This window comes from Megalops cyprinoides, chromosome 23 (genome assembly GCF_013368585.1).
Source record: "Megalops cyprinoides isolate fMegCyp1 chromosome 23, fMegCyp1.pri, whole genome shotgun sequence".
Classification (NCBI taxonomy): Eukaryota; Metazoa; Chordata; class Actinopteri; order Elopiformes; family Megalopidae; genus Megalops; species Megalops cyprinoides.
The window spans coordinates 388,734-459,999 of NC_050605.1; the positions used below are offsets into that span (position 1 = coordinate 388,734).

Below are 71,266 nucleotides of genomic sequence, written 5' to 3' on the forward strand. Positions count from 1 at the left end.
GTGTAAGCTTCTCCATATATCCTGCAAATCATTTACAGAAAGAAAACGCAGGAGCTTTATAGGAGGATTTACTTTCCTAGTTTTTGTCGAGCTGTCATTTGAACTAAATATATTGTTCAGGTCTCCCCATAGTATAATCACTCCTGTTGGTGATTTGTCTAGTACAATCTGTATTTTACTTATATCAGATATAGGTTTGTAAATATTTATGAGGGTATAAAGCTCCCCAAATAATTCACATTTTACTATTAGAAACCTGCCATATTTATCTACATGCTGTGAGACTAACTTAAAAGGTATCCTTTTATTAATATTCTCACCCCTCTACTCCGAGATGAGAATGTTGCTTCAACAGCCTCCCCCACCCACTATCTCTTAAGATATTCTATTTTCCCCCATTTTAAAGTGAAGCTCCTGTAAAAAGACAATATCTAACAACAATTTCCCTAAGTGATATAAGACCTTATGTTTTTTGTGCCTTCCTGTAACCCATTCATATTCCAGGTTGCAATTTGGAATGTGTTTGGGATGGTTTGTACCTTCCTGTTATGTGCCATAATACTCAAACAGAGCTTGGATGTAATAGCCAAATGAATCTCTTTAAGGTTGTCAAACTGGCTAAGCCTTAGAACCCAACATACACTTAAAAACAAAAAAAACACCCACTCATACTCAAAACACCCACACATAAAATACCCCCCTCCCCCCCTACCCTAACCAGTACTCCTCCTAAGTACTGCTAAGGCTTCATCCTTGTAGAACATGCTTTAGTTAGGTTTATTACCCCTTCTTGCTTGGGCAATGATTCTTATAATTCTTAATTGACCTTATATGTACCTGAATCTAGAAACTTAACTTTATAATAGGTCACTGGGACGAAGGTGATTTTAAAGCGACCTTTTAGTCACACATGCAACCCCCCCAAAAGGCCCAAAGGAGCCAAAACTTCAGAAGGGAAAGGAGTTGGGGAAAATGAAAGATTTAAATAAAGGAAAAAACAGTAAGAAAACAATACTACAGAACTAAATATATCCCATTCTGCTTGTTTAGCAGAAAACATTTAAATCCTCTGACCGACAGTTGAATGTTCTATACTGCTTTCTTTCACTAAACGTCCACTTCAGTTCACTGGGTATCCCGCTCCTGCTCCTCCCATAATCACAACATGCATGCAAATAATCTGCACAAATACAAATGTCCATTACATTCCCCAAAGGAGGAGCTTAAAAAAAAGATGCCATTGCAATTAACCTCTCTTTCAGTAAGCATCAATCTCAATTTCTTCAGCTGTTAGGCATCAAACTGCTGCTCCTTCCAAATACAAAATATGTAATTAAGCTGTCCATCAAATTTCTTAAAAGGAATGCAAAAAAGGAACCTTTGGAGATATCCCATAATCAGATGTCCATTAAAGTTAAGCTGTCCGCTTCCAGTTCCTAGATCAGGCATTCACAGCCCAGTACCTAAAACGCAGACTTACTTGCTCTTCTGTTCGTTCCCGGGCCCCTGAGCAATTTATGGAAATCTTTTACAAAGATCCCGTTTCGCCTCTCAAACTGGAGAATCTTAATTCTTCCTCTCAAACTGTAACAAGCAACACTGCTGGATGTTTCATCTTAGTTGTAATATTAAGATTGTGTAATTGTTCTCAGGGGCCAAAATGCCTCACGCTTCTTCCGTTTGTACAGAAATATCTGGAACAATCCTGTACTTACTGGGCTCTTTGTCGGTTTCCTCAGGTCAACTTTGGTGGCTTTCAGGAGCTGTGTCTTTGTTTGAAGATGCTGCACTCGAAATATACTACGAGGGTGTTGTGCTTGTTCCTTGAATACCCTGAGCCGATATGCTTTCTCATTGTCAGCCGCCTTGTTTGTCCTTAGTGCTATTGATCTAGGCAGGATTCCTACCGAAATGTTACTTTATAAAAAGGGAAATGCTTCCCATTATATTCCCATCACCATTATTTCACAGATTTGAACTAAATACCCAGGAAAATAAAAGAAGAATGAGTGTTTCATTGTTGGAGGACAACTGGAAGGCCCAGTGTCTGGACATCCTGGCATGAGAAGCTGCTGCAGTGCATGACAGCTCACTCACCTTTGCTGGGTGTCAGGCTGCCCTTGCAGGAATCTAGGGCTGTCCCTTTTATAAAGGGATTTGTGTTCACTCAGCAGATATGACCTGTTCCATTTGGTCATGTCAGGAGTGACACAATGCCCAACCAGTTCACCCTCCTAGGGATCCGCCCACCACAAGAATGCCAGGACAAGGCGAGTAGGATAGCAACTCTTTTTTGATTAAAAAACAAAATTTAACAAAACAATTCATAAAATGAGACGCCGCTAACCCTCTCCCAGCAAAGCCCCTCCCCCTATCCTTCTATCCACCCCTGTCTGCCCTCCCCGGCTACAAGCAGGCGGGAACGCTACCCAACCGCACACACACAAAAAAAAAAAAAAGGAATCCACACACACACACACACACTTAGCCTCACTGCAAACACCCCGTGATCTGGCGTCCCCGCCCACCTGGACACCGAGAGAGGACTGCTCACACCACACAAGACGAACAAAACGAAAACGAAAGTATAAGGGGGGACGTAGCTCAGCCCGCGCCACGATGCCGGGCTTCGCCTACGTCCCAAAAAAATTAAATAAACTCCAGACAAGGCCCCCGCGTCACTCCTGCGGGGGCTGGCAGCTCCGGCGGCGACCCACGTCTTCTCCCCGGTAGTAACTCCGCCGGCTCCGCGGGATCACACTGAGGGAGACACAGAGCAGCAGCCGGTCAGCCCTCCCTCTCCACCCCGTGCTGGTGACTCACGCACTCTCTTGAGGTTCCGCGGTGCCACCTCCCTTCCAGCTAGGGGATCCACCTCCCCAGCACGCGCTTCCACGGGGTGGGGGCTCTCTTCGACCCCGGCTGCGTCCGGAACCAAGTGATGTTTTCCCCGCTCCCTCAGGGATTCGCCGCTGGAGCTCCTTCGGTCGCCGCTCTTCTGAGACCGCCTAAGACACACAAACACACACGGCCCAGCACACCAAAGCAAACTCAAAACCCGCTCTAGGTCGCGACTCCCAGAGCTCAAACTAAACGCAAAGGAAAAAAACGGCAAACCAAAAAACAAACCCTAAACTCGGCCGTGCCGGCACGTTCAAAGGAAAAAAAAAGAAAAATCAAAAAACCTAACTTCACGCTAAAACCCCGTGTGACAACCTCCGTCAGCGTCTCTCTGGTGCTACTCCCACTCACCTGCCTTAATAGTCCTGGCGAAATCACTACAGACAGGCAACAGGTGCGGAGCACACACCAGGCAGCGAACACCGTCATTAGCCAATTATTCAATCCCGAGCCCCCTCGCTCTCCCAGGGAGTGCAGCGCGATCATGTCAGGAGGAACTCTAACCAGTCATCTTTCGCATCTATTTTTATCCAATTCTAAATCAGTGGATGTTTTTGAGTTGGTGACTCTTCCAGACCTTCTGGTTATTGAAAAATGAGGAAAATAACAGTAAAACAGTTAAAAGCAAATGACTATCTTAGTTCTCATTTAAGTATGGCATAAATGCGTTTTACACTTCTCTACACTATTTATGTTATGAAGCTTGAACTGAGAAGGTATTCATATCCCATCCTGAATAAAACAGGATTATATTTTGCAGCTCTAAATCGAGTGATATTTAGGAAATACAGAACATCTTTTCATTGAGAAGTTGAATTATTGGTGTTTAAATGAAAATTTGATCTTAATTTGTGCTTTATTTATTCATAGTGCAGTTTTTGTCCCCAGGATGGTGCTGCTTCATCTTTATTTTATTAAATGCTGGCAAGAAGTCTTGTTTAGCTGTGGGGAAGCAGTCAAATTTCACTGGTGTACTATTGCAGGAGTCTTGCGTGTCTTCCATTTATATAAAGAAATCAAGCAGGGTGACAGAGCTTTTAAGGGCAATAACAGTGGAGTCAGTTTCAGGGGTCCACCAGTGTGACCACAGCGCACCCAGAAAGGCAGCATGTGTGCATCTGGAGCTGTGTGTAAAACCACAATTTACACACCAGGATAAATACACACTCTGCATTCTCTCTCACACATTTCCCACTTTCCTATTTTCCTTTGCATGTCCTTTTGTGATACATCATGGGAAATGATATGGTAAGAACCTATAATGAAGTAGCCACATGCTATTATCAGAAGAAATAAAAGCCATTCAAAGCCACCCTTGGAACAAGTGTATGGTGTCTTCACCATCAGATGGATTTATCCCTTGTTACTTAACAAAATGATTGGAGACTTCCTGCTGGCATTGGCTAAACGTGGATGACATCAACACCTGTTTACCGAACTATCACTTACACACCAGGGAACAAGGCCCTTCAGATGTTGCTGATAATGTCATCTTTGAAAGAGAGGTAGACAGAGGGGCTGATGGAACCTTTGGTGGAGAGGAAGCAGCAATTAACAGCACTGCATCCACTATTCAGTCCATCTTTAGGATGACATGTTCAACTGAGATTACAACTCATTGTCATCACTAAAGGTTTCATGGCATTTACCACAAAAGATATGCGGTTCCCAGGTGTTTTATCTTGGTTCCTAATCTGTCTCTGTCAATCTGACCATCTCGTCACCACCCAGTGTAATTAGCTAATTAGACATAAATGTCTCTCTCTGTAATTTTGGTGAGTGATGACAGTTCTGGCAAATTGATGTTCATATAACACCAAGGCAGGGAGCTACGCATTGAAGTGGAAAAACTCTCCTGCCTACAGACCTGGAGTATTTCATAACCAATTTAATATTTGTAGTCAGATACCTGTTCATACAGGGAAAGGCACGATAATCTCAGATTAGCATCTGATGTGATACTGACTGCCTGAACATGTTGTTTTGCCAATGTTCCATTGTATTTAAGAACGTCATAATGCGTAATAGCAGGAACAGGCCATTTAGCCCATCTGAATTTATCTTTTGCCTGTCATGATTGTATCACCCGTATAAAGGTCTGACTATTAAAATATGGTCATAAGGGCTTTGTGATATCTTGTTGCTGTTTAGTATTGCCACAGTGTTAAAACAGACTGTAACTGGCCATGGTAACAGATTTTTTCAGTAGGAGCACAGATGTTAGTCAACAGATGTATGGAATTAATGGAACTCATTGTGCCAGGAATGTTCGCCACATTTTAAATTATTACATAACTGCCTGATTTCATATTTAATGTTTGAATTACCTTGAAAAAAGAAAGGACAATGAAGAATGGCCAACAAGAAACGTGGGATCAATTTGATGGACATAGTAATGCAATGTAGCGGGTAGCTGCTCTACACCTTCAATATGAAATATCATATAACATTATCTATCAATTAATCAGTCAATCAATCAATCAATCAATCAGTCAATAAAATATTGTTATACTGCATTTTAACAATCAACATTGTCATAGTGTACTGTACATGAGGCATAGTGCATTTTCCAGAGGAAATCGAAAAACAGAAAACCCAGGCCATTGGGGAGAAAACTGGAAAATTATTCACTAAAAAAGCAGTTGAGAGACTCCTGGAAAATGATAACAGAAAAGATTAACAGTCCTTTGCATTGTATCTGACAGCTGTGATTTCTGACTTCTGCTTCAGCTGTGGATGTGTGTGCATTTTCAGTAATGTGAAATACCAAATGAAGCATCTGGCCCCTGGGGAAACATTCAGTAAATAACATTTATTATTTAAAAATTAAAAGTCAAGAAACAACAGAAGACACACCAATTCTTGAATAGTTTCACAACAGATTGAGTTTGTCTACTGTCTTTAGGAGATGTATACCCCAGTTGTGAGGTTATAAAATCCAAAGGAGGTTGTTCAGTTCTGGAAAGTTCCATTGACTCCTTGTGAGACTGTTAAGCTTTGATCTGACCTTGAGGCCTGACCTGCATTCAAGCAAGAGTTCCAACTATGCTGTCTGCAGTCAACAAGGGATCGCATTTACAATTTAAAAACCTGATTGGTGACATAATAGGAAATGTATTTTCCATGGGAAAGATGATAGGCTGTGTGCCCTTGGGATAAGACAGTAAACTTCTGAGGTCAGACATGTTGAATAAAAATGTGACACCAGATACCTTATCCTTAAAGGTCTGTTCTTATCAGAAGGAATTACAAATATAGCTGCTTGCTCAGCATGGCTATCAGAGTCTTGGTATTTCAGTGCTGTGCATTGTACTGCATCAGGGTTTAAACAACCTAGGGCATCCAGGTGGTCTCACAGCTATGAGGGAAACAGTTGTGCAGTCATGCTTAAAGGACAGTCAAGGCAAGTATGCCATTTGCACATATTTTCTGTTGTTTTTTTTCACAGTTATGGCAAAGTTTAGTTTAGTTTATTGGTTTATTTAACAGGAACCATGCACAACACATTAGCTGCACTAGATTTAGCTATGTACCAAGTACAAATGTTGGGAAGTTCTAGGTAATTCCATGCATTAGTTAAATTGCTTAGTGCATGCTCCCTGATTTTATCTGAAACAAGGCATCCTTATATATTAATGTATATATATATTAATGTATATATTATATACATTATACATTATATATTAATGTATATATATGTAAATGTAAATTTCAATTGTCAGGTAAAGTAGATTGTGTATGTAGTGCATGGCTTGCTGTAAAAATTGTTGTCATAAAGATGTGTATTTAAATCTGTCCTTGAAAGATTTTGTCATGTATTCTGTGTCCATTGTCTCTGATTCGAGCTCCTGTGTTTGCTACAAACAGATTTGCACTCATTAGCATGCTCTGCCTTGGCTACACCCCCTTTGATCCCTATTTGACATTTTAATGAGGGCTGAGTGCTGCCTGTAATACCCATAGGTAACTGGAGAACATCATGGGGTCTGTGATTGACTGCACTGCGAGACACACAGCTTAGAGACTGATTGCACTCTTGTGAGTACAGCCACAGCGAAAAGCATTCACTGTTACTAGAGCATGAAAAATGCTCCCTATGATAGCCTGAGTACAAACACAGAAAAGAGGCCAAATGGATATTAGATGGGCAGCTTACAGAACAGTGCTGATGCAGAGGAGTGATCTCAGAGTCTCAGTCCTGTCCCAAAACATAGAATTTTGGGACAGGTAAAAGTGCTATGGTCCCAGGTCTACACTGATGCTTCAGCAGAAGCTGAGGGAGTTGACGAGTGATGCTACATTTCCAGGTACAGTCTAAACAGATGAGTCCTCAGCTAGGATAAGCAGGCTTGTGCCTTCATAGTGAGTATACAAACAGGCAGCAGTATGGTAAAGTGGTAAGGAGCCGAGCTCCTAACCCAAAGCTTTGCTGGTTCAGGCAAAGAACGTAACCCAGAACTGTCTCAGTAAATATCCAGCTGTATAAATGGATAATGTAAGAATTATAACCTAAGTAAGTCACTTTGGATAAGAGTGTTGCCTAAGTAGCTAAGTGTAAATTTAATGTATTGGTGCCAATCACTGGTGCTGAAGTGTCAGCTCCACATCTTTGATTCAGAAGTTTGGTAGTGCCATTTCTTCCATGTTGGGGTTCAGCAGGTGGACTTGTGTGCAGTGTACCATCACTCTCACTGCCTGGGGCACACACTGCCCGGAATGTTCTGGCACTGTTTCCCCGTGTTTAATCTCCGCAGGCCTCCCCAGCTGTGCTCTGGCCTCCCAAACATCCCCCCCATGCAAAAGTGCAAACAGGCACAAGGGCAAGATGTGTACAGTTCATACAATGCAGATAGTGCTGAAGCTGAGCACAAGGTCGGTGTAGCGAGCCAGAACTAATCTAAGGTTACATATATCGAATACAGTCACTGGGACAATAAAGTACTGCTATACTACCTAGGCAAAAACGTGCTACAAATACAAGGTAAGAGATAGATCTACAAGTACAAGCCAAGAATCTTAGATTTACAAGGTCAAAATGGCAAGGGTGTCAGTCCAGGTAGAGTCTGAAGAGGTGTGTCTCCAGCCCACGTCTGAAGGGTTGGAGTAAAGGAGTTGTTCTCAGGGGGATGGAGAGTTCATTCCACCACTGGGGGGCGATGATGAAAAAGCGACGCTGTGAGGAGCGTGGGCCTTTCGTTCTCTTGGTGGGAGGAGCAAGGCGTCCGGATGTAGCAGAGTGAAGTTGTCGAGTAGGTGCGTAGGGTAGGATGAGGTCCTGGAGGTAGGTCGGGGCAGTCTTTTTTGCAGCAGAAAAGGTGAGAGTCAAGGTTTTGAAGTGGATCCTGGCTGCGATCGGGAGTCAGTGGAGGGATCTCAGTAAGGGGGTGACGTAGGAGAACTTTGGGAGATTGTAGATCAGCCTAGCAACTGCGTTTTGGATGAGCTGCAATGGCTGAATGGTGTAGGCTGGGAGGCCTGCAAGGAGGGCGCTGCAGGCGGGAGAGCACAGTGGCCTGGACAAGCAGCTGGGTGGAGTAGGTGGACAAAAAAGGGTGTCAGGGTGACACCCAGGCTCTTCACAGAAGTGGAGGAAGTTATTGTGGTGCCGTCGACAGTAACTGAGAGCTCTTGAAGAGGAGAGGGCTTGGCCGGGATGAACAGCAGATCGGTCTTGTCCAGGTCAAGCTTGAGGTGGTTGGAGGCCATTCATCTGGAGATGTCAGCCAGGCATGCAGAGATCTTTTCGTTGACCTGGGGGGTGGAGGGAGGAAAAGAAAAGATTAGTTGAGTGTCATCAGCATAGCAGTGATTGGAGAAACCATGTGAGTTAATGACTGAACCAAGTGAGTTGGTGTAGATGGAGAAGAAGAGGGGTCCCAATACAGAGCCCTGGGGGACACCTGTAGTGAGGGGAGTGGATGTGGTGATGAAGCCTTTCCAGTAGACCTGGGAAGATCTACCGTTCAGGTAGGACCTGAACCAAGAAAGGGCGGTCCCAGAGATACCAATCTCCGAGAGCTTGGCGATGAGCAGCTGGTGATTGATGATATCAAACACAGTGGAGAGGTCAAGGAGGATTAGGACCGAGGACAGGTCAGAGGCTCTAGCTGTATGGAGTGCCTCTGCCACTGCTAGGAGTGCTGTTTCAGTTGAGTGCCCGGGTCTGAACCTGGACTGGTGGAGATCCAGGAGGTTGTGCTTGCAGAGAAAGGGAAACAGTTGGTTAAACCCATTTAAGCTCAGAGACTATAAAAAGTACAATAGGAAAAATGAATACAGATTTTTTTCAATTCATTCAAATTTGATGAAATTTGGTGTCCATGTAGTCTGTCCACATTGCTATGCATCCGAAATTTGAAAATTGTGATAACTCTCATCTTTCATACTTCTTTTGTTATTCAAAGTTCAAGTTTTCTGAAATTGCCAAAAAATGACAAAATTGATTTTACAGTAAATTTTCAACCAAAAATACCAGAAGTAAGCACACATATACCACATATTTTTATTATTCGAGTTGTTCTGAGCGGTAATGTGGCATTTATTTCATTCAGCTTATTCTAGGTTTTATGCTAGAGCTTTTTTCTTTTTGTACTTTTTTAAGTCTTTGGTCACAAGGGGTTACATTTTTTTGTAAATTTCTTATATTTTTCACTTGAGACAAGTGAACATTTATCATGATTTTCTCATGATATCAGTCTATTCTATTAGGAAAGAGACAATCATCCAAATCAATTAAGTATAAATGGATTTATTCACACAAGGCTGAATGGTGTAGGCTGGGAGGCTTTTTTTTGACGATGAGGTTATACAATTCCTTTGTGATCAAAGCCAATTGTATGCCTCATTCAAAGGTAGACGTAACCACTGTGTGTCCCCTTTAGAAATGTGAACATTTATCACCATGCTCCTTATCAGTGGCTACAGTACAGTACCATGAAAACGGATGATGTGGGAGGAGAGTGAGGATGTTAACAACCCCTTGGTCTGTCAGTTGCTGACAAGGAGACACTTTGATGAGATTCTACGATATCTCCATCTCACCGACAACACTAAGCTCCCCCTAGGAGATAAACTTGGAAAAGTTAGGCCCCTGGTTGAATTAATGAACAAGAAGTTCATCAAAGCTTTCCCAAGGCAGCAACACCGCTGTGTAGATGAAGCTATGATACCATACTATGGGAGACACTCTTCCAAGCAATTCATGAAGGGCAAGCCCATCTGATTTGGATACAAAATGTGGTGCCTCAACACACCACACAGCTACCTGGTGCAGTGTCAGCCATATGCAGGAATGGCTGACAAGAAGCCTGGGCCTGGTCTTGGGGATGCAGTGGTCATGGACATAGTTTGCTCACTACAAACAAATGAGCCATACCAGGTGACATTTGACAACCCTTTCACCTCAATTCCACTCCTGCAGGTGCTTGGTGAACAGGGAATATTCAATTCACTTTCAATCCAATTTTATTTGTGTAGCGTTTTTTACAACACAAGTTGTCACAAAGCAGCTTTACATTTTTCCCAGGCCTGCGACCCCCCTGAGAGCAAGCCTAAGGTAACAGTGGCAAGGAAAAACTCCCTAATTTACAGGAAGAAACCTTGAGCAGAACCCGGCTCAGAGGGGGAGCCCATCTGCTTCTGGCCGGCAGTGGGAAGATAGAATTACATAGAATACTTGAAATTGTACAATTTACTTTGTACAATTTCACTTTGTACTAAATTTGTACTAAAAAGTACTTTAATACATTTGAGTTTTCATAGACAGTAGTAAATAACAGTAATTATAAAATGTATCCTAGAGAATGTCCGGTTCTTGGCACACAGTTAGCTTGATAGGCAGGGCAGCGGGGTTGCAGGACTGGAGATCGGGGTGTGATGCTTGGACTACAGCTCCAGGCAGGAGCCCAGAGCAGGGACAGGAAACAAATAGAGAACAATGATTAGTGGATGGTAAGAATGACATGAATGTACAGCAGAGAGGCAGGAGAGGAGGGGCAGGGAAAAAAGGTGCCAGTGTGCAACAAGGAAAAAAAACCCCGGCGGACTAAAATTATGGCAGCATAACTAGGGGACGGGAGGCAAGGAACTGGCATAGTCATGAAGGCGGCCCTAAGGCAGTCAACACCAGTTCACGGCACAGTCCATGTCATGACAGCAATGACCACTTAGTCCACCAGAGACTCTATGATCCATGCCAGCACCAGGCCATGTCCCTCAGCTAAAGGATTTACTGTATAGATATGTTCTGAGCCTAGACTTATAGGAGGAGAGAGAGTCTGCGCCCCGAACCTCGGTAGGTAAGCTGTTCCACAGGAGAGGGGCTCGATAGGAAAAGGCTATACCGCCTTTAGTAGTTTTGCCCACTCTTGGAGTGATGAGAAGCCTAGCCCAAGCATAGATCCTTGTGGAGTAGGTGCTACTGGGATTCTGAGAGCCAACAGGATCCAAAACTGCCCTCTACAACCACTCAAAAATATGAGTAAAGCCCCTTTCACACATGCACTGAAAGTCGGAACATATCCGGCCCTTAGCCGGAGGAGCTGCATGTGTGCAAATGTCTGAATAAGTCGTACTGGACATGTGATGGACTTCTTTCTGCCAGCTCCCTAGTAAAAAGTCCACCTCATGTCGGAGTGAGCCCATGTGTGAAGCAAGGTTATAATAGTTTTTCATTTTCAAATTCGTTTTTTATTTTGATAATATGTTTGTATTCAGTCTGAATTTCCGTTTAGTTTTAGTTAGTTTCACCAGTGTTTTCATTAGTTTCAGTTTAGTTTTTATTTCATGCACTCATTTCTATTTCGTTTTAGTTTATTATAGTTTCAGTTTTAGTTTTAGTAATTTTAGTTAAGGAGAAAATTTGTCTAAGATTAGTGCAGCATGAAAAATAATCTGCTTATCATTGAAGATATCAAAATTTCAAGACTAAACTTAACTAACATATGCAATACATTTGTTTCAGACTACACAGAATTTTGGGAGTGTGACCAGTGGCGGCTTCTGTCAAATCTCTCGGGGGGAGGGGGCAATTGTTGTGATGATGGCTAAGCGGTGACCTGTTCAATGGGTAAATTAACAGCTAGCTAACTTGACATAGTCACATTGAGCAGGGGTAGCTGAACAAAACGTTACCTACTTCGCAGCCTGCTAGCCACGTTTTCCGCTCATACCAGCTCCGCGAAAATCCCCAGTTATACGATTACCCCCCCCCCCCCCTTGTAGAAATGTGTTTGGAATGTGTTTTAAATTTGGTCTGGGTGGTCCTAATTCTTTAGTTGCCAATTTATCCTGCTTACTACGACGACTGAACAGTATTTTTTAATGCCACAATCGAGTTGCTCTGAGTTGAGGTAACATTAGCCATGTTGACCTTGAATGTGACAAGATCGCTGGCTGCCCCAGTGATCCCTACACCAGGTTCTGTATGACGAAAGCACATTAGTACAAGCCCACCCAGAACCCATACAGTTGCATTGCAACGCCTGCAGTTCGAAAAAATTGCCTTAACATGAGAGTCTATCAAAGCGATCTGTGCGATTTTCAACCTGAAATCGCTGGAAAGGGGCGGTACTCGACGGAACACAACTTGACGCTGATTGGACTATGATATTCAGAGGCAGGACAAACTGTCTAGAACAGTCACAGCTAGCATGACTAGCAGAGATCGGCACAGCTGTGGTAGGATGTGTGATGTGAAAAATTTCCTCCCTTTCCCCCTTTGGTGGTGCGTCTCCCGATCGCCCTAAGGAACAAACCGCCCCTGAGTGTGACACCTGCCGCCTTGAATGGATACGACCTCCGCCGTCTTGAAACAATAACGACAATTATTTTTTGTCTTTTCTTATTTTATTTTTATTAGTTTTTTAGCAATCATTATTAGTTTCTTTAAGTTTTAGTTTTACATATTCTTCGGGTAAATTATTTTATTTCAGTTTACGAAAATGTCTAAAAACCATTACTTTTCATCTTAGTTTTAGTATACGATAATAACCCTGGTGTGAACAGAGCAGGCAACGTTCTGGAGAATCCACCACGAGCGAGTGGGCGTGTTGATGACGTTTCTGTCATGCAACTGGCACGAAACCAGAAGAATACAAAACCTCCGGCAGTGAAGAAGAAGGGTCATTTACACAAAGCATTTTTCACAAAGATGACAACAAAGATGTCTAACTGGAGAGACGACGAGATTCGGTCGTCTTCTGTCGGTAAGGGCCGACGCTGAAGACGTCAAACGAATGCAAGGAACGGCAAGAGACTCGGTTGTGTATGACCAAATTACAAACCAGCTACATGACCGCGGTGTAAACCGAGCCAAGGCACAGGTGATCAGAAAACTAAAGCCACTGAAAAAGAAGTACCATCAGGTCGTTGACCACAACGGCCGTAGTGGAAACGGCCGCAAAACATGCTACATTGGTTTGTGCGAGGCTATATGGGGTTCGTGTCACTTGACAAACCTTGTGGCTTTGCCCAGTAGCATGGAGCCGGCCTCCACCTCAACAAGCTCGGAGACGCTGTCTACCTCGAGTTGCCCCGAGACGCCATCTACCCCGGGTTTCCCCAAGACACCAAACAGCAACATGGAAGAGCAGACTCCAGAGGAATCTACTGATGTGTCGATGAACGATTCGGTTTTAAGTACAGGTAAGATTATATTTGCCCTTTATTGCCCGTATTTATTCGTGTAGCCTAGCTACTTGCGTGCGCAGCAGATCATGCATGGTGCGGTTGAACCGCTCGCATTGGCCATTGCCTTGCGGATGGTGGGGTGTTGTCCGGGTCTTCTGGATGCCATACAGATCGCAGAGCTGGAGGATAACGGAGCTCTCAAAACATCGCCCTTGGTCTGAGTGGAGGCGGGCAGGAACACCATACCTGAAAAACCACTCCCGGACGAGCACATTGGCTACCGTTGAGGCCCTCTGGTCCCGAGTAGGCACGGCCTGGGTGAATTTAGAAAACACGTCCGTCATAATTAGGACTTGCTCCTTACCATCCCTGGAGGGCTCCAAGAAGGTGAAATCCACCAATATCTGGTTCGGACAGGAGGCCAGCAGGTAACCCATAGGCGCATGGAGTTTGGGCTGGGAGGCTTTTGCAAGTATGCACCGCTCACAGCGCTGACACCACTGTTTGATATCTTCCCCCATCTCAGGCCAGTAGCACCCCTGCCGTACCAACTCTGTGGTCCGTTCAATACCCTGGTGGCCGTGGTCATTATGCAGCTGCTGCAGCACCTCCCCCTTTAAGCAAAAGGAGTTGGTGGACCTCTTCACCACCATCAGGTCGGAGGATCCGGCGATATAGCAGGCCATGTACTTCAACAATCTTGTCCCACTGCCTTAGCAATGCCCTGGTTTGCCCAGGCAATGCCTCCCTTGCTGCCGAGCTGGGCAGTTTCTGTTCATGCCAGAACGGGAGAAAGGCAAGGATAGTGGGATCCGCCTCTTGGAGCATCTTCATGTCGGCGGTGGTACGGGAGGGAAAGACAGAGATGGTGGCTTGAGTCACCTGGGGGCCCTGATCCTTATTGGCAGCCTGTCGCACGGGCACTGGTATGGCGGTTCCTGCCACAGCGGGCCCTACCGCATTTGTGGGTTCAGTGAGGCGCTGTCTGGACAGAGAGTCTGCATTTTTGTTAGAGCGACCCGAACGGTACCGAATGGTGTAATTGTAAGCAGACAGCTCAGCTACCCATCGCTGCTCAGTAGCGCCCAATTTAGCAGTGTCCAAATGGCTCAAGGGATTGTTGTCTGTCCAGACAATACAGTGCTGGCCCCAAAGATACTCACGAAATTTCTCCGTCTTTGCCCATTTCATCCCCAGAAACTCCAGCTTCATGGAGCCGTAGTTCTTCTCTGATGGGCTAAGACTGCGGCTGGCGTAGGCAATTGGTCGAACCTTGCCATCCTGTTCTTGACAGCACCGCTCCTAGGCCATTATGGCTGGCATCAACCTCGAGGATGAAAGGGAGAGGGAAAGTTAGCAAAAGTTAGCAAAGGCCAGAGTGGGTGCACTAACCAACCTTGCCTTCAACTCCTGAAAACTCCTCTCGCAGGGGTCAGTCCAGGCGCCTTCCAACAGTGGCCCTCGACCTTTCCGCGTCTTGGTCCCCGCCAGCTCAGCTACCAGACGATGCAACGGGGCTGCTAGTTTGGAAAAGCCCTCCACAAACCGTCTATAGTAACTAGCAAAACCCAGAAAGGACCTCAATTCTGAGACATTGGTAGGGTGGGGCCAGTTTGCAACAGCAGATACCTTGCCTGGATCCGTGGAAACGCCCTCACGGGAGATGAGGTGCCCCAAATACTGGACCTCTTTCCTGAAGAAGCAACATTTCTCCAGTTTTGCCTTCAAGCCTTCCTGCTGAAGGCGGCTCAACACCAGGTCCAGACGGCTCACATGATCATCTACATTGGAAGAAAACACAATGATGTCATCCAGATAGAGCAAGAGCGACTGACCGTGCTGGGCCCCAAACATCCTCTCCATCAACCGCTGAAAAGTGCTGGGAGCATTGCACAGCCCAAAGGGCATTCTATTAAACTCAAAGAGCTCGAAGGGCGTGCAAAAGGCGGTCTTTGGGCGGTCTCGCTCAGTTACCGGCACCTGGTTGTAGCCACTAGCCAAATCCAGCGTGGAGAACCACTGGGCCCCGGACAATGCATCCAAGGATTCCTCGATGTGAGGGAGGGGAAAAGCATCCTTCCGAGTTTTGCTATTGAGCTGACGATAGTCAACGCACATGCGAAGGCTTCCATCCTTCTTTCTCACCAGGACAATGGGAGAGGCATAGGGGCTACTACTGTCCCGAATAACCTAGCTATCCAACAGCTAACGTAAGTGGGCCTTCACCGCCTCATAATCAGAAGGGGGAATACGCCTGTACCTCTGCCTAACGGGCTTATCATCAAGCAGGGGAATGTCATGCGAAATCAGGTTGGTACAACCAAGGTCACCCTCAAATGCAGAAAACACAGACTCATGCTTGAACAGCAGTGACCTCACCTTTTCCTGCTCTGACTCTGCAAGCACGGATAGGTCAATGGCCTGAATCTGCTCCCTCGTCGAGCTAACCTGTCCCGTTTGGGTATTAATGGTAGCAGTAACAGTGTCAGTGCCCTGAACAACCTCCGTAATCCCGGTAGGGAGGCTTACGATATTGGCTTGGACCAACAACCCTATTGGACTGCGGGGGTAGAGCGTAACACGCGTGAAGCCTACATTAACAACAGGAATGTAGGCTGTACCTCGATCTACACTGACTAGGGCAGGTGAAACAAGGAGGCCATCAGGTAGGGAATTGCCAGTCGGTTCCACCAGGACAACACCAGGGGCTCCACAAAACTGAGGGGAACAAGTTGCAGCTACCAGCTTGACAGTACCTCCGGGAATATGGATAGGCCTCCTGCCCCTAACTCTAGCAACCCCTGCTCTACCCCCATGAGGTCGGAGCTGGGCTTGGTGGCAATGCTGCAAAGCTTGCTGCCACAGAGGTGAGGTATGGACCACCGGTGGGAGATCAAATAGGGCAGGGCCATGCTGACCAAATAGCTCAGCGTAACATTCCCGGATGACATTCATTCCTAAAACTCCAGGAACTTCAGGTTGGGAAGACTGACCTTTATCTTTAACAACCAACCAGCCACGTTGAGGAATTACCTTACCAAGTACCTCAACAGTCAACTCTATGTAGCCAGTGTAAGGTATTTCCAAACCATTTGCAGCACGAAGCTGCAACCAATGGCAAGACTGGAGATTATCCTGGAAATGCAGCTAAAAGAAACTCTCCACCATAGTGGACACCATAGACCCTGTATCTAACAAACAATTCACTACTACTCCCCCTACCCTGACAGCTACTTTGGGGCACGATCCAACAATGGACGACACAGTATTGCTTATCGGCCTCTGATCATGGGAGCCCGTCATGTCCCCTTCTAATGTGTGGCTCTGCACATTGGAGGGAGCTAGTTTCCCGCCAGCTGAGAAGCAGAGGTAGTTAGTCTGGCCCTGGGGAGAGGGGACACGATTACGAGCAGGAGCAACCCGTTCATTGTCACACTCTCTGGCATAATGACTACGTCTCTGGCATCGCCTACAGATAACCGAATTAGGACGACCGGGCCTAGGATAGTGTGCAGGTACCTGTAAGGAGGTTAAACTGGTGGTCAGCTGATTGATCTGTTCCTGCTGCTTCAGCAACATAGCTCTCAACTCTGCCATTTCAGAAGCAGCAGGATTAACAGAGGGAGGGTGACTATTCTGCTGAACCCTAGAACACTGCACGGCACAGAGGGAGGGAACAGAATAACTTCTACCTCTAGCGTAGTCACTGGGCCTACCCTCCTGCTCCCACCGGATGGCTCGCACCTCCAACATGGACAGCCCTGGAGTCTGGCGGACCAACCGCTTCAATTCCCTGCGGAGACCTGGATCAAGGACATGTTCTACAAACTGAACATCAGAAAGAGGCACTGCAGAGAAAAGGGCATGAGAATATTCTTGCAATGACTCTCCATCTAGTTGCTTCCGTGAGAAAAAGCTCTCTTTAAGGGCAACATAGGAATTTGAACAGCCATAGAGTTCCTTCAGAATAGATAAAATCCTCTGTGGATCTTCCCTCTCTGCCCTACTCCTATACCTGATTTCATCCTTAGCCTCCCCATCTAAGTGGTTAAAAATGAAATAGGCTTGATCAAGCGGTCCCAAATGTCCTGCCCTAATGCTAGCATGCACCTTCTCTATCCATTCATCGATACCAATACCCGCCCTTCCCCTGAACACTGGACACTTCCTCTCCCTGGGGAGATACAGCAATCGCTCAGAGGAAGTGACCGGGTTAGAAGAGCTAGGAGCATGATAACTGGAGGACCCTGGCATTGGGGCCACTGCGGCTGGTGCCTGAGCTGATGCTCGTTCCTGCAACAAATGTTCTTTGTCAGCCTGAAGCTGGCGCACCAGCTCCCTCAATTCCCGCAGCTCGTCCTCCATGACTAAAACAGAAGGGTTCAGTTACTCTTGAAGGAAGCAGGAGTTTGTCGCCGTCACCCCAGTGAGTCGTCAGGTCCCCCGACGTGCCAACTGCTGCTTTGTCTCTAATATATTACACAGCTTATTGCCTTTTAACAATATGTTAACATAAAAGTCCAAACAAACAAAATAAAAAGACTGAAATATACGTCTCTGTTCACTATCCTGCCGACTGCGCCAAATTGTGACCAGGTGGTGGGAGATCAGACAAAGGTCTTGGCTCTAGGGTACTCGACTACGCCACCTGGGGACTCTCACCCCCAGAAATGCTTACAACTTAGATTCCTAAGATATAGTACGGAGACTAGAGGGTTCTCGCATGCAGGTAAGCTAGCAGAAAGACAGAGACGTGGAATTTCAGTTAAATACAAAAGTTTATTGAACAAATAAATGAAAAAAAAACATAAACCTGCCCTTATTGCTACAACCTCTTAAACAGGTGGGAGGGTAATAAGGGCAAACAATGCTGCCAGAGGACAGGGTAATGGCTGCCACCAGAGACCAACTATTAAAAAAATGTGGGGATGAGTAGGCTGATCGCCGAGGAGGTTACCTTTTCTGGGAAGGGGAGAGACGGACACACCACGCGTGCCCTTGTTCCTGGTGCCTGCTAACACACACACACACATATACACACGCACAGCAAATAGTGACCACAGCAAATAGTGAAGTGCACTTTACCACTACGACACTGCATGCAGTGCATGAAGGAGGGGACCCAGGTCCAGCGACCCACCCTGCAGACCAGCAGTTACACTCCCCGATAACTATAGAACGGGAAGGGGAAAAAAGGGGGGACGATTAGAGCCCCAACCAGTTGGTTAAGGGCTAAATACAAAGTTAATAAAAATGTTGAACACAAATAGTTAAAAAGCAATAAAATAGAAAACACTGGGGCAGCCAGTACGCCTAAAATCCGTCTGCCGATAAAAATCACGCACAAACAAGTGGCCAAACACACCAACTCAGGCCACTTGTCTAAACACCTCGCACGGCAAAAGCTAACTAAAATTACAGGAGGCAAAGCAGCAGTGGCAAATCTTCCTAAAAAGGTAACAAAACAATATTCGTCATGGTTTAGCGTTCGCATAGCAGTACCAAGTACACAACATACATTGTCCCCGATTGCCGCGAGCTGCACACACGGGAAGAGGCAGCCCCTAGTTTAAATTTTACCTCTACGTGCCTTCCGGTTAACGTGAGCGAAACTGCTGCCTACTCGGCGTCTCCAGCACAGACCTAAATTAAAACATTGCCGTTACACACACGCATATTTAAAATACATGATCGATTGTTTGCAACATGGATTTTAACAAAGGTACGGGTGCAACAGATTGAATAAAACGCAAATACCTTCAGTGAAGCACATACACACACCACAGGACGCGTTGGTAGAACCACAAATACCTGTTACCAAACAATTAAATTTTAAACCCATGCGTGAGCACAGCAATGATCTAATGGCAATTGAAAATCAAACAGGGAGCACATACCTTTTCAGCATTAATAGCGTTACACACCGGAAAGCAGTGAACTAAGGGACTCGAACTGCTGTACCTGACGGAGCGGCCATATATATACAGAAACGGGAACCATGGCTAATTAAGGGCAACTCTGCCGGTCACACTTGCATGATACAGAGCACAGCAGAAGTAATGGCTAACAATGCTAGCTGTAACTTCTGTTAAACTAATGTCGTTCTTGTTTTTATTGTTAGAGTCGTTGTGTCTTTCTCCACCTAAAAAAGGAGGAGGAACCAGACACGTTTGGAAAGGCTTTTTGCAGAGATGAGGGACATGTTCAGTGATATGGACAAGGCCTTCAACGAGCGAGAACGACTTCGGTTGTTGGAGCAGCGCGAGCATGAGGAGCGGATACGGAGAGAAGCATGAGTGGAGACGGCCATTCTTCAGGATATGACCAATTTACTCCGACAAATGGTCTAGCGGATGCCTGCCACGCACCCTCACTACCCTCACTACCCTCAATACCCTCACTACACTCACTCAGCACACAATTCCTGGGGTCAAGACCCATCTTACCCCCAGGACCAGGGGCAGGGCCCTACTTTCACTGACCTCTGAATGACAATGTTTGCCTCCCTCCATACAGGCTTTGTTACAGTAGTTTTACTGTTTGTGTGATTTTATTCTTTTATTTTATTCATATTACTGTATAGTTTTCCAGGTATATTGTTATATTGTATATTCTTCTAAGCATATTTCATTTTTGTATTTAGAGCAAAAATAAATACTGTTATTGTGACTAATCAGTAGTTGGTGTGTATGAGTCATGTGTGTACATACATATATTGCAAAATGACACATGTAAGCTATAGTGTTTCTCAACCCTGGTCCTGGGGACCCCCTGCCCTGCATGTTTCCCTGCTCCAACACACTTGATTCAAATGAACAAGGATTGAGAGACACTGAGCTAGGACACCATTCAATAGAAAAGAGTCAACAACAGCAAATAGTGCAAGTTGAAGGAACTTTATCTAAAAATCAGCTTTTTTTTTTTTTAAAGAATGCTCATCATAGCCTCTCGTATCTGTTGTGCGCTAGCTGTCTGAGGTGCATGAAAGACCTCTGTGTCAGGCTCTTGTGGGAGGTCAGTAGCAGCATCAATGTTCCATTCAGGCAGTAACAATGTCAGGCATTATGGAGATATCCACATCATTGCGCTTGGCAAGGCACCTCCAACGGCCCTTCAAACGTCCAAATGCATTTTCAACCACCATTCGAGCAGAGCTTAAACGGTAGTTGAAGGTGTTCTGTTTGGGAGTCAGGTGATGGTGATGGGTGAACCCTTTCATTAGCCACTTCTTCAGAGGGTAAGCTGCGTCTCAAATGAGATGGATGGGCACCTCCACACTGTCCACAGTCATGGATTTCTGTGCAGAACAATATAATACAGATAGGTTTGTTCCATGTTAGATTGTTACCTACTATATTGAGGTGCTGGTGGAGAAAAACACACACACATGTGGTACGTACCTCACGGGGAAACAAGTAACCATCTTGCTCTTCAGCTATCTTAAAGATAGGAGAGTTGCAAAGCACTCTTGCATTATGTGTTCGACCAGGCCCCCCCACGTATCGTATATATCTGTGAAGCTGAATATAAGAAACGACCATGAGCAAAACATACCACATTCCAGAAGTTAATATTTAGCTACAATTATAACAGAGCTAATGTTTAATATGTATTATATAAATAATAATACTTCTTACCAGAAATTGTGTGCGACAACCCCTTCCAGTACAATGAAATACCATCCTTTCCGATAAGAAGAATAAGAAGCTGGATCATCCCTCGGAGCAATAACGGGAATGTGGCTTCTGTCGATGGCTCCTGCACACAGGATAACCTCGCTCTGCAAATCCATCTAGGGTCTTCTGAAGTCGCTCCCCTTTCGGCAGGCAAATGAAACGCTTGAGCAGGTTGTTCTTTAGAGCAGATGTAACTTTGCAGACTAGGCTACATACAGTGGACAGTCCTACACCGAAGAGACAGCTTATTGTTCTAAACTTGCTCGGTGTGGCATACCACCAAAGTACAATGGCCAGTCTCCGATGCGGTTCAAGTAGTTTTCGCCATCGTGTAATCTGTCATGTTAGGGCGGGTTTCACCAGACGTAACACATACTTGAATGTACGCCGGGACATGCGAAAATGATGTCTCCACTGCACATCGTCAAAGTTCCGCAAAACATCTGCCCAGAATATTTCCCTGCTCGGTCTCTCGCGCTTCCATATGGCCTTCTCACGCTGCTGCTGGACACAGATCCAAAACAATGCAGCTTTCTTTCTCCGGTGGGATCTGCGTGCACGGAGTGTAGCTGCTTCGTACTCTTCCCTGCCTGCCTGTATTGCTTTCCACTCTTTTGTTGATATTGCGGATTCATGCAAATACACGTAGCATTAATATAAACGCAAAAACAGTCATCATTACGGATGAGTCGGTAGCCTCGTACGCTGTCGTTGCTGTGCTTTAAACAAAACACTGCGATTTTTGCAGCGTACTTTTTGCGTCATGTCCTGCCTCCTCCATGCTCTACCCAGGCGCTGCCCCTCACCTAAACCAAACTGGAGTATTTCCTGTAGGTGTGAACGCGTCTCCTGTTGTGTGCTACATGTGTGAAAGGGCAATTCCGGACAAGTTGCGGACCTGATTCTCCGCACTTTGTCCAGAGCTCATATGTGAAAACGGCTTAAGTCACCAAGGGCTACATATAACCACTACTCCCCTACCAGCAAGGTAGTGACACAATGGCATGACAACAGTGTTGTCATATTGGCTCCCAATCGTCAACCTAACAACCCCATAGATAGAGATAGATAGATAGATAGATAGATACTTTATTCATCCCCTTGGGGAAATTGGGGAAAGCCATGAGATACTCCTGAGCTGAAGGCAAGAAAGTGGCAATTGACCAGCTGCACATTGTCAATTACTATAACAAGAACATGGGCAGTGTTGACAGAATGGATCAGAACTAGCTACTACAGGATCAACATCCATTCAAAAAAGTGGTGGACCCCATTCTTCATGTTCATGCCTGATGTAGCTATGCAGAACGCATGGCTTCTATACAGGAGGTCGAGGCGCGGCAGAAAAATGCCACTGGATCAGCTGGCATTCAGAAATGATCTTTTGTAAATGCCAGATCCCTTTGCACATTGGTTGCTTTGAAAGATATCATGAGATGTGAGCAATGGCCTGGGTGCGGTGTTAGTTGTAAAGTGTAAGTATTGAGTTTCAATTAGTTAAGTTTTGACTGGACTGTTTAATACTCTTTGAGTGTTTGTGTGTGCATGTTTGTGTGTGCACTTTAGTTGATACACTTAACTGTTTATAGTAGTTTGATAATTTGCAAGGAGGTGGTTTCCTTATGTGTGTGTGTGTGTGTGTGTGTTACTTGCTTGGCAGGAGGGATACTGGACAGTAATTGTTCATGTCAGATGGGTCAGCGGTAGGTTTTTTTAGCAGGGGGGTAACCAGAACATTTTTAAGACCTGTGGGAACAAGGCCAGTAGTTAGAGATGAGTTGATGATGGAAGAGAGATATGGGGCGATCTCACCGGATACAGACTGGAGAAGGGTGGAAGGAATGGGGTTGACAGGGCAGGTTGTAGCATGGTGGGTTGTGATGACTTGAAGAACTTCTGAGTTGCTGAGTGTAGAGAAGGAGGACAGGTGGTGACTGGATGCCTTTCTGGTGGTTGAGGTAGCTGGAGGAGTGAAGGAGTCCCGGATGCTGGACACCTTCCTCTCAAAGTGAACTTTAAAGTCGTCTGCAGAAAGAAGAGAAGGGGAGGGGGAGGAGGAGGGGAGATGAGAGTGCAAAAGGTAGAGAGGAGATTGCGGGGGTTAGTGATGTTACTGTTGATTTTGTTTTGGAAAAATGAGGACTTAGCTGTTGTTGTTGCAGCCGTAAATGCTGTCAGCAGGGAGTGGTAGGACGCTAGATCGTCAGAGGATCTGGATTTCCTCCACTTCCTCTCAGCGGCCCACAGCGCAGCTCTATCGGAGCTAAGGATTCGGTCAACCATGGGGAGGAGGGCGACGGCCGTGATGACTTGAGATAAGGGGACAGAGGACATCTAGAGATTGAGACAGACATGTGTTAAAAACAGTTATGGCAGCATTAGCAGGCATGTTTGAGAAGTAGGGGAGGGGAGCGAGGGTGGAGAGAACAGTGGAGGTGAATGTGGAGTGTGAAAGGGAGTGGAGGTTCCTCCTGAAGGTGGTAGTGGGGATATGAGAGGAGTTGAGGGTGGTAGGAAGAGAGAGAGAGAGAAAGATACAAAGTAGTGATCAGATACATGGAGGGGAGTCACCATGAAGTGGGATGTAGCGCAGTTCTTTGTGAGCACAAGGTCGAGCTGGTTGCCGGCTTTGTGGGTTGCAGAAGACGGGGAGAGGGTGAGGGAGAAAGAGGGCAGGAGTGAGAGCATGCTAGCCGTTAAGGTGCTCTCAGGTTGGATGTTGAAGTCGCCCAGTAGAATCAGCGGGGTGTCCGGGAGGGAGCTCAAGAGCATGTCGAGTTCATCGATGAAGAGACCGATTGGACCTGGGGGGTGATATAGAAAAACAATGGTGAGTTTAACGGGATGAGAGACAGTTATTGCATGGAATTTGAAAGAGGTGATAGAGAGGCTCTGGAGGGATACAAGGCAATATCTCCAAGTTGGAGATACTAGCAGGCCTGTGCCCCCTCCTCTGCCTGAAGACTGTGGTGTGTATGTGAAAGAGTAGGAATAAGACAGGGGTAACAGTGTTGGTAGGAGAAATCCAGGTCTCAGTGAGAGCCAGGAACTGAAGGGAGTTGGTCTCAGCGTAGGCAGTGATGAAATCTGCCTTCTGGATTTACTGTGTGCTGACTGTCTTGTTTCAAGAGCATCTCTTACCAGTGGGCTATGGAAGGTTGGGATACATTTGTCCAGCTCAGATCTCAGTAAACAATTCATCTGGAGTCATTACCTCTCATTCCCTTCCAGCAGGGTGCCCTGGAGAGGAATGCTGTCCAGTCTGGAGCAATCAGTGTCCTAGCAGCACATATTGGCACACCCCACTTACAAAGGCTGTTCCAAACTCAAACAGTGTCCATCACAGGCCTACTAGAGGCCCTCAGATGCTTCCAAAGCAGTAAGAGCTTGAGGAAAACATATCTGACACCAGTACACACCAGCAAACTCATACAGAAGAGTGCCTGTAGTGCCTGTGCCTGAGTGTTCAGTGATAAACTCAACTCAGTGTGGGAGTTTTCTGTCAAGTTTTCTGAAGAATTTCAGAATGCATCAATGCTAATAATATACCAGTGAGGTACACCAATAAACAATAAACACACAGTTGCTTCCCAAACCCACTGCAGTTTTGTATCAGTATCAACCCTGTAAAAAACAGATGTCAGCAAAGCACATTAACTCATAGTCCACTTATTACCAGTGAGGACTGATTCTTAAAAATATTGATATGATAAAAGTTATCATATCCTATTGTTTTATATCTTATTGTTTTGTAAGTTACAGCAAATATATACATTTTATATTTTATTTATACATCTAGCATTTTTTAAGTTAGTTTAGTTTGAACTCTTTTCTATTTTTAATTACCGTTTGTTATGTCTGAATGCACCGTCAGGATTGCTACTCAATTTCGTTGTACTATGTGCAATGACAATAAAGGAATCTATCTTCTTTAACTTTTACCCCAATATTCAATTTTAACTTGCACACTGTTAGGCACTGTTATGTGGTACACTGTTACTTTCAAACACAACACAATACAGTATCTCAAAGCTATTCCTTACTGAAAATAGACTTTCTAAGTCATAGAAACTTTGGCTTTAGTCATGAGCAATCTTACCAACATTGAGCTCATTAATGTTTAAACAGTGTTTTACATAAACAGTTTCTCAAAAACCTAGAACATGAAAGCATATGTGTAGGCTACGTATGTGCTGTGTGTATTTGTATGTTCAGTGTGTTCAGTCCTTGTACCTTGCTGGTATGTTTACTTGCCTACCTGACCTGGTAACATATCCTTGAGGCTGAGACTCAGGTAAATCAGTGTTTTGTGTGTCTGTCAGTGGTGGTGGGTGAGCTGGAAACAGAGGAAGCCAGAACACTACCTTTAAATCTATCATTACTTTCAACCTGTTCCCCCTTATCTTCCCTGATTAACAATAAAACAAATAATTCACAGAATAATTGACACCAATGGTGTAATTAGAATAAATGATTATGCTCGCGAAACACCACAGATTGTCTGTAATATGCATCTCTTTACCTGGTTTGTATGCTACTCTTAGGCTGTGTCTTTGCAGCCTGAGAAGCATTTGCTGTTACCTGGGTGGAGCTTTGTGCAGTGACTTTCTGAAGATACTCTCAAGTGGTATATGATCACTTTCAACTTCCACTTCTTTACCAAACATTTTTTTTGCATCCATAGACAATGGCAAGTAATTCTTTCTCAATTTGCATGTAACTCCATTGAACATCTGTAAGTGCATGTGATCCATATGCTACTGGCTTTCCATCTTGCAGAATGACTGCTCCTATGCCTTCAGAGCTGGCATCTACTGAAAGTGTCACTGGTTTCATAAATCACAAATCATATAATTTGAGTGTTGGTGCATTTGTTAGCAGTTTATCATTATGAAGCTTTTCTGCTGTTCTTCCTCCCAATGCCATTGAATGTCATCCTCTAGCAGCTTTTGAAGAGGAGCACTGACTTCTGACAGATTTGGAATGAACTTGGATAGGTATTTAACCATACACATGAATCTCATGAGAGGTTGTTTATTGTCAAGCAGCGGCATTGGTATGAGTGCTCTCACTTTTTCTCTTGAGATCTTCTTTTAAGATGATGTGTCCAAGATATTTTATTTTTGACGTTCTTATCTGGCACTCATTCTTAACTTCAGATTCCATTCTCTTGCTCTTTCCAGCACTTTGAGTCTGTGGTCATGTTCTTAAACTGTCTTACCCCACAGTAGGATGTCATCTATGATATTGACTACACCATCCAGACCATCGAGCATCTGTGTGACTGCATGCTATAAGACTTTGCTTTCCGATGACACACCAAAGGTAGGTGAAGAAACCTGTACCTCCTGACTGGGGTGTAAAATGTGCAAGGTTTTGAGCTTTCATCATCTAGTTTTATTTGCCAATACCTTGGTTGGGGTCAAGAACAGAGAATACTTTCACATTTGGCATGCTAGAGACCACTTATTCTACTGTCAGTAGAGGGTAGTGTTCATGTTTTAATGCTTTGTTGAGGTCCTGTGGATCCATGCACATTCATATCTTGTTTGGTCTCACGACTGTGACCATGCTGTTTACCCAGTCTGCTGGTTGTGTTTGCTTGCTATTATACCCATACTTTCCATTTTGTGTAATTCTTCAACTGTTTTGTCTTTGAGCACTACAGCTACCTTTCTGGGTGGATGTCTCACTGGTGGAACACTGAGGTCTGTTTCGATGTGATGTTGAACTGGCAAACATCCAAGACCAGAGAACAAGTCATCTAAGTCTCTCAGCAGGTCATCTTCAGTTTTTAAGTCGTAAATTCTTTTAACCATGTCCAATTTTTCACAGGTTGTACGCCCAAGTATTGTTGGTAACATTGTTATCAACAACTTGGAATTGAATGTTGTGCTTTTGGCCTTTGTGTGTGAAGGTGAACTGAACTTGTCCCAATGGCGACATCTTGTGGCTAGAATATGTAACTAAATGGCAGGTGGATTTTTCTTCGAGTTCCCAATGACTTGAACACATTTGCGGACATTACATTACATGCAGCACCGGTGTCTCATCTGAATGCAGCATTCTTGTTTATTTGTAAGATTTCACTCCATTTATCCCTTTCAATGTGTGTTTCAGCGGCGACCGTGTGCACATTTCTTGACTTCTGTTTTGCTGGCACTTGATTAGTTCCAACAAAGAGATCGTTTTGTTCTCCACTGCATGCATTTTCTTCGTGGTGGCTTGTGTTTTACACATTTTGGCGAAATGGTTTCTCTTGCTGCATGTCTTACACGTTTGGCCATAAGCTGGACATTTTCTGGTTCATGTTGCTAACCACATCTGGAACAATTTGTCTACTTTTTAGTAGCCTTGTGTTGCAATTTATCTCCTTTTTGTTCGTTTTGAGCTGTTTTGCCTCTGACGCTTTTATTCGAGTGTCTGACGCTGCCAATCTTGTGGACATCTACTTCTTCATTTAGCATTTGATCGGACGTAATTTCATTAGCACGACGTGTCTTGCTTTTGTTAACGTGAGGTCTGGGCAGCAGTGTAGCAGGTTGCCGGTTCAATCTCCGCTGGGACACTGCTGCTGTACCCTTGGGCAAGGTACTTAACCCACAGTTGCCTCAGTAAATATCCAGCTGTATAAATGGATAACATTGTAAAGAACTGTAACCTATGTAAGTCGCTTTGGATAAAAGCGTCTGCCAAATGAATAAATGTAAATGTAACATTCTTGCACGAACATGGTCGTCTCTTATCCCGCATACAATTCTGTCCCTGATGAGTTACTTAAATTACCGAATTCACAGTCTTTTGCTTTATTTTTAAGATCTGTGACATGCGAGTCAATGGTTTCTTCCGGGACTTGCTTCTCTGTTCACAATATTCCTTGAATTTACTTTTTAGGAATTAATTTTGTCAACAGCTCGATCCGTTAACTGAAACGTGTTATATACTTAAAATGGCTTAGGATATGTAGAAACGTAGCACATTGTGCTGTCTCCGACTTCTCTGCAATACCGCTAGCAGTGAGGTACAATTCGAATTTCTGTAACCATACCTTCCATTTTTGAGCCAGGTTGCCTTGTAGACACAGAGTTGAGGGTGGCTGCAGTAGTGACATGTTTCATCAATAGTTTGTTTCAATTCAAAATTCTTCTGACACCATGCCATGTAGGCTATTTGTAGGTGGAAGAGACGACACGCAGACGTTGCTATCTGGATCAACTGTGTAGTTCTTCTGTCTATCGAGACGTCAACAGTACGGATACCCAATATGTAGCCTATAAAATACAAGACAGTGCCCAGTAAATACAGTAATGTTAGTTTTAGATGCATGGAGAAAACATTTGTTCATGTGCAAATTCTTAGATTCCAGTTAAAAGCTCTATCTCACGCTACGTTATGCATTTTTCTCGTATTGTACTGTCCCCATCTTAGACTTCATTTCCCATCGGCGTACCTTTGAAACGCAGCGCAACGTGGTTCGTTATTGAGCACATCTGAGAACTAAAAACGCAAAAAAAATAATACGAGAGAAACTTTACTGCACATCAATTGAACACTTGTTTTTTAATGTCTATAGCAAATTTAACAACTTTGCCCCCATATTTTTCTAGAATGGGAGCCTAACGACACTGAAAGAATTAATAAATCAGGTGTGTGCAAAATGGCTGCCGGTCTAAACGATCGTCTTTGGCAGATAAACGTAACTGCATCCGGTACAATTTATTCTACCCTTCTTTTGTCTTGGTTCGCAGCGCGAGTGTTACGTTTTAAGATTTTAGAACGTTTTAATAAGCCCGTAGAATAGTCTGGCGTAGCTCAATTTATTTTTTTCTGCTATGCATCCAAGTTGGACGGCTCTACCTTAACTGATCCACGCCTATGCGATTCCTGATACACAACTGATAAAGGTTAGATAACGCTCTTCCAACAGCTGTTTTTCCTCGGTTGCCCGGGTTCACTGCGTATATTCAGTTTTTAGCTTTGAGCCCTGTATTTTCAAATTGAGTTGTTGTACGCAGCTATTGTAATTGCGACTCCCGCTTTTTCCCATTTTTTTTTCCCAATTTGCGCATAGGTTTGCTTGTTGGGACAGCAGCGTTTCATATCTTGCGTGTCTACTAGCATTTTGCGACACGTTCTCGGAAAACAGTACGAAATTTTATTTCTCTCCAGTATTGTCTCGCATTTACGTGTTATACCAAACCTTGCTATCAGTAGTAATGGGGCGAATTATTTCAAATAAAAAAACAGTTGACCTCTGGCTCACAAGGAAAAAGGCTTCCAGGTTTTAACACCTATTTATTCATTATAAAGCATGTTTCCGTCTTAACACAATGTTTTAAATGGCTTATTCCTTACGTTAGGGTAACTGACACTGGGGAAGTCTATTTTATAGTTAGGGGAAAATGCCGAGAATACAAATATAAACCCGTTGAGGGCCAAGAGTTCCCACTGAGATGGTTCTTGTCTTGCTATTTTGAACGTTTCTGGCATTCTTTCTACAGAGGAACGACAAAGTGGATTACCGTTTTGCTAAATGGAATGTTTTAAATATAGCAGTATTCTCTTGGTCTAAATTTTGGGGTTTTGGAATTTTAACAGTACCCAGAAAACTCAACGGTTTAGATTTCCTTAACTTTAATTCTACTATGAAGGTAAATTGCGCTTCTGGTAGGCAGAAAATATGCATTCCTCTGACCCCACTTGAAGGGGCTGTATTTACAGCATTTTTTTTTTTTTTTTATCTCCCTCAAGGATTTAGATATAATGGATCTCAGTGCCATCGTTGAACACGGTGGCTTTGATGTAATGTGCTTCAACAAATACTGCAATAATTGCTCCTCATCTACCAATTCGGAGGAAGACAAGTCAACATACACCGAGTGTAAGGCCAAGCGAAACTATCCGAAGAACAACGCGGAGATCCTCAGTGGCCAGTACGGAATCAATGTGTTCCTCGTCGGTGTGGCGCTGATGTTGGCGGTCGCGCACCACGGCCCTTCGATTAAGGAAAAGCACCTCCTGTCTTTCGTCACTGCCCTCATGCTTGTGCAGTTGCTGTGGATGCTGTGGTACGTCGTAAAAAGGGACAGACAGAAAAAAACATCGGAAAAGGATGCCCACGCAGGGATGAGCTGGATAAGAGGTACTTATTCCAGTGCAGTTTTGTTCGCTGCTTGACTTTCACGGGGTCAAAATATAAATATGAAAAGCGATGGGGCCCACCAGTCACAACATCGTGCGTGAAACGTTTAATGAGTGTGGAATATTACAGTACCATTAATTTACAGAACGTTTAACATATGTGCAAAGAACCATATGAATGCTATGAGGTGCCTTCAGCTGGTAAAATGAATGGAGTGTAACGGTGTGGGTGAAAAATATAGCAGATCAGACAACCCATTTTACTGTTGATCTGACCAAATATATTTCTGTTCTGAAATGGCGATGTAGGATAAGTCTACGCAGACCTCGAAGCACCATGATTTAACAGAAGTCCACACGGACTTTTCCTGTTTCTTTAGCGCCTGGAAGAGATGAGTCAATACTTGGAGGGAACCATTGATCTACTATTATTCGTGACTATTAAAAAAAAATCAAATTCGTTTCAAGCTCAAATGAACTCAACTAGGAACTTTGAAAATTATCCCAGTTTCAGTCCCTAAACATACAAAGTAAATGGCACGTGTCTTTTTTTCCCCAGACATCTCTCCTCTGCTTGTAAGCACATTATTTATTTGGTTGTTGCCACTTGGTGTATAATTACTACTTAATCCCTGTTTGTTTTCCCCTACAGGATTTCAATGTCGAAACCATTTTAGCATGTTTGTTCGTAGCCATGTAAATAACTTTGACTGTCATTTGTAGCTGGTGTAACAGTTCTGGCTCTGCTTTCGTTGATTATGGATGCTTTTCGTATTGGCCGTTACGTGGGATACAGAAAATGCATGTCTGCTGCACTGGTCGTCTACCCCGTCGTCCACGCTCTGCACACAGTATCACAAGTAAGGACATCTTTATGGGGAAAAAATGTCCAAACCTTAACAATTTAGGGTTGGTTGGTCATAATGTGCTTTAAGTATTAACACCATATCCCTCCTGTTGTTAAATTCAGTTTTGCTTGGACTGTCACCTGTCAATGCATAGACTGCTTTGCAGAAATAATATTGGGACAGTGATGCTCTTAACAATTAAGGTTTGATGTCCACTTGATAGCACAGGCAATTTTAATGTAGTGTTCAGTGTTGTCGTGTAGTTAACTTGGAAATGTAGATTCATATATGTCTGCCTCTAGTGATGTATTTGTTTTTGTTTTAGGTCCACTTTCTTTGGTATCATGTCAAAGATGTGATCAAATCTTTTGAAACATTTGAAAGGTACAACCAAAAACATTTGTTTAAAATGACTGGAACAGATTGCTAAATGTATTTTATTTACCTACTGTTCATTTACTGGGCTTTATGGAAGTTCCTAACGGTGCCTGTATTGAAATTTTCCCCAGGTTTGGAGTGATTCATGCTGTTTTCACCAATCTGTTTCTCTGGTGCAATGGGGCAATGACCGAGTCTGAACACTTCCTGAACGACCATAAAAGGAGACTGTCTGAGCTTGGCTATGCAAACCTCTCCATTGGTAAGCCATACAGTCGAGGCAGATAGTGCTCATAATGAAAATAACAATGGTTGAGAGGCTCATTTTATTAGAGGATTGTGTTAGGTCCCAGTAATTCTCACCCTTAAATGCTTCTCCGGTTTCGGGGAACACACAGGTGTATAGGTAATGCCTGAAAAACAAAAAGAATTCATGGAAAAACTCAAGTTTAGCATAATGCAGTGGGTAATGCACCAAATGTGCGCTTTGTCTTTCTAGTGGAGCACAAGCCCTACTGCAATTGCACCACCAGTGCCTGCTCCATGTTCTCCAAAAGCCTCTACTATCTCTACCCCTTCAACATTGAGTACCATATCTTCGTCTCTGCCATGCTGTTTGTCATGTGGAAGAACATCGGCCGCACCATCCACCACTACCACGACAAGGCTAGGCCAGTGGGCGGGGGGAACGGCCTGGGACTGGGGCCTGCCCTGGGCCTGGTTGCCCTGGCTGGCACCATTGGGGTCCTGGCGGTCTACACAGTTCATATGGAAGACTCACAGGACACCAGAGACTCCGCCATCTCCATGTTCTACTACCATGGCATTGTGCTGCTGGGATGCATGGCCATTGCTGGAGTGGTAGGTTTGCTGATCTACAGGGTCGACCGGCGGCCGCTCGATGACTCTAAGAACCCCTCGCGCCAGCTGGACAAGGAGATGCTCTTTGGTGCATCCGTGGGCACGTGGCTCATGTCCTGGTGCAGTGTGGTGGCCGTGGGGGCCACCGAGACCTCCCCAAGGTACCGCTGGCCCAACCTGGCCTACTCCCTGCTCCTCATCCTGGAGAAGTCTGTCCAAAACCTGTTCATCATTGAGTCACTGTACCGTAAGCATGAGGCCAACTGCGGAGAAGGGGCAGAGCCTGCCACCAACCCCTCCGAGATCTTCTCTGTGGCCGCCTCGCTGGCCACGCCCTTCAAGGGTGTCTTCAACAGAGCGTATGAGAATCAGGATGGGGGGTGCATCTCCCTGGATGGGGACAGGGAGGAGAGCAAGCAGGTGTGCGTCTGCCCCCTGAAGCATCCTGTCCTTCCCTTCCCCGTAACCCCCGGTGGGGCAGAGCCCCCGAGCAGGCAGAGGCAGGCCTTGAGGAACATCACCATTTTCTTGATCCTGTGCAACATCTCGGTGAGGTCCCTCTGCATGCAATTTGTCACTGAAATCACCACCTCTCCATTTGAACTGCCCGATCTTTAAGGCATGTTGTTGACATGTCTTCAGGTTGCAACCCATGCTTTTATTTGCTTAGCTTTTCAAAGCCTTTTTCCTCATTTTTTTAATTCTGAGTATGTGTGGCTTCCTTTTACCAGTCTGTGAAGGCGTTCACTTAGCAAACTGAATGTATATTTGGGGTCCATTAGGGAAATGCATGCCTACTTAGGGTCTATTACAGTATTTTACTCTACAGTGCCGCCTTATTTAAAACCTAAAAATTTTTACTCTCTTATACCAGAAAAAAAATCACATTTTTATTTTGCCAAGCTTCTAGTCATGCAGGACCTTTGGAATGTCTTATTTCATATTGTTTTGGCTCTTTACCATTTCTTAAAGCTATGGCTGTTACCAGCATTTGGCTGCCGGCCGCAGTATGATAATGGACTGGAGCAGGAGATACTGGGCTTCACCATTTGGACCATGGTGCTGAACTTCGCCATGCCGCTGAACCTCTTCTACCGCATGCATGCTGTTGCATCTCTCCTTGAAGTCTTCAAGCACGTGTGAACAGTGGGGCGTGACCAGGATTGCAAAGCCCTATTTGGGTACACTCAGGTGATGTCACAATGAAGATCATTCATCCAGAATGAAGTGGTTTGTCAATGGTCCAATTCTGAATTTTCACTGTGTTCTGTTACTACAGTGAGTTAATGGTGCTACAATATGTTAGAAATATCACATTGATTTTTATATGGTAGTTTTGGCAAGCTTTCCACATGGTCATAAGCCTAGGACTACATGAAGTACTGTGTGCACGGTGCTACTTGGATGGATTAGAACAGTGCCAATAATTCTATGTGTTTTAATATTTTAAATGTACATTAGAGAATTTTTAAATCTAAAGCCTAAAATATTCTTGTTTTATACCTGTTTTTGTTAGCTGAGTGGTTCCTGGATGCAGCCATACATATATACGTTGTAATACAACATACTTTGTGTTGAATTTGATCTGGCAGAAGCACTAAAGTATTTATAATGTGATACATGGATTCAATTTTCCATTTGTCTGTTTAGATTTTCTTTTTTGTATCTTAAATTAATTCTCTGGCCAATAAATGTCATCAGAAAATTTTAAAGCCTTATTTCCAGAACTTTCATTGACTCAATTGTTCATTTGTGTATAAAAACAATCTAGACTTTCTTCCATTTTTTTAAATCTTGTTTTTTTTTTCCTTAAATCTATATATATCTATATCTAATCTAAGTCCTGTAAATCTCATTGGCAGTTCACAAAATGAGCATCTTGATCATAGAAATCATGTCAGGACAGGCATGTAGTAGATACACTGAACCACACCTCCCCTGAAAGCACCCAAGACTGCAACATCTGTATTGTAAAGTTCAGTGGGTCAGAGCAGCTCCTGCCCTACTATGGTTCTCAACGCAGAACATTCACCTGTAACCTGTATCAGCATTAGCTCAGATTGGCTCGCTGCATTCACATGACAGGCAATTGCAGAGTCTGCCCTCGAGTGAAACCACTCACCTAACATTAAGGAGCAGCATAACACAGTGGTAAGGAGCATGGCTTGTAATCAAAAGGTTGCCGGTTCAATTTCCCCCTGGGGCACTGCTGTACCCTTGGGGCAGGTGCTTAACCCTCAACTGTTTCAGTAAATATCCAGCTGTATAAATGGATAAAATTGTAATTCACTATTGATGAGTCTTCCAAATGACAGTGTAATGTAAAAGGGCTGTTCCAATCTGTGGACACACATGTGGTGGCTCAAAGTGTCCATCACTGCTGGTCTGTACAACCTGTAATGGATGACTATGGATGAGGACAGATGTAGATGTGGGGCAGTGTATCTTCTGACTTGCAATGAGGACTTGAGGGCTTAATGGCAACCATGGAACGTGTACAAGGTCATTTTGATTGGAATTCTGGACTTGGGGTGGTGAAGGAACATTTTGTCTCAAACCCTCTTGGGGCATTAGCAGGTCCTGTGTTTGAACTACTCAGGAAAAAAGTGTATGTATTCATGAAATTGACTGATTGGTTTTGGGCTTCAGAAACACAGCCCAGAACTAGCTATTACATTAGGGCCCTCTGTCTTTGCATTTTTCCATTCACGCATGCTTTACATGTTCTACATCTTCCAAGCATAGACATTCACAATTAGGGTTGGGTACCGAAACCCAGTGCTATTATGGCACTGATTCTTATACGACCGGTATCTACCAGACTGGATTGCAACGCAGATTTTGGTGCCACTTAAATGCCGAGCTGTCGATTTGAAATATTGGCCCTCTGGTTCTCCAAAATGGACGTTACAGGCAACAGAAGCATCACTGCATGTGATCGCTAGTTAACATTACACTTTCTCTGATGGCAGCAGGTAGCCTACCGTTAGCGAGTAGCTACCTTAAACACGGTTAAAATGCCTAAAGCTAAACAGTCTAAAGTGTGGCTGTATTTCACTTGAAAGGATTCCAACACTGGGACGTGCAACAAATGTTTAAAAACAAATGCGTGTAAAGGGGAGAACATGTCAAATTTAATGAAGCATCTGGCGACGCATGGGATACACTTAAAAGCAGAGGGATGGACCGTATTCAACTGCTTGCGCACATCAGCTGGCAGTGTGCCCGTCCCTGGCCCCAGCGATGGAGAGACAATTATTGATACCATTGTAGTTGGCCTAGGTTTTATTTATGTGAATTTATGTAAATTTAAGTGTTTTGTATTTATTTATATTTATATATTTAAGTATACTTTAAACTGTTAACTGTTAACATATTGTTAAATTACAAGTTCAAATTTGCCTTAGCAATAAAAAAAAGCTGTTCTTTAATGTCATCGACCTTCGTTTTGAGCTTTTTTATAGTATCGGTTCAGGCACCATTTAGGCACTGGTACCATTTTAAAAGTATCTCTTTAACACCGGTATTGGGAAAAATCCAAACGATACCCAACCCTATTCACAATGACCATTTAGAACATTCACCAGTTAAGCAGGATTCACCACCACCCCTTCTGCTCTTCTGGTCATCAGTAGCCAACCTGGACCAACTGCACAGGTGAGGCAGCACCATTGCTGGCCTAATGCCTGCTAGCTCTTGTGCACACTGTTGTGTGATTGCTGGTGTCTCCACTGTCCCCCCCTGAGTAAGAAAAACACTTCCCACACTGGGTACACTTGTATGGTTTCTCCCCTGTGTCGATCTACATGTGTAAAAATATGTCATTTAGTGAAAGCCTTCCAACACTAAGAGCACTTGTATGGATGTTCCCCTGTGTAAGTTTGTAAATTACCTTTCAGAGTGAAAGTCTTTCTGCAACAGGAGGGCAGAGGTGTGGTGTCTCCCATGTGTGCGATGGCTAGTGTTCCACCAGGCCCTTTTAAGGCACTGACACCTCTGCCACACACTCTTCTGGGTTTTCTGGTGTGTTCACAGATAATGCTTTACCTTAAAACTTGCCGTATTTTAGCATTTGTGGATCCCAGGGGGACCTGTGATGCACTTGGGTGGGGTGGGCTTTAGGAGGTGTGGAGTGCTGTTTTGGGCTGCTTAGAGGCACAGGATCCTGGGTACTGTTTCTGCCAGATTTGATCAGCCTGCCATACACCTCTGAATGGCCCTTCTCCACGTCTTGGTGAAGATTAAATTCCGTTATATGTAAGATTAGGCACTGGGAAGAGGATGATACGCAAGACAAGGCTTTACTTAGAGGAAGGAGAATGGAGAGATGAGTTAAATGCACAGATGTACACTCAAAAGGAAGATAAACTAGACCAAAAACAAAATGTTATACATTTTCCTGCAATTACTACAAGAGGTGTAATGAGATTTGGCCCTAGAGTCTGAATGGACAATAAGGGAGATGTTTTGAAACAATGTTGCAGGAAATTACATTGCCAACACTAGCTGGTATGTAACATTCTGCTGTGACAATCCCTCTCAGCACAACTCAACTGGCATCAAAGCAGCCTGTTCTGATCTGGGAGACTTGGTGATGCTGGAAGTGTTTTACAGGGAAATCTGTTTCGGGGACAATGGCTGCAGTATTACCTGTTTGGCTCGCATCTGCAAGGTAGAGCTGGGAATGAAAATGGATAGTTTCCCTGTATAGAGGCATAAATGGAAGCTTTTCACTACACTAGGATGTAAGACTATTGTGAAGAAGAGGGAAGAGGAGGTGTCAGTACTTCTGGTTGTTGGACTGGGAGACAGGAAGTTGCCAGAGGTGACCCATCCTTGACTTCCTGTTCTCCACAGTCACATTTTCCCCTGTCTTCCAGTTCACTGTCCACCTGGATAGTTTGACCAGTTTGGTCTCTCTCCATTTGTTCATTCTCCTTTTCTTTCTCAGTCTTGAGAGCTTTCAGAGTTCTTGCCTCCTCTTTGTCTTTCACCCTGACCATTCCTCTGCTGGTCCTCTCCTCACCCTTCTCCATCACTGTGCAAGCCATTCTGTCCATCACTGCTTCCAGCTCCTCCTCTTCCTTTGCAGAAGCATGGCTTTATTTCAGCAGGTCACACCTGGGTTCTGCCTGGCTATGGCTAGAGTCACTACACAGTGGCTACTGACTTCATTCTGAAGAGAGGGAGGGACAAAGTCACCCTGTCACCCTTACAAAGCATTGGAAAGTTCCAGAGAGAGAGAAATATTAATATGAATACAGAATAAACTGTAGTAATAGATTGTGTAATAATCACAATGGGAATGTTGGTGGATTTGAAAAAAAAAATCATACATGTATTTCAATATCTAAACAGAATATATATCCACATATAAAAGATATAGCATGACTGCTCATTCAAGAAATCAAGGTACCCATAGCAGTGGTTCTTAAACGCAATACAAAGAATGATTCCACATGAACTAAAAACTAAAAACGTAGCTAATATTCAAGAGTTGTGGAGCTTCTGGGCAGTGGCTGTGACCGTATTATGGCAAGCCATTTGGTACTGAATGTGTAAATCTTTACGATTATCTTATCTTAGCGGCAGATAAATAAACGTAATGCAAAACAATGGGAATAATTCAACCAAATATTTATGGGGCAAATTCTGTCAGTACTCCAGCCTGAGCTGCTTGTTTCCCCCATCTGACAGTGTGGGTGTGTCTTTTGTTTTTTTCTGTGCATGTGCTTTTGTTTTCAGCCATTGCCCCACCTCCTGTCCCGCCTATCTGCCCTGCTGCCACACCCACCACCTGAAGCCCATACTGCGCACCTGTTCCCTGTTTACTCATCACCAGCCCATGTATATATACTCTGCTGTTTCCTTTGTTCTTTGCCTAATTGTCTGAGTTTTGTTCCTGTGTCGTTCTTGCCTTTTGATAGTTACTTTTTCTGATCAGTTTGGTTTTTGACTCTGCCTGTCCCTGATTTAATCTTTTGCCTGCTGTTTTTGATGCTGTTTTTTCCTGTGGATTTTTTGGTTAACGATTTGGACTGTTCTTTTCGCTACGATTTTCACCTGTGCATTTGGACCTGTAATTAAAGGGTATCTTCTTGAACTGCCGGTTTTGTCTGCGCCTGGGTCCTTTCCCTGAAAACCCTGACAAACTCATTGAATATGAGTATATGAGAATATTATTGTCATATACTTGGTAACAATACATCATTATTAGTATTGAAATTCTTAGTCTCAGAGCCAACTCAAATTTACATAAATAAAGTAAAATAATTAAGTAAAGGAAGATTAAAAAATAGAATAAGTAACAAAAATGAAATAAGTAGGATAGTAACAAGTAACATTGTAGCAGCGGCAGCGTAAAAACATTTCAGTGCAATATTGATATGATTAAAGTGTCTAGTGGGTGTAAACATTATCTCCTTAAAGTGGCCAATGTGTGAGGTAGGGGTCTATGGTGAGTGTGCAAGTGTTAGTGTCAGCAGTTCAGAAGCCTGATGGCTTGTGGGTAAAAGCTGTCTCTGAACCTGCTGGTTCGGGTCTGGATGCTCCTGTACCGCCTGCCAGACGGCAGGAGCATGAAAAGTCTGTGGCTCGGATGGCGGGGGTCAGAGAGAATTCGCTGTGCTTTCCTCCTGCAGTGCTGGCTGTAGAGGTCCTGGATGGCTGGCAGCTCAGTCCTGGTGATGCGCTGTGCTGATCTGACCACCCTCAGAACTTTGCGGTCGAGGGCAGTGCAGCTGCCATACCAGGCCGTGATGCTGCCAGTCAGGATACTCTCGATGGTACACTTGTAGAAGTTGATAAATATTCAATTCAATTCAATTTTATTTGTATAGCGCTTTTTATAACACAAGTTGTCACAAAGCAGCTTTACATTTTTCCCAGGCCTGAGACCTCCTGAGAGCAAGCCTAAGGCAACAGTGGCAAGGAAAAAATTTACAGTAATAAACCTTGAGCAGAACCCGGCTCAGAGGGGGAGCCCATCTGCTTCTGTCTGGCACTGGGCAGATAGAATTACATAGAATACTTGAAAATGTACAATGTACTTTAAGACATTTGAGTTATCATAGACTATAGTAAATAACAGTAATTATAAAATGTACCCTAGGGAATGTCCGGTTCTTGGCAGACAGTTGGCTTGATAGGCAGGGCAGTGAAGTAGCAGGACTGGAGATCGGGGTGTGATGCTTGGACTACAGCTCCAGGCAGGAGCCCTGAGCAGGGACAGGAAACAAATAGAGAACAATGATTAGTGGATGGTAAGAATGACATGGATGTACAGCAGAGAGGCAGGAGAGGAGGGGCAGGGAAAAAAGGTACCAGTGTGCAACAAGGAAAAAAAACCCCGGCGGACTAACATTATGGCAGCATAACTAGGGGACGGGAGGCAAGGAACTGGCATAGTCATGAGGGCGGCCCTAAGGCAGTCAACACCAGTTCACGGCACAGAGTCCATGATAAAGTGACAGCAATGACCACTTAGTCCACCCGAGACTCTATGATCCATGCCAGCACCAGGCCGTGTCCCTCAGCTAAAGGATTTACTGTATAGATATGTTTTGAGCCTAGACTTAAAGGTGGAGAGAGAGTCTGCTCCTCAAACCTCAGTAGGTAAGCTGTTCCACAGGAGAGGGGCTCAATAGGAAAAGACTCTACCGCCTGTAGTAGTTTTGCCCACACTTGGAATGATGAGAAGCCTGGCATTTTGGGAAAGAAGGGCTCTTTGTGGAAGGTATGGATGAAGAAGGTCCTTAAGATAATATCCTGGAGTCCATGCCAAACCTCCTCAGCTGTCGGGGGAAGAAGAATCACTGCTTTGCTGCCTTCACGACCACACCTATGTGGTGTGACCAGCTCAGATCCTAGCTGATATTTATCCCCAGGAATCTGAAGCAGCCGATCCTCTCCACTGCTGTTCCCTCGATGTGGATGGGGGCATGCCCCCCTCCCTGCAGCCTCCTGTAGTCCATGATCAGCTCCTTGGTCTTGCTGATGTTGAGCAGGAGGTTGTTGTCCTGATACCATGATGTCAGGGCTCTCACCTCTGCTCTATAGGCAGACTCGTCTCCATCTGTGAAGCAGCCGATGATTGTTGGTGTCGTCAGCAAACTTTATCACAGTGTTGGAGCTGTGTGTGGCCTTGCAGTTGTGGGTGAACAAGGAGAACAGTAGGGGACTGAGCAAACATCCCTGGTAGGGCACCGGTGCTGAGTGTCAGTGCAGAGCAGGTGGCGTTGCCGATCCACACCGCCTGTGGTCTGCCCGTCAGGAAGTCCAGGATCCAGCTGCACAGGGAGGGCCTGATGCGCAGGTCTCGGAGTTTCATGACGAGTCTGGATGGCACCATGGTGTTAAAATCAGAGCTGTAATCGATGAACAGCATGCGCACGTAAGTGTTTTTCTGGTCCAGGTGGGAGAGGGCCATGTGCAGTGCGAATGCTATCACGTCATCTGTGGACCTGTTTAGCCTATAGGCAAACTGGAGTGGGTCTAGTGTGGTGGGCAGGGAGGATGTTATGTGGGTTTTGACTATCCACTCAAAGCACTTCATCACAATGGAGATGAGTGCTACTGGGCGGTAGTCATTTAGGCAGCTCACGTTTGGTTTCTTCGGGACTGGGATGATGGTGGTCTTCTTGAAACATGTGGGGACTACAGACTGGAGCAGGGAAAAGTTGAAGATGTCTGTGAAGACATCTGCCAGTTCGTAGGCACAGGCTTTGAGAGCACGACCTGGGATATTGTCTGGTCCAGGAGCTTTGCGTGCATTTACCTTTTTGAAGGATTTACACACATCTGCCCGAGATATTTGAAGAGGGCAGGTGTCCTGTTCAGGCGGAAACTCTGGCTTGGTGTGTTTCTCAAAGCAAGCGTAGAAGGAGCTCAGCTCCTCTGGAAGAGAAGCAGGCACCTCCCCCATGCTGCAGCGATTTCCCTTGTAGTCTGTGATGGTCCTTAGCCCATTTCACATGTGCCTGTAACATGACTCCGCCTTATCCCTGTATTGTCCCTTGGCCGTTTTTATTGCCTTCCTGAATGCGTACCAGGCCTTCCTGTACTCGCCTGGGTCTCCGGAGTGGAAGGCTACTGACCGTGCTCTGAGCGCCGAGTCACTACATTAGACTAGTCATTAATTATGTTACATTACATTAATAATACATGGATTATTACACTGAATCACTCTTGGGGGGTCTGAAGCCCCTGAACAAGGTAGTTTTCTATTGCAGGATTTCCCAAACTAGTGATGGGAATAATGGCTCTTTGAAGGGAGCCGGATCTTATGGCTCCGTTCCTTTCTGAGAGCCATTCAAAATAACAGCTCATTGTTCTTTTAGGGGGCGGGGGTTACTAGGTTTATCTGCGAAATAATCATATCGTATAACGATACTCGTATTGCCAGACCTAATGTCAAACGTAACTGCAACCGCCATGAAACAATCCCAGGGGGATGCATTTTGCAATTCATTCAAACGGAATTAAAATATCAATTTCTATCTCTCTCTCTCAGCATTGGGAAACGCTGTTCTATTGGATCTGTGTCACTAATTTTTCAGTCATTTCATATGAACTGAAAGTTATATTTATTTCATAGCATATGAAAGAGGTGATCTGGGGATTTACAATCAAGTCCCTGTCTAGAGTGATGGTGTAATGTCCATGTTGGTAAAATGAATATAATGCTGTATTATCTGAGGAGGGGTGAGGGCAGCTGTCTCCCCAGTGGAAATAGGCTGCAGTGGGTTGATTGGTAGGTCAGGGGTGGATCCTTGGAGTGAGAAAACAAAGGAGAGATCTAACACACTGAGCTGAGGAAGCAGAACGAGGGAGTGCATGGCTGTGTCTCTGGTGGACAGAGAAGTCCTGAAGCAAAGAAGGAGGTAAAACACTGTCCCTCCAGTGACACAGCAGCAGGGGATGACAGAGATACACTATATGGACAAAAGTATTCGGACGCCTGACCATTACACCAACAGGGACTGTAATGACATGGTATTCAAATACATATACTTATACAGTCATGTCCATAAATATTTGGACATTGACACGATTTTCAGCATTCCAGCTCTGTACAATACCACAATGGATTTGAAATGAAACAATCAAGATGTGCTTTAAGTGCAGACTTTGGCCTTTAATTTAAGGGTATTTACATCCAGATCAGTTGAACGGTGTAGGAATTACAACACATTTTATAGGTGCCTTCCACATTTTTAAGGGACCAAAAGTAATTGGACAATTGGCTACTCAGCTGTTCAATGGCCAGGTGTGTGTAATTCTCTTGTTATTTCATTTGCAAGGAGCAGATAAAAGGCCTAGAGTCCATTTCAAGTGTGGTATATTCATTTGGAATCTGGTGAGGTCATTGAGAATATGAAGTCCAAAGAGCTGTCACTATCAGTGAAGCAAGCCATCATTAGGCTGAAAAAATCAAAACAAACCCATCAGAGAGATAGCAAAAACATTAGGTGTGGCCAAGTCATCGGCTTGGTACATTCTTAAAAAGAGAGAACACACTGGTGAGCTCAGCAACGCCAAAAGATCTGGAAGACCACGGAAAACAAGTGTGGTGGATGACAGACGAATCCTTTCCCTCGTCAAGAAAAACCCCTTCACAACAGTTGGCCAGATCAAGAAAACTCTCTAGGAGGTAGGTGTATCTGTGTCCAAGTTAACAATTAAGAGAAGACTTCACCAGAGGAATTACAGAGGTTTCACCACAAGGTGTAAACCATTGGTGAGTCTCAAAAACAGGAAGGCCAGATTAGAGTTTGCCAAGAAACATCTAAAAGAGCCTGTGCAGTTCTGGAACAACATCTTATGGACAGATGAGACAAAGATCAACTTGTACCAGAATGATGGAAAGAGAAGAGTATGGAGAAGGGAAGGAACTGCTCAAGATCCAAAGCATACCACCTCATCAGTGAAGCATGGTGGTGGTAGTGTAATGGCGTGGGCATGTATGGCTGCCAGTGGAACTGGATGTCATATTTATTGATGATGTGACTTCTGACAAGAGCAGCAGAATGAATTCTGAAGTGTTTCGGGCAATATTATCTGCTCATATTCAGCCAAATGCTTCAAAAATCATTGGACGGCGCTTCACAATGCAGATGGACAAAGACCCAAAGCATACTGCGAAAGCAACCAAAGAGTTTTTAAAGTCATTTAAAGTCATTGACTGCAAAGGATTTGCAACAAAGTATTAAAAAGTGACAATTTATTTTATGATTATGTTAGTTTGTCCAATTACTTTTGGTCTCTCAAAAAGTGGAAGGCACATATAAAATGTGTTGTAATTCCTTCACCGTTCAACTGATTTGGATGTAAATACCCTTAAATTAAAGGTCAAAGTCTGCACTTAAAGCACATCTTGATTGTTTCATTTCAAATCCATTGTGGTATTGTAAAGAGCTGGAATGCTGAAAATTGTGTCAATGTCCAAATATTTATGGACCTGACTGTATGTATTTGAATACACTTATTATTCAAATACATATACTATAATATGGAGTTGGTCCCCCTTTTGCAGCTATAACAGCTTACACTCTTCTTGGAAGGCTTTCCACAAGATTTTGGAGTGTTTCTGTGGGAATTTGTGCCCATTCATTCTGTAGAGCATTTATGAGGTCAGGCACTGATGTTGGACGAGAAGGCCTGGCTCGCAATCTCCATTCCAGTTCACCCCAAAGGTGCTCGATGGGGTTGAGGTCAGGGCTCTGTGCGGGCCAGTCAAGTTCTTCCACACTGAACTCATCAAACCATGTCTTTATAGTCCTTGCTTTGTGCACTGGGGCACAGTCATGTTGGAATAGAAAAGGGCCTTCCCCAAACTGTTGCCACAAAGTTGGAAGCATAGCATTGTCCAAAATGTCTTTTGTATGCTGAAGCATTAAGACTGCCCTTCACTGGAGATAAGGGGCCTAGCCCAAATCCTGAAAAACAGGTGTGGCTAAATACTTTTGTCCATATAGTGTATCTGTACTGCTGCTCCCCATCCTGAGATGTGCTGGGGTCAGAGTTCAAATGCCCAGGAAGAATATTTTACCCATCTGAGGATCCTGCTGGTACTGCATCTGATTAAAGATGCTTGAAGGGTAGAGACATACATGGATTTACCAGCAGGGAAAAAGACCTTCAGTATGAGTAACTATCACTATCTTAAGTATCAGTATCTGAAGCGCAGTTACTGTAGTGACATAATGACACAGAGTAGACTCTAAAAATTTTTGGCCAATTTACTCTACAATACAGGGGGAAATATGCATTTAATCTGTAATCAATTAGGCAGCATATGCAATATGCATCTGCAAATACAACTGTCAGTGGATTAATAACTTCCTCACAGACAGGAAGCAGCAAGTGAAGATAGGGAAACTGACATCCACTACCCGAACAATCAGCACTGGTGCCCCATAGGGTTGTGTGCTGTCCCCACTGCTCTTCTCCTTTTACACTAATGACTGCACCTCCAACCCCTCGGTCAAACTCTTGACTGGACAACAGTCATTGGTCTCATCCAAAGCTGGTTATGAGTCTGCTTACAGATGGGAAGTTGAACAGCTAGCCCTCTGGTGCAGCCACAACAGCTTAGAGCTGAACACGCTTGAAACAGTGGAGATGATGGTTGTCTTCAGGAGGAATTCCACATCCCTGACCCCCCTCACCATACTAGGCAGTGCTGTCTCAGCTATGGAGACATTCAGGTTTCTGGGAAATGTAATCTTTAAAGACCTGAGGTGGGAGACCAACACTGTCTCCATTGCAAAAAGGATATACTTCCTACTCCAGCTAAAAACAGGAATTGCTGGTCAAGTTCTACATAGCAATCATCGAGTCTGTCCTCATCACCTCCATAATGGTCTGGTTTGGCTCTGCCACCAAACAAGACATCAACAGACTTCAGAGCAACATCAGAACTGCAGAAAAGATCATTGAAGTTAACTTGCCCATACCCAAAGATCTTTTCAATACCAGAGCCAGGAAATGGGCAGGCAAAATCATTGCTGACCCCTCACATCCTGGCCAACACATGTTTGAACTCCTTTCCTCCAGCAGGCACTTCAGATCACTACCCACCAAAACAAGCCAACATCAGGATAGCTTCTTCCCACATGCCATCACACTCTGGAACTGTTGAACGAGTAACATTTCAACCACATGTCTGTTCTCTGTGCTCAGAGTGCAATAGTTGTGCAACTATAGTACAAATATCATTCCCTTGTCTCCCTCTTTTAACACCCTCAATATTTATCCACTATATAATTATAGGAGAGTTTGATGGCCACCTGCTTGGTGACAGAGGGTATCCATGCCAGCCATCTCTGTTGACCCCTTACCCTGACCCTGAGCCGGACCCCCAACAGCATTTCAATGTGGCCCACTGCAGGACTAGAGCCCAGGTTGAGATGACAATAGACATGCTCAAAGCCCAGTTCCAGTGTCTACTTAAACTCAGGGTAACCCCAGAGAAGGCGTGTGACATTATTGTGGCATGTGTTGTTCTCCATAATATTTCCACAATTAGATGAGAGCAACACCCTGGCGTACAAATGAACGACCCTAAGGAAGACCAGCCCATCCACCCTGCAGGTGTCCTGGGTGGAAGAGTTGTCCGAGACATAATTTGTCGGAATAATTTCACAGATTAAGATACCACCACCCCCAGGAGTCAAATAAAGACAAATCATTCAAATTTCATTTGGTCTTCTTTATTTCCTACAAATACAAATGCAACAATTAGTATTTTTATATTGTTCCAACAATTATCATAATTCACCTGTGACCATGCACTCACCTCTAACCGGCGTTTGAGTAATTCAATTTGAAGATCTGCCTTTCTAATCTGCCGCTCCAAGTACACCATTTCTAGTTCATTTTTTGTCATTTTCTTCATGAGATGCATTTTGTACAACTCCTTTACTGGTAACTGGGAAAACATAAGGATGGCATTAAATTCTACAGTTGTACATGCAGAATTAATCTGGCATTCACTGAACATATCACTGTGTTATTCTGTGCTGTGGAGGTTGATGGACCCTCCTCCTGGTAATGCCCAGTCATGCTCTGTTAAAAAGGATAAGAATGTGCAAGTTGTTTTTCCATTCATTATTTATTCTCATCACTTCAATGTACATTTCAAACTCAAAATTCCACACAAGAATGTAAAAAAATTTAAATAGGAAGAGAACTGTCAGGTCAGGTCAGGTCAGGTTACTTTATTTGTACCCGTAGGTAGATTTGGTTTGCAGTGGACGAGTTCATACATCTTGACACATGTTTTACAGACAACACAGACAGTAGACAGCATAATAAATATGATAAAAGTGCTCCAAATTCCAATCATCACAAAAACCACTTAAACTAAAAAATAAAATAAAATAAATAAATAGTATAAAAATTTGATATATAGATAGATAAATAAATAAATAAATAAATGTTGCTTCTATATCATCTTTACAATGTTGCTACGACTTGTTCATCTGAGTAATGGCTGCTGGAACAAAGCTGTTTTTATACCTCTTTGTTCTGCACTGTGGGACTATAAACCTTCATCCAGAAGGGAGAAGCTGGAATTCATTGTGCAAAGGGTGGGAGTCATCATTTAAGATCAAGCCAGCCATCCGCTGTAACTGTCTGGCATACAGGGATGCTGGGTTAAGCTGTGACTCCCCAATCAGCCTACTAGACCATTTAACAATTTAACCCAGAGAATTTCTGTTCTTTAAAGATTTAAAGATTTGGTTTCCAAACCAAGACACTAAAGAAAAAGATAAAATCGATTCAATAAAATGATGAAAGATGAATAAAAAAATTCAATGAAAACACGATAGAATAAGGTCATCATGGTTTTGTCAATGTGAAAATGGGACAGTTTCCTCAAACAAACGCTGGTGCCCCTTTTTGCACATGGCTTCACAATTTGCTTCAAAGTTCAGTTTTGAGTCAATAATTGTAGGATTGCACACATTCCACTGTCTGACCCTTAATGGATGTGACTTCATGTGTGTGGGCATGTTTTCTAAAATCAATTATCATGTATTTAACAATGTGGGTTTTATAGATAATTGGCACAAGTTTTGGGGGAGGCCTGGTCTTTTAAAACGTGATGGCATCCACCCTTCGAGCAAGGGTGCAGCTATCATCTCTAGAAACCTGGATCATAGTCTGAATTCCTCTAAACCTTGACTTATCAGGGCCAAGGCCAGGCAGCAGACTTTCTGTCCTACACAGATGTCTTTTTAACTTTTCTGACCTGGCTGTCAATATAGAAAAGGCTGTGATAGTAGGCGACTTTAATGTGCATATGGATAATGAACATGACCCGTTCAGAACAGCATTTTTGTCCATCATCGAACCCATTTGACTCTATCAAGCTATGGATAAACCCACACATTACCGCAACCATACTCTAGATTTGGTCCTCACATATGGAACAGATATTAACCAGGTAGAAATTATGCCACACAATCCTGTGTTATCCGACCACTATCTCATCTCTTTCAATTTACCGCTAACGTGCTTCACATACTCAGAGCCCAGATCTTCTTCTAGGCACACATTTTGTTCTCTTACAGCCAATGCCTTCATCGACAAGCCCCCTACATCATACAGCCTGTACAATGAAATCTCCTCTAGTTTATGTTCAAACCCTAGCTCAGCTGAAATTAATCTACTCGCAGACAGTATGGACTCTACTTTGCATAAAACTCTGGACGCCGTTGCTCCCCTCAAAGGGAAGAAAATCACAGACAAAAAGCTAGCACCCTGGTATAATGACCATACTCGTGCTCTCAAACAAGCTATATGAAAACTTGAAAAAAATTGCAGGTTTTTCTCCTGGCGTGGAAGGAATGTCTCCTAACCTACAAGCATGCCCTCACAGCTACCAGATCCAAATATTTCTCTACCCTTATTGAGAGAAATAAGGACAATCCTAGGTATCTGTTTAGCACTATCGCCAGATTAACTAAGAGTCCTGCATCAGTTAACCCTAACATACCAGCAATTTATAGTAGCAATGACTTCATGAATGTCTTTGATAATAAAATCATAAAGATAAGAGACACAATACAAAAATTTTCATCGACTTCTGCCTCCTGCCTAGCCAGTCCTGTCCCAGATTATGTAGGTATGTCTATTAGGCCCGCCTCATGCTTTGACTCTTTTATACCCATTGAATTTAGCATCTTTTCTTCTTTTATCAATTCATCTAATAAATCTACCAGCCAACTTGACCCCATACCAACCAGCTTCCTAAAACAGCTACTGCCTGCAATTGGCACACCGCTATTAAATCAACGCCTCCCTTATATCTGGACACGTACCTCAGTCCTTCAAAGTAGCAGTTATCAAGCCTATTCTGAAAAAGCCCAATCTTGCTCCCAATGACCTGTCAAACTATAGGCCCATCTCGAACCTTCCATTCCTATCAAAACTCCTGGAAAAAGCAGTATCAAAGCAACTCTGTGCATTTTTACACTCTAACAACATTTCAGAAATTTTTCAGTCCGGGTTTAGACCTCACCACAGTATGGAAACTGCTCTCCTGAAAGTGCTCAATGACCTTCTACTCTCCTGCGACAATGGCTGTGTCTCTCTTCTTGTGCCACTAGACCTAAGTGCAGCCTTTGATACCATCGATCATCGTATCCTCCTCTACCGCCTCGAAAACCTACTTGGCATAAGCGGACAGGCCCTATCTTGGTTTAGGTCTTATCTATCATAACGATATCAGTTTGTCTCCATTAACAACAAATCTTCCACTCGTTCCAGAGTAAGATATGGTATACCTCAAGGATCTGTGCTTGATCGTTATACATGTTGCCTCTTGGCGATATCATCCGTACACATGGCATTAGTTTCCACTGTTACGCAGATGATACTCAGTTATACATATCAGTCAAACCCGATGTCCCTCTGAATATATCAAACATGGAGGCCTGCCTAACAGATGTAAAGAATTGGATGGCCTGAAATTTTCTCCTCCGTAACTCAGACAAAACCAAAATATTGGTCATTGGCCAAAATTCAATCAGGAGCAAATTCACTCATTTTACACTGGACCTTGATGGTGTCTCCCTTGCCCCACGTGCAGCCATCAAAGACGTTGGTGTTGTTATTGATCCTGAGCTCTCTTTTGAAACTTACATAATTAAACACCTCTACGACTGCCTTCTTCCATTTGAGAAATATAGCAAAAATCAGGAAAATCGTATCAATTAATGACGCTGAAAAATGAATCCACGCCTTTGTAACATCCAGATTAGACTACTGTAATGCCCTCTTGTCAGGATGTGCAAATGTCTCACTAAAACCCTTTTAGCTGGTACAAAATGCAGCTGCTCGAATCTTAACTAAAACTAAATGCTTTGAGCACATTACCCCAGTTCTAGCTTCTCTCCATTGGTTACCTATTAAATACTGGATCATTTTTAAAATACTCTTACTCACATTTAAGGCTTTAAATGGGCTTGCCCCTCCCTATCTTAAGGACCTTCTTCACCCATACCTTCCGCAGAGAGCCCTTCGTTCCCAAAAGCCAGGCTTCTCATCATTCCAAGAGTGGGCAAAACTACTGTAGGCGGTAGAGCCTTTTCCTGTCAAGCCCCTCTCCTGTGGAACAGCTTACCCTCTGAGATTCGGGGAACAGACTCTCTCTCCACCTTTAAGTCTAGGCTCAAAACATATCTATATAGTAAATCCTTCAGCTGAGGGACATGGCCTAGTGCTGGCATGGATCATAGAGTCTCTGGTGGACTAAGTGGTCATTGCTTTCATGGACCCTGTGCCGTGATCTGGTGTTGACTGTCTTAGGGTCGCCCTCATGACTATGCCGGCCCCTTGCCTCCCATCCCCTAGGTATGCTGCCATAATGTTAGCCTGCCGGGGTTTTGTTCCTTGTTGCATACTGGCACCTTTTTCACTGCCCATCCTCTCCTGCCTCTCTGTTCTACATCCCTGCCATTCTTATCATCCAATAATCACTGTTTTCTGTTTGTTTCCTATCCCTGCTCCGAGCTCCTGTCCGGAGCTGTAGCCCAAGCGTCTCATCCCGATTTCCAGTCCTGCTACCTCGCTGCCCTGCCCATCAAAGCCAACTGTGTTCCATGAACCGGACATCCTAGGAGACATTTTTATAATCACTCTGCTGCACTACACACCACTGTCTATCAATCTTAAGAATCAGAATCAGAATCAGAATAGACTTTATTGTCATTACACGGTGGGGGTGCAACGAAATTGTGGGTGGTCTGCAACAGCAGCGCACAGAGGAACATTTATGTAAACACAGTACAAATAAGGCACGCGACATAGGAGAAAAAATATACAAAATATACAATAAAATACAATAAATACAGTAAAATACAAATTTACAAATTTAAAAAAAGAAGACACATTGTAAATGAAAAGAAATATAAAGAAAAACTTGTGCGTTAATATGGCCTTTTTTAAAAAAACTACTTAAAGTGCACAGTGGAATTGCACAGTTGTATTGAGGTAGAGGGTTGGGGGGGGGTGTCAGTGTTTGTTTGCAGTCCGTATGGCCCAGGGGAAGAAGCTATTTGTTAGTCTGGTGGTGTGGGACTTGATTGACCTGAAGCGCCGTCCGGAGGGCAATAGGTCAAACAGGTGATAGGCGGGATGTGAGGAGTCTCCTGTGATGGCCTTAATTTTACTGAGGCAGCGGGATCTGGATATGTCGTCTAGGGTGTTAAATGTCTTAAAGTACATTGTATAACTTGTTTTTAACTCTATCTGCCCAGTGCCGGCCAGAAGCAGATGGGCTCCCCCTCCGACCCGGGTTCTGCTCAAGGTTTCTTCCTGATAGGAAGTTTTTCCTTGCCACTGTTGCCTTTGGCATGCTTTCAGAGGGTCTCAGGCCTGGGAACAATGTAAAGCTGCTTTGTGACAACTTTACAACTGTTGTAAAAAGCACCATACAAATAAAAATGAATTGAATTGAATTGAATGTCTTTTGTCTTAGATAAGTTTAATTGAAGATAGGACTCCTCACACCACTTGACAAAGTTGTCGATGACCGGGCCATGGCTGGTCTCACTGTCCTGAAGCCGACTAACAATAACAGTGACATCTGCATACTTTTTTTTCTCTCTCTTTTGTGTTTTTTATTTGTTTGTTTATTTTTTTAAATATTACATGTAAGACATGAAACGACAGCAACAGAGCAAACATAAGTCAAACAAACAACAATAACCACATCAAAAGTAAAATTAAGAAACAAAAAGACAAAACAGGAGTATTACAAAAGGGTAGAACAGACAAAATTACTCAACCCTCTAGCCACCCCCCACTCTTCCTCCCTCTGCTAGTCCCCCCAGCCCTTCCTCCCCCTTACCCTCCCTGCAGACAGGGTGGAAAGGACAAGCTATGTCAGGATCAACAAATGGGCAAAATAAATGTATGTATTAGTACATGTGGAGGGGGAAAAAAAGAACAAACCCCCCCAGAGGAGGACAACTTCTTGTTCTGTCTTCTCCGGTTTTTATACAATGTATTTCATTATTCTTTACCTTCTTTGTTTAAATATATTACCAATTCCATCCTTCAGCCTCTCTAACTTTATCCCATCTTTTGGCATAAGCTAAAGCTCCGTTTTCATGTGCCATAAGACATTCGGTTCTACAATAATAGTCGACAAAGTTCTTGATTCTCTCAATTCTTAGAGTCTCCACTGATGTCAACCCAAAAATAAATACTTTTCCCAGCAATATAATTATGTTGTGTATTGTGTGAGAGTGTTTTGATATATCGCCCAGTATCACTGTAAACAAGTTTAATTGAAAACAAACATTCTGCATTGATAACCATTCCTGAACCTTTTTCCAAAATAAGGCCACAATCGGACAATACCAAAACAAATGCTCTACAGATTCCACCTCTTCTTGGCAGAATCGGCATACAGGGGATGGGTCAATTCCCCAGATATTTAACATCTTTTTCGTTGCCGGGAACTTATATATTAGTTTGTATTGGAAATATCTTATTTTTGAGTCTAGTGTTGTGTTATAAAGGATATTGAAGATCTGATTCCATGGGATTCCATTTTCATATGTGGCCTACAGACTAACTGGTATCCAGTACCATTTCTAATTTTCCTTTTCCACGTTTGTGGTTAAGATCCGATAAATTGATTGTATTGCTGTAATGTGCAAACAGTTCCATAAATATGAATTAGTTGTGTATATGACATGAGTTTACCTTCTTCATCAACTATATCCTTTATAAAAATTATGCCTTTGTCAAACATTTGTTTCCAAAAAATCATTGTTCTGTGTTTTTGTTTTTCCCTGTCCATGTGCTTTTGTTTTCCTTGTGTTCTAGCCCTGCCCCGCTCTCTGCCCACCTGATTGTCTCCGCCTGCCTGCCTGCACACCTGCTTCCCAACACCTCATCAGCCTAGCCCTATATCTACCCTGGTTGTCTCTGTCTTGTTTGCCAGATCGTTTCAGTGTTTCGGCCTGTCTCGTTTCCCGTCTGTGTTTCCCTGTTTGGCTTTTGCTGGTTTTTGCCTTGCCTGTTCCTCGACATTGTCTTTGCCTGCCCTTCTGTCCCGATTGCCTGATCTGCCTGCCTTCATGGTTTGACCCTGCCTGTTGCTGTTTTGATCCTTGTTTTCCCCTTGAATTGCCTACCTGGTATTTTAACCCTGCCTGTTTTGGACTGCCTGCTTGGTTGACGATTCTGTTAATAAACGCCTGGAATTGGAGCACTCGTGGTCCGTGCCTGAGTCCTGAGGGAGACTTTAAGTGAGAGATTAAATGCTTTTAAATTTAGTCATTTTAAACAACCAGATACGTAGTCATTATAGACATATGTCCGCTTAATTTTCTTGTTTGTCGTTCCATATAAATTGGAACACCTTCTGTTCATATGTTTTGAAAAATGATTCTTAGGGAGTTGGTAATGCCATGAATAAATAGGTAAACTGGGATACAATTAATAAATTAAAGTTGTTTTGCCATAAATGGTCAAATGTTTTCCTTTCCAAGGCTGCAAGATCTTTGTGATTTTACTGAGTTTATTATTAAAATTAAGTGTTTATTTCATTCATGTTCTCTGGGATGTGAATACCAAGTACATTAACTGATCCATCTGTCCATTTGATTGGTAAATCACATGGTAGGGAGAAATCTGTATTTTTCAGTGGTCCGAGCCTCAATATGTGACACTTATCATAGTTTGGCTTTAGTCCAGATAGGTTTGCGAAGTCGTCTAGGTCTTTTATAAGGTTTTGTAGGCATTTATTGTCAGGGCTCAGCAAGAAACTTCAGTCATCAGCATGCATTGACATTTTTGTACTTAGCCCTTGTTTCCAAACCTTTGATGTTATTTGATCTTATTTTAACAGCAAGAATTTCAATTGCTATGATGAATAAATATGGGGATAAAGGGCAACCTTGTTTTACCCCCCCGAGAGTGTGATAGGGTTTTGATAGATATCCATTATTTATAACTTTGCTAGTAGAGTCATTATATAGAACTTTAACCTTTGTAGAACTTCAGAATATAGAACTTTTAATTTGGCTAATATTTTGGATCTTTACATTGGCCACTAGGCTCTTGCTTTAACAACAGAGAGATTACACTTTCTTGCTGAGTACCTGTGAGCATACCTTTCCATAAGAAAAATTAAAACATGCAAGGAGGGGTTTTTTGATTTGTTCATAAAATGTTTGGTACACTTCAATTGGAATACCATCAAGGCCAGGTTTTTCCCTGCTGAAAGGACATAATAGATTGGTAAAGCTCATTTTCTGTAATTAGGCCTTCACATGATTCTTTCTGTTTGTCAGATATTTTAACATGAGTATGAGGGAAGAATAATTTGCAATTGTCTTTATTTAATTGTATGGGTGAGGACTTACATTTACATTTACATTTATTTATTTAGCAGACGCTTTTATCCAAAGCGACTTACAAAAGTGCATACAGTAGGTACAGCGACAGTACGGGGACAGGATGTGTACAGTTCCACAATGAGACAGTTCTCAGCTGAGAGTAAGGTCTGTTTGAGGACGCAGTACTATCAGTTTTGTACAATTACAGCCTAAAGGGTAACTAGTACGATACACTTTCGAACGGCAAACTTCAACAACTTCAAACGGCACAATGAGCGTCAGGGTAAAGGTCGGCAACATGAGACAAATTTAAAAGCACAATTTAAAAAGCACAGCAATTTACAACAGCACTGATGGGCGGGGGGGGGGGGGGGGGGGGGGGCAGCAATTGTGTGCTGGGTCAGTCTAGGTAGAGTCTGAAGAGGTGCGTCTTCAGGCCCCGTCTGAAGGACTGGGGTGAAGAAGCTGTCCGTAGCGAGACCGGGAGTTCGTTCCACCACTGGGGAGCGATGTAGGCGAAACGCCGATGTCTGGCGGAACGAGCACCTCCTGCCTTGACCATGCAGGGAGCAAGGCGTCCAGTTGCTGCTGAGCGCAGGGGTCGGGCTGGTGTGTAGGGCTGGATGAGTTCTTGGAGGTAGGCAGGGGCTGTCCTGTTGACTGCAGAGAAGGCGAGGGTCAGGGTCTTGAATCTGATCCTGGCAGCGACAGGAAGCCAGTGGAGGGATTTCAGCAGGGGAGTAACATGGGAGAATTTGGGGAGGTTGAAGATCAGTCGGGCAGCTGCATTCTGGATGAGCTGGAGAGGGTGGGTGGTGCATGCTGGGAGGCCTGCAAGGAGGGCGTTGCAGTAGTCCAGTCGAGGGAGAACTGTGGCCTGGATAAGGAGCTGCGTCGCGTATGTGGTTAGGAACGGACGAATCCTCCTGATGTTGTGGAGGAGGAATCGGCAGGCCCGTGACGTTCGAGCAATGTACTCCTTGAAGTCCAGGTTACTGTCGAGGGTGATGCCCAAGCTCTTTGCTGTCTGAGAGGATGGTATTGTGGTGCCATTGAAGGTGATGGAAAGGTCATGCAGGGGGGAAGGGCCGGCTGGGATGAAGAGGAGATCCATTTTACTGAGGTTCAGCTTCAGGTGGTGGGATGTCATCCATTTGGAGATGTCAGCCAGGCATGCAGAGATTCTTTCGTTGACCTGGGGGGTAGAGGGAGGGAAAGAGAAAAAGAGTTGGATGTCGTCAGCATAGCAGTGATAGGAGAAGCCATGCGATTTGATAACTGAGCCAAGAGAGTTAATATAAATTGAGAAGAGTAGGGGTCCCAGTACTGAGCCCTGTGGAACTCCTGTAGTGAGGGGGGTGGGTGCAGAGGTGGAGCCTTTCCAGTAGATCTGGGAAGATCTACCAGTCAGGGTACGTCAGGGACTTAAATGAAAATATCTCTAAAATATTTCTACTTCATTCAAAATATCAACTGGTGTAGTGAGGATTTTTGAATCATTCCTATTTAATTTTAGTATATTTTTCTTTGCATTATTTCTCTGTTGAAGGTTTAAAAAGAATTTATTGCATTTTCCCTCTTCTCCATCCATTTTGCTTTATTTTTGTAATATATAATACTTGACCTGTCAGATATTAGTTGTTCAAGTTCTCCTTGTTTCTGGTCCAATTTGTCAAACACCTCCTGAGTTGCTTTTGAGCTGTCCACAAGTGATGTAGGCATTTCAATCTCCTTTTTAATTTCTAGTTTGTTTGACCTAAACTGTTTCTGTCTTTGTGTCTTTCTGTCGATGTTTTTGCACAACATCGAGGATAGTGATAGAGGCAGAGGTGGCATTTGCCTTCGGGTGGATGTACACTATTGTCATAAAAAAGTTGTGGAAACTCACGGGGCAGGTAGAAAGGACGTAACGATACCAATAAAAGTTCGACATCTGGCGTACAAATGCATTCTCTGACAGTCATGGAGCTACAGTATCGTTTGTTAAAATATAAACATACCCCACCACCTTGTTTTTTCCTCGTCACTTCAGCCTTTTGATCCAGACAAAACGGCGCTCCAAAACCATGTCCTGGTCATGCTCAGTGAGCCATGTCTCAGTGAAAGCCAAGACGCAGCAGTCTTTGAAGTCCTGAAAACGGACGTACCCCTGGAGTTCGTCCACTTTGTCCTCAGGGACTGGATGTTCCCCATGATCACTGAGGGCAGAGGAATCCGGGTGAGCCGTTGTTTCCTCAAGCGTAGTCTGACGCCTCCTCATTTACCCTGCTTCCTCTTCTTATCCCTCGTTGCCCCACAGGTTTCATGAAAATCGCTCAGAATACAGTCCGGTAGCTGTAGCGTGATATCTGTCACACGAGCTAAACTTGCAAGTTCAATTGCATCAGCACATCTCTAGTGTACTGAGTCCGACCCCGGTAGACAGCCCCGTTGACGTTGCAGGCACGCAATAAATTGAACAGAATGCACAAAGCGGCAGGATAGAGAAGATCCATTTTAAATTAGCAAAACTAGGAGCACTCAATCATAACGACATTCAAACGATTGATTTAAGAAAAGAAAGTACATGTAAAAACCTTTCAAACAAGTATAAAACACCAACACGAGGACGCCAAACTCTCACTGCCAGTCGCCCAATTCGCCTCCAGTAGCTACCATACATAATATAAAGATGTATACTTCTGTAGGCGTTTCTGAATCCCTCTCTGTGGCAGCAGACAACATATCTTCATCATCATCCTGTGAGAGCATTCTGTTTCAGTGTACATTAAACTACTATATTTGGCAAAATCTCTGGAGTATTGAGTACTTACAACTGCAAGGAGTTCTGTTGTGGCAGGGGAGAATCAACAAGGCAGATGACACCATCAGTGACAGTAGGGAGAAATTAAAAACCCAAAAAAGGAGTACATATATATATATATAGTATCTGGCCACACCTGTTTATCTCCAGTGAAGGGCAATCTTAAAGCTTCAGCATACCAAGACATTTTGGACAATGCTATGCTTCCAACTTTGTGGCAACAGTTTGGGGAAGGCCCTTTTCTATTCCAGCATGACTGTGCCCCAGTACACAAAGCAAGGACTATAAAGATTCTTTGATGACTATAAGTTTGATGAGTTCGGTGTGGAAGAACTTGACTGGCCCGCACAGAGCCCTGACCTCAACCCCATCGAGCACCTTTGGGATGAACTGGAACGGAGATTGCAAGCCAGGCCTTTAAAGTATATGTATTTGATATGTATTAAAGTATATGTATTTGAATACAATGTCATTACAATTTAATGGTCAGGTGTCCGAATACCTTTGTCCATATATATAAAAAAAAAACAAAGCAACTTTGCTCCTTCTTACAGTTAAATTGTCAGAACTGAGGCAGGGACTCAAGCGCAGACAGAGGAGATGGATGCCAAAAACGGGTTTATTAATCCAAACGGGTAATCCACAAGATGAAGTCAAGGCAGGTAGAGTCAAAAAACCGATCAGACACGGCGACCAAAACCACAGGGCAAGAACAAGGAACGAAGTCAGGAAAATCAGGCAAAGAAACAGAACCGGCAGACAAACACAAAGAAATAACAGCGAGTAGCGACACAGCGAACTGAGACGAACTGGCAATGAGACACGACACAAGTAGGACTAAATAGGGCAAGGCTGATGAGGAGACGGGATGCAGGTGCGCAGGCAGGCAGGTGCAATCAGTCAGGTAATCTGGTGGGCGGTGACAGGGCGGAGAGCAGGGCAGGGCTGAAACACAGGGAAAAACAAAAGCACATGGACAGGGAAAAGAAAACAACCGGCTAAGATGCCGCAGTCCTGACACAAATAATATACTGGAAGTCTTTCAGTCTGGATTTAGACTGCATCACAGCACAGAAACTGCTCTCCTAAAATTAATCAATGACCTCTCTCCTCTGATAATGGCTGTATCTCCCTACTTGTGCTCCTAGACCTAAGTGCAGCCTTCAGTACTATTGATCATCTCATTCTATTAGACCAACTTGAGAACCTTTTGGCATAAGTGGAAAGGCTCTATCATGGTTCAAGTCTTATCTTTCAGAGCAACATCATTTTGTCTTCATCAACAATAAGTCCTCCAAACTCTCCAGGGTAAGACATGGAATACCACAAGGATCCGTGCTTAGACATTATACAGTATACATGGCCCCTCTTGGAAATATCATTCATAAACATGGCATTAATTTCCACTGCTATGCAGATGATACCCAGTTATACATATCGGCCAAACCTGATGTCTCCATGAAAATATCAATCATGGAAGCCTGTCTCAAAGACATAAAGACATGGATGGCCCATAATTTACTCCTCCTAAATTTGGACAAAACAGAAATATTGGTCATCGGCCCAAAGTCTGTCAGGAGCAAAATCAACAATATAACATTAAATCTTGATGGTGTCTCACTGGCCTCAAGTGCAACCATCAAAGTCCTGGGTGTCACGAATAATCCTGAGCTCTCTTTTGACACACATATAAAAAACACCTCCAGGACTGCTTGCATGCGGCTCTTTAGCCCCTCTCTAGTGGCTCCGTAGCTTTGTCAAAAAAAATGGAAGTGAATAACATTTTTTTACATTTTGCTATCATTGTTGTAGGCCTAAAGTCATCCTTACATTAGCCAATATTCAAAATTTATTGCTTGATATTCATTTCGAGAATGATAAAATAACGCACGAACACACACTACGGTAAACGAAGAACAACAGCCGTATGCTTTTTGTGTTTCGTGAAGTCTCGCACAATAGACTAATACTTCCGTGTCATCACACAGGGGGCTGGTGGCAGAAAGTGGCTTTGGCTCCCGTAGACTTACATGCAAAATTCAGGACTTTCTCAATGCTATTAAATAACTTTACCATGTTTATATAATGTCTGTATAATTTTTTTTGCATTGTAGCAGTCACATACTACCAAATATATTCTCACCAATATGATCACATGAGTGACTTTATAGATTTATTTTAATGTGGATTTTCCCCCATAAAGATAGCTGACCGAATGCATGTGTCAGCCTACACTTAACAGTCACCGACCATCTTGGCTAGTTTTGAGGTAAATTAACTTATTGATTATCTAAGTGCCTTAGATAAAACATAAAACTTCACATTGGGATTTTGTTTTTTATTAATATTACACCTGACAGCACAACTCTTCGCTATTACTATTAGGCTACTGGGGAGCCTGGGGAACTCTAGGTAACATTACTAGCCTGCAGATTCCCCATACAATCATATGGTCTTCCCCAAATCGGACACCTTGCCTTTTTTTTTTTTTGCCCACCACCACCCCCCTCATTGGAGGACCTCTTAATTAGGCTCAAGAAGAAAGGCAACAGGATCAGTAATATTACTGAATTACAGCAAGTAGATGAAGGTGAACACACAAAAAAGAGAAAAAAGGATAATAGAATAATAATAAATAAATAAATAAAGAAAAAGGAAACAGAAAAAAAATGTAAAAAATAAATAAAAATAGATACAATATTTATCAAGTCTTTTGTCTCACCACTAGCAAGTGAATGTCCTCCACCCAAAAACAATGGTTAGTATTCCAACCTCTTCTCTAGTTACTGCCCCCCCATCCTACCTGCCCCCTCCCCATTATTTTTCTTTCCCCTTATCCTTTTTATTATTATTATTATATCTATATATATGTACAAAACAAAACAAAACAAAACAATACATTTAAGGACAAAAGTAACCAAAAAAAGGAAAGAAATACATTAATCATTACTTTTATTTTGATTTCCTTCTTTCATTATACCCTAGTCCCCTCCCCTTCACTTCACAGACCATCATTATCCAACCCCCCTTACAAGGACAACTCATTTTGTGCTTGTAATTTACACATTTCTTTCTATTATATATTTTTTTACAGTAAGTACATTTATCCAATTCACATATCAATATTCACACATATCTACATATGTCTATGTTATTCTTTATTCCCAGCCTACTGCCACTCTCAGTGCCTTCCATCTGTCCTTATATACAATTAGCCTACTGTTTTCTTGTGCCATGTAACCCTCAATTGTGCTGTGATGTTTTATAAAGAGTTTGAATCTCTCTGTCCTCAAAGCCTCCACAGATTTTGACTTAAAAATAAAGATTTTCCCCAAAAGTATTATAATGTTAACTATTATTTGGGTGCCATTTCTTAGATCACCCAACAGCACGGTGGGCAAGTCTAGTGAAAACTGACTACAGTATGGAGACAACCACCGCTGAAACCCTGTCCAGAACAGTGCCACAAAGGGGCAGTACCAAAATAAATGATCCACCGACTCAACCTCTTCTTGACAGAATCTACACAAGGGTGACTCTTCAATTCCCCAAGCATGAAGCATTTTTAGTGGCCAAAAATTTATATATTAGTTTAAACTGAAAGAATCTTATAGATGAGTCAATTGTTGCTTTGTAAATTAAATTAAACACCTGATTCCATGGAATCGGACAGTCTAGCACAGGGATTCTCACACTTTTGAAAGCTGGGCCCCCCTCCACGCTGATCAACCGTACCCCCCCCCTTGCCACCGACCATAGATAGATAGATAGATAGACTATTATTACATTATTAGTGATAGTAACCTACTACAAGATTATTATTATTATTATTAGTAGTAGTAGTAGTAGTAGCATTAAGTAGGCTATCATTATTAATTATCATCATCATCATTATTAGGTAGGTAGGCTATTATTATTAGGCCTACAATCATCAGGCTATTTGTTAATACTAGTGGTAGGCTATTTTTTCATTATTATTATTATTATTATTATTATTATTATTATGCCCTATGAGTATTAGGCCCTATTATTATGCGATTATCATCAGGCTATTTATTATTAGTGGTAGTACCAGGGCTTATTATTATTATTATTATTATTATTATTAGGTTATTAGTGGCTTGTGTTATCATCACCAAAGCTCGCAAGTCTGTTTTCAGTGTGAGATGTGAGCCTGCTTTGTTTTGCAGAGTTCTTGAATTCTCGGCTCAATTTTAGATAAACACAGCCTCAGGTCATCCTCAATCTGTGCGCGATTTTGTCTATTTTGATGAGTTTGTTATTGAAATTATCTTCTGAGAGATTACTTGTATTTTCAAGAATGTGAATACCAAGTATATCAACGGATCCATCCTTCCATTTTATGGGTAAATTACATGGTAAGGTGAATGCTGTATTTTTCAGAGACCCAATCCTAAGTATTGTACATTTGTCATAATTTGGCTTCAGACCTGACAAATTGGAGAAGTAATCAAGGTCTTGTGTTAGACTTTGCAAGGAAGAACACTGGGGGGACAACAGGAAACTGGTATCATCAGCATACACTGAAACCTTTGTATGTAGTCCCTGGAATTCTAAACCTATGATTTTATTATTTGACCTTATCTTTAATGCAAGTATTTCAATTGCCATTATAAACAGATACGACGATAAAGGGCAACCGTGTTTTACCCCTCTTGATAATGAAATATTACATGAAATATGACCATTATTTATAATTTGTGTGAGGTTGCTGTACATAACTTTCACCCATTTCAGAGATTTGCCAAAATTGAAATAATCCAAGCGTTTATAAATAAAATCTAGACGAACTTTATCAAAGGCCTTTTCAAAGTCCGCTATAAAAATTAAACCAGCCTTTTTTAATATTTCGTAATCTTCTATAATTTAGTAGTAACTGCCTAATATTGACCTCAATATTTCGACCTTGTAAAAACCCAGACTGGTCGTAGTGGACAATATCTGACAAGACACTTTTAATGCGATGGACTATACATTTTGCTAATATTTTAGCATAGCAATACTGAAGTGTAAGAGGTCTCCAGTTTTTTTAGGTAGACTGGGTCTTTATATTGGCCGCTGGTCTCTTGTTTTAGTAATAGAGAAATTAAACCAACTTGTTGGGTCTCAGGCAGTACACCCTTATCGTATGAATAATTGAAACATGTAAGTAATGGTTCTTTAATTTGATCATAAAAAGTCAGATACACCTCAATTGGGATGCCGTCAAGGCCAGGTGTTTTCCCAGGTTGAAATGACTTTATTGCCTGTCTGATCTTCTGTAATTACGCCTTCACAGGATTCTTTTTGTTTATTTGAAAGCTTTACATGATTTTTTGGGGAAAAGTCTTTGCAATGAGCCTCATTCAGTGGCAGTGGTGGAGACTGAAACGAAAACATTTCTGTAAAATATTTTTCTTCTTCTTTTAATATGTCAGCTGGGGCCACAAGAGTTTCACCATTAGCTGTGATTAGTTTCTGTATATTCTTTTTAGATGTGTTTCTGTATTGAAGATTTAAAAAGAATTGGTTATATTTTTCCCCCTTCTCCATCCATTTTGCTTTATTTTTAAAATATGCCTTACTTGATCTTTCATGATTAAGTTCTTCAAGTTCATTGTTTTTCATCTAACTTATCTAACACATCTATTGATATATTATCTGTCAGTGCTCCCGCCCCCTAGCTATTGTGTTTTTGTTTTTCCCTGTCCTTGTGCTTTTGTTTTCCTTGTGTTCTAGCCCTGCCCCACTCTCCGCCCTATCTCCGCCCACCCGATCATCTCCACCTGCCTGCCTACACACCTGCTTCCCATCTTCTCATCAGCCCAGCCCTATATCTACCCTGCTTGTCTCTGTCTTGTTGCCAGTTCGTTGCAGTGTGTTTGTACCTGTCTTGGGCCTGCTGTGGTTTCTGCCTGATTGCTGTTCCCTGAATTGACCCTGCCTGCACTTTGACCTTGCTCCTGCCTACTGCCCTGCCTTGTTCACCTGATCTTCCTGACTACCTGATTTGACCCTGCCTGTCCCCGGCTTTGATTCCTGACTGCCTGCCTGGTCTCTACCCTGCCTGTTTTTTGGTCACGATTTCTGCCCGGCGTCCTTATTAAAGGCACTTGGAATCTGGAGTTCTCGTGGTCCGCGCCTGAGTCCTTGCCTGTGCCCTGACATTATCAGTGCTATCAATAATTAGTATAAGCTTTTCAATCTCTTAGTTTTTTCTCTTTTGACCTCAACTGCTTTTGTTTAAAAGAGTATAGGATTGTGTGGCCTCTAAAGGCACATTTAAATGTATCCCACACAATGAGAGGATCTGCTGAACCTATATTATTAGAAAAGAAATCTGTAATACCTTTTTGTTTTGACTACAAAGGTATTGTCCATTAAAAGATTCTGATTAAATTTCCAGTGTCCTTGGTCTCTAGGGAAATTGGTAAGTACTAGGTGGAGCGCTATGAGCTGGTGATCGGATTTCATTTTGTCTTCAATTAATGCCTTTTTAACTTTTGGTACCAGAGAGAATGAAATTAGGAAGTAGTCAATACAACTAGCTTGATTCAGTCTCCTCCAAGTTTATCTGGATTTCTGAGTCTCCATATATCTACAAGGTCCATGGCATCCATAATACTTGAGATTCCTTTAAAGGCTTGCGGGTGATAATTTGTACAATGGTTTCCTTGCCGATCTATAGCAGGGTTTAAAACCGTATTGTAGTCTCCTACCATGATGAGGTAATCGGTTGTAGCTTGTAAGGCTGATACATTATTACAAATCTCAAAGAAGTTAATGTCATCATTATTTGGACAACATAAGTTAATAATACATATGTTTACTATCTATTAATGTGGTCAGGATGATCCACCTTCCCTGTGGGTCAGTTTTTAGAAAATGTTACTTTAATATCCAGGTTGTTTTGAAAAAGCGTCATAACACCTTTTGAGTTTTTTTTGTACCATGAGAAAAATGAATTGGTCCCCCCATTCCTTCTCCCAAACTGTTTCATCCGCAACTATGGAATGTGTCTTGTAAACAGAAAATACTGTATCCTTTCTCTTTCAGCCAGGTGAAAATCGCTTGTCTTTTTTATGGTCTGCTAAACCATTGCAGTTATAGCTGGCTATTCTCAGTTCTCCTATAACCATATTTAGATATTAAGGTTTGAGTCTGACAGTTTTTAACCCAATGGATCAAACAAGGCAGTGTAGTTATGTCATGCATAAAATTAAGATGGCTGAGTTTTACATAAATTATGCATTGTTCCCCCACCTCCCTCCCCTCTCCCAGTGCCGTCCCCTTCCCAACGCACTGTGAAGTAACATCTAACTCAGTCCACCTGCCTTTCCCTCCTTCACCACACTTCACACATCTCCAACACCACTTCATCCAGAAAGGGCATCCCTCAACACCATCCCACAAACACGTTTCATGTTGCTAAATAGGCAGTGTTGATCCCAATGTACATCTTCCAAAAAAAACAAAAACCATGAGATCCAAAAAAAGGTAGGAAAATACCCACTTACAGCCACGTTATCTTGCCGTCCCTGAAAAGCTGGCTTTTAATATACAGTTTATCCACTATCAATCGCACTTTATTGTTCTGTGCCCTGTTGCTTTTCATTATGGGTAAAAGAGCACGTTTCCTTTCCACGATTTCTGGATTCACGATTTTTTGCTTATTTTCATCAGAGTTTTTTCTGTTGTTGTTTGGAGGGTACTCACGGTTTTTTTGAGAGCCGCATTTTCTTGTTTTAGGTCTTCTATAAGTTTATTTGTCAGGGCTCCGCCCCCCTAGCTGTGGTGTTTTTGTTTTTCCCTGTCCATGTGCTTTTTGTTTTCCTTGTGTTCTAGCCCCGCACCGCTCCCCGCCTGGTCTCCGCCCGCCTGATTTCCCATTACCTTCACCTGCCTGCCTGCCCACCTGCATCCCATCTCATCAGCCCAGCCCTATTTCTACCCTGCTTGTTCCTGTCTTGTTTGCCAGTTCGTCTCAGCGTTTTTTTTTTTTTTTAATACCTGTTTCGTCCCCGCCGTTTTTCTTGAATTCTGATTTCGCCGTGTTTGACTCTGCCTGCTCTTCGTCTTCGTTTTCTGCCTGCCGTCTTGTCCCGTTGCCTGATCAATTGCCTGCCCGGTTCCTGACCCTGCCTGCTCCTGTTCCCGACCCTGTTTTTGTCCACGGACTGCGGTTTCCGACCCTGCCTGCTTTTGTTTTGCATCTTGCCCGACGTTATTAATAAACCCGCCTGGAACCTGAAGCTCTCTTGGTCTGCGACTGAGTCCTTGCCTGAGCCGTTACATTATTATTGTATTCTACTACTGTTGTTAATTCCACGATAGCTTTTATGACATCGTGCAGCAGGTCCAGCTTTCTTAGGTGCTTCATCTGTTCATTCATTGAAGCTAACATCGCGCGGTCTTCTTCCGATAGTGCAGTCGTCATTTCAGACTCCGTTTCGCTGGAACTTAATAGCGCTCTCGGGCGTTTTGCGTCTTGTTTAGAACTCATTTTAAAATAATAAAGATAAATAACTCGAGTTTTCCAATCTCGTTGCGTTCCAGCTTGTTTTATGAAGTAGTTTAGGCCTTAGCAATTTTGTAGATTTACATGGGACGTGCTGAGAGTGTCGTGTTTAGCACACCACCCGCTCCGCCATCTTTTCAGTAATGTGGTGGAGGGTGTGTACTGGTTCAAGGGTGGGGGTTGGCCGTCGCCACGGAGTGTCGGTCAGAACACAGGGAAACAGGGCACATCTGATCCTTTAAACTCGTTTAATGGGTATTGGCATGGTCTTGATCACTTTGCAGGTTTGGAGGTATTTGAGGGTATGTGTGTGTGGTCTGAACAAAAGGCAGATATACATAATATTAGTTATACAGCATTATACAATTATAACTTTATCACTATACAGACACATAACGCTGGGCAAGCAACACAGCAAACTACACAGGGTTATGATATGTACAATCGTTCAATCAGAAATGGCATAACTGACATACTTCTATACAAGACGGGCGCGATACAGTCACACAGCGTAAGCTTGCATACTACACACCGGGACATATTTACGTTCACGTAGAGTAGAGTTTATGCGTGTTAATCGTCTCTACGCGTTATAATATTAATTTCTCAACATTACTGATTATGGTGGATGTCTGAAAATATTACTCTAAGCGCAACAACATCTAAACAATTACGCTAACTGAAAACAACTTCGGGGGGCTATCCCCGCTGTACTCGGTAGTAAGTGAGAAGTAACATGGGTAACAAAGACACAAGCTTACAGCACACGGTAACAGAGAACTAAGTAAGCAAATTTACTTACTTTAAAGTCATGAACGCACACAGGAAAAGGTGTAACACTTTACTAACTACGCAAAGGTAACTTAATGGCTTCTCACGATCGCCATTTGGTGTCCTGCTCTAACTTGTTTTCTCCCCTTTCGTCTTGCTGTGCTCCGATTGGCTGATCGTCCGTATGGCTTTGCATGGACAGGGAAGGGGCCGCCCTCAGTTAAAGGGGCCGCCCTCCTTTACAGCCGCCCCTACATTCACTGTGTGAATGTACTTCCTGTAGATGGTGTGATCTGGGTAGGAGGTGCCCGTTGGTTGTCATCGTCAGGGATGGCAGGGAGCTTGATGAGCCGAGCTACGGGGCGGTGGTAGCGTTTGCCTTTGACCTGAATGTCCACTGAACGAACATGGCCATCTGCTCCAGGAAAGGTGGTCTCCACCCGCCCAACAGGCCAGAGTGCTCTAGGGAGCTGGTGGTCCATGATCATCACGACGGTCCCAGGAGTGAGGTCATCAGTGTCATTGGTCCATTTCTGTCGTCGCTGTAGAGAGGGTAAGTAATTCTTAATGAAGTAGCTCCAGAATTGATCTGCCAGTACCTGAGTGTGACGCCATCTCCGTCGGCTTAGTAGCTCTGACTCTGGGAAAACAACCTGTGGCAGAGAAGCATCAGGCCGCCCCATCAGCAAGTAGTTAGGGGTCACAGGGTCAGGATCAGCTACATCGGAGGAGACGTATCCGAGGGGCTTTGCGTTCAGGATGGCCTCAACTTCGGTCAGGAGCGTCCTGAGGACTTCTTCAGTCAGCGTCTGAGCTCCTACTATGGTGTGGAGAGCGGCCTTGACAGAGCGAATCTCACGCTCCCACATACCTCCGAAATGTGGTGCGTTAGGGGGGTTGTACTGGAACTTGATCTTCTGCTTGGCCAGTAGTGTTTGGAGACCTGGACTCATGGCATTGAAGGCATCCTGCAGCTCTTTGTCGCCCCCTCGAAGGTTGGTTCCCTGGTCACAGAGAAGTTCAAACGGGGTTCCACGGCGGGCCACAAATCGTCGGAGTGCCATAAGGAAGGCGTCTGTATCCATACTATAGAGTAGGTCCAGGTGAACACAACGTGTGGTCATGCACTTAAAGATTACACCCCACCTCTTCTCACTGGATCTCCCCCGCTTTACCATGAAGGGTCCGAAGCAATCCACTCCAGTGGAGTAGAAGGCTGGCTTTAAGAGGCGAAGGCGGGCTGGAGGGAGGTCGGCCATCTTTGGGATCTTGGGTGTAGCTCTCCACTTCTGGCACTCGACACAGGAACGCTGGTGCTGTCGGATAGCTTCTCTTCCTCTGAGAATCCAGTAGGTTCTTCGCACTTCTGCAAAGACTCTTTCCGGGCCAGGATGGCACAGTTTGCTGTCATACTGCTTTATGAGGAGACGGGTGACAGGGTGTTTGGGATCTAGAACTATGGGATGTAAGGTGTCAGGGCTGATGTCTACAGCATGACGCAGTCTCCCACCCACACGGATGACCTCAGTGCTGACATCAAACTCTGGGGACAATGTGAGGACACGGCTGGAGGAGGGGATACGCTTACCAGCTTTGAGGGCCTGAAACTCTTCTGGGAAGCTGTCCCTCTGGGCCTGCCGAATCAGTGCTGCTTCAGCTTTCTGGTAGTCTGCTGCTCCTGGGTTGCCTGTCTGGCCTGCCGCCCCATGTTGGGACCTGCAAGTTGCCTCCACAAGGTCTTCAAAGGTTGAATACTGATTGGCATCTGGTAGTGACGGGTCAGAGGCTGCCGAGATGAGACCGCAGAACTTAACGGTGCGAAGCTCAGTTGGATCAACTGTCAGTTCAGTAGCCGGGTATTGAGGCCACGACTCAGGCGGTAAGTGAAGAAACTGGGGCCCTTGACTCCATCGGTTTGGCTGCGCTAAATCCATAAGAGTCTTGCCGCGGGTGACGTCGTCCGCAGGGTTGCTGGCTGAATCCACATAGCGCCAGGTGTGGCCGTCTGTGAGCTCTTGAATCTCTGCGACTCTCGTTCCCACAAACACCTTGAACCTGCACGATTCGGACTGCAGCCAGGCAAGAACGGTTGTTGAGTCCGTCCATAGGATTGTGTTATTAATCTCCAGGGAGAGCTCGCTGTGAAGCAGCTTGGCAAGCTGTGCCCCGGTGAGTGCGGCACTGAGTTCCAGCCTGGGCATTGACTGAAGGCGCTTCGGCGCCACCCTGGATCTAGCAAGGACAAATGCTAGCTGTACCTCTCCTTGATGTTCAGTACGGAGGTATGCTACCGATCCGTAAGCTGCCTCTGACGCATCACAAAAGATGTGCAATTCTCTTCTGACTTCTGGCACATCCAGGTCAGCAGACACAAAGCACCTGGATAGGGTGATCAAGGGTAGGTGCTGCAGTTCCACTTCCCATGTCTTCCAAGCTTGTAGGAGGTCAGAGGGGAGAAGTGGGTCATCCCATTCTCTTTCTTTCACCCATAGCTGTCGCACCAAAACTTTGGCCCTGGTGGTGAAGGGGAGTATGTATCCCAGGGGATCATACTGGCTCGCTAAAACGCGATATATATTCCGCATTGTCACCTCTTGGTAGGGGGAGGGTCGATGGCGGTAATGGAGGGTGTCAGGCAGGCAGTGCCAGCTTAAACCCAAGGTCATCTCTTGTGGGTCTGTCTGGGTTTGGGAGATCCACAGCTCAGTGCTCTCGGATCTAGCTTCCTTTGGTAGGTGGCTTACAACCGAGGTTTCATTGCTGGCCCACTGTCTTATCTCAAATCCACCTGTGGCCAGCAGGGACCTCAGCTCATTGACCAGCTCACGTGCTTCGTCAGCGGAGGGAGTGCTTTGCAGGCAGTTATCCACGTAAAAACACCGTTCAACTGACTGTTGAGTCTTGTCACCTGGTTGGCAGTGGGTGAAGATATGTTGCTGCAGTGCAAATGTCGCACAACACGGGCTGCATGTCGTACCGAATGGAAGGACTTGCCATTCGTACACGGCCGGTTGTGCCTCTGGCTTCAGATCCCTCCACAAGAATCGTAGGAGGGGCTTATCTTTGGGGAGCAGGCGGACCTGGTGAAACATCCCCTTTATGTCTCCACTGATGGCCACTCGATGTTCACGAAAGCGGATCAGCACTCCCAGGAGAGAGGGTCCCAGTGTAGGTCCAGGTAGCAACAGCTTGTTGAGATTCTGTCCATTGTAGGTGTAAGAGCAGTTGAATACTACTCTGTGCTTTCCATTGTGGGACACAATGTGGTGGGGAAGGTACCATGACTCTCCGGACAGCTCAACCTCCTGGGGTGGTATTTGGATGGCGTAGCCAGCTTTCTCCAGGTTCCGGATCTCTTCTCTGTATTTGGCAGCCAGCTGTGGGTCTCTAGCCAACCGACGTTCTGTGCTACGGAGGTGACACATCACTGCCTCCTTAGGTGCGTGCAATGCCGGCATGTCCTTGATTCGTAGAAGTGGGGTGGCGTAACGGTGTACTCCGTCCACATTCACACGGATGGTCTGTGTTTCCAGCATCTTGAGAGTCTCTTGATCCTGTCGTGACCTGGTCACCAGCTTCTCACTTCGGTAGGGCAAGACGTCCAGCTGCCATAACCTTTCAACCTGATGATGTAGGTCAGTGGATGGAGAGCAGATGGATGTGAACAGACACTGGGATGTTGGGAGCCGCTCCTGTAGGTGTTTAGATGGGCCTTGCAGGGTCCAGCCGAGGCGGGTTCTGATTGCTGCTGGGCCCCCTGGCGGGCCCAGACGCACTGGCTCCACTGGGGTGACAAGCTCTGGGTGATCTGCGCCTATGAGGAGTAGGGGCTGTGCCTTGGAGAGAGGGGGTATGGGTATTCCTCTGAGGTGCACGTATCTTTCCTTTAAGGCACTTACTGGGTAGTTGTACTCTGCTAAGCCAAGCTGATCTGCTGTGAAGGCTCTGCGGATCTTGAATTTCCTCTGTGGGTTGCTAGCGGTGGAGATGTCAAAGGTCACAGACGTACCATGCAGTGTCCTGATGTCTTGGTGCACTGTCCGTAGCTGCAGCTGTTCTGGGCTTCCTCCAAGGCTGAGGTGTTGTGCAGCCGTGGCCAGCAGAATCGTGCGTTCTGAGCCATCGTCAAGGATGGCGAAAGTTTCCAGTGACTTCCGCTGGTGGTAGAGGATGACCTTAACGACCTTCAGGAACACTCTGCCGCCACAGCGGGGCTGGTCCAGGTAAAGAGTCTCTACGGTGGAGTTATAGAGACTGCTACTTTGCTTGGTGGCATCACTACTCCGTTGATTGATGTCATGAAGGACAGAAAGGTGCTTTCCCTGACAGAGACGGCAGGGCTTCTTGAGGTCACAATCCTTGGCCAGGTGAGACCGAGCACATCTCCAACAACGCTTGTTATCCTTTATCCAGCTGACAGCCTGGTCCTTGGTGAGCGCTCCAAATGCCGTGCACTGGCTTAGGTAATGCGTAGTAGACTGGCAGTATGGACAGAAGACCTTGGATTTGGTGGGTGCTTTAGGCGGAACCACTGCAGTCTTGTCTGGTTGCTCTGCAGTGTTCCGCTGCTCTGCTCCATGCAGTATGGAGGTGGGTTTCTTCTGACCCCGAGGTGCAGCCTTCTGCTCCTTTAACTGCCTTTTCTCTGCAGAGGCCTTGTCAGTTGGGTCAAACTCCATGCAGTTGGCTTCCAGCTGCAGCCAATCAGCGAACTCAAGGAGGGAAAACTTCGCCTTGTCAGGGTTATTCTTAAGGTGCTGTCTACGAAATTGCTGCTGCTGAGGGCGAGGTAACCTGTTCAGCAGGCGCTTCACATTGGAGCCACTGTGGAGTTCTTCAACGCCGTCATCTTTCAGGGCTTTGAGCATTCCCACTAT

General features: G+C 44.0%; 3 protein-coding genes and 1 long non-coding RNA gene across 12 annotated transcripts; 1 reads left to right on the forward strand and 3 right to left on the reverse strand.

Moving 5' to 3' along the window:
- Window positions 1-8,503: 8,503 nt before the first annotated feature.
- LOC118770612 lies at window positions 8,504-20,113 on the reverse strand. Of its 3 annotated transcripts, none has more exons than XM_036518375.1 (3): window positions 15,160-20,113; window positions 14,694-14,857; window positions 8,504-8,652 (listed from the first exon to the last, which is right to left on the reverse strand). In XM_036518375.1, the coding sequence occupies exon 1, from the start codon at window positions 17,893-17,895 to the stop codon at window positions 16,678-16,680; it is 1,218 nt and encodes a 405-aa protein (XP_036374268.1). In that variant the 5' UTR covers window positions 17,896-20,113; the 3' UTR covers window positions 8,504-8,652; window positions 14,694-14,857; window positions 15,160-16,677. The 3 variants fall into 3 exon arrangements, with proteins under 3 accessions (XP_036374268.1, XP_036374267.1, XP_036374266.1); XM_036518374.1 differs by having other exon boundaries at window positions 14,694-19,341; window positions 19,428-19,437; XM_036518373.1 differs by having other exon boundaries at window positions 14,694-20,113.
- A 54-nt stretch (window positions 20,114-20,167) lies between these two features.
- On the reverse strand, window positions 20,168-21,983 carry LOC118770598. The gene is made up of 3 exons (XR_005004560.1): window positions 21,168-21,983; window positions 20,931-21,050; window positions 20,168-20,827 (listed from the first exon to the last, which is right to left on the reverse strand). It is a non-coding gene; the product is annotated as an uncharacterized LOC118770598 (long non-coding RNA).
- A 106-nt stretch (window positions 21,984-22,089) lies between these two features.
- LOC118770070 lies at window positions 22,090-28,692 on the reverse strand. Of its 7 annotated transcripts, XM_036517479.1 has the most exons (4): window positions 28,657-28,692; window positions 28,255-28,477; window positions 23,763-24,010; window positions 22,090-23,540 (listed from the first exon to the last, which is right to left on the reverse strand). In XM_036517479.1, the coding sequence occupies exons 2-4, from the start codon at window positions 28,322-28,324 to the stop codon at window positions 22,974-22,976; spliced, it is 885 nt and encodes a 294-aa protein (XP_036373372.1). In that variant the 5' UTR covers window positions 28,325-28,477; window positions 28,657-28,692; the 3' UTR covers window positions 22,090-22,973. The 7 variants fall into 7 exon arrangements, with proteins under 7 accessions (XP_036373372.1, XP_036373373.1, XP_036373374.1 ...); XM_036517480.1 differs by lacking the exon at window positions 28,657-28,692 and having other exon boundaries at window positions 28,255-28,506; XM_036517481.1 differs by lacking the exons at window positions 28,255-28,477; window positions 28,657-28,692 and adding an exon at window positions 26,879-27,788.
- Window positions 28,693-28,862: 170 nt separating this feature from the next.
- Window positions 28,863-34,052, forward strand: LOC118770459 (proton channel OTOP1-like). Its single transcript, XM_036518143.1, has 7 exons — window positions 28,863-29,110; window positions 29,958-30,348; window positions 31,071-31,207; window positions 31,521-31,579; window positions 31,705-31,835; window positions 32,073-32,983; window positions 33,407-34,052. The coding sequence occupies exons 2-7, from the start codon at window positions 29,970-29,972 to the stop codon at window positions 33,575-33,577; spliced, it is 1,788 nt and encodes a 595-aa protein (XP_036374036.1). The 5' UTR covers window positions 28,863-29,110; window positions 29,958-29,969; the 3' UTR covers window positions 33,578-34,052.
- Window positions 34,053-71,266: the final 37,214 nt, after the last annotated feature.

Bases quoted from the DNA above. Each gene is read 5' to 3' on its own strand.
- LOC118770459 (XM_036518143.1), top strand. From the start codon at position 29,970: ATGGATCTCAGTGCCATCGTTGAACACGGTGGCTTTGATGTAATGTGC. The intron at 30,349-31,070 runs GTACTTATTCCA...TGTCATTTGTAG, and splicing joins AGGGATGAGCTGGATAAGAG to CTGGTGTAACAGTTCTGGCT. The intron at 31,208-31,520 runs GTAAGGACATCT...TTTTTGTTTTAG, and splicing joins CTCTGCACACAGTATCACAA to GTCCACTTTCTTTGGTATCA.
- LOC118770612 (XM_036518375.1), bottom strand. From the start codon at position 17,895: ATGGAGGACGAGCTGCGGGAATTGAGGGAGCTGGTGCGCCAGCTTCAG.
- LOC118770070 (XM_036517476.1), bottom strand. From the start codon at position 25,884: ATGCAAAAAAAATGTTTGGTAAAGAAGTGGAAGTTGAAAGTGATCATA. The intron at 24,011-25,787 runs GTAACAGCAAAT...ATCACCCCCCAG, and splicing joins CTGCACAAAGCTCCACCCAG to GTCCAATCGGTCTCTTCATC. The intron at 23,541-23,762 runs GTATCTGATCAC...CTCAATCTCTAG, and splicing joins TCATGGTGACTCCCCTCCAT to ATGTCCTCTGTCCCCTTATC.